Here is a 72,089-nt window from a genome sequence, read left to right as displayed (position 1 = left end):
GATCAGTCTTTTATGACTCTCCAGTTAAAATAACTCACCATCATACAGTGCTGTTATTTTGTACTGCTCTGTTGATTTCACAGGCTTTGCAAGACAGTGGCTACACAAACCTATGGACAGATTACTCTGGCTGCCCTAGCCACCCTGGTTCAATTTGTGCAAAATATTGTCAGTAAGATCATTTACTATGCCCATCAGTCAGACAGTATCCTTCTCACTTCTTTCTTCCTAACCTCTCGAATGACTCTGTTTTTCAATATATTTTGCTAACATACCTACAGGCTTTTCCCCTAAGGCACGTTATCAACTCATTACTATTAACTGGAATACAGTAACAAAAATTATTTACCTTATTATCAGGTAGAATTTTCTGATTTTCCTGATTTTTTTCAGTTTGCTTTTGGAGGTTTTTTTGTTTCCTTGTTTGCTTTCTGGTAACACTGTAAACTCTACCGTAAAGGCAGTGTCTCTCCAGATTCCTACAGCAGGTAGTCCTGATCCTTTATGGAGTTTTGAATATTACAGAATAAAAATAAATGGTGATAATAAATAACAATCTACTCATTTCAGCACTGACTATTACTATTAAGGTGGAGTTAATAACAGTTTTGTGTTAGTTCATACTGGATGAAAAAAACCCCTAACAATAAAAAGCACATCATCTGTTACTGCAGCCAAATATTTGTAAACTGAAGTTGCTGAGAGCCTAAGTGGTAACAGTCATCTTGCAAACAGATGGGACAGTCCTGTGTTTGTGAACTTTTGCCCTAGGAAGCAAGAGGGTAAACGAAAGGAGGGAGGAGAAAATAGAATCAATGCTCAGTAATTATTACTTATTGCACAGTATTACCTTGCAATTATTGTTTCCTTCAGGCACATGTGTATAATAAATCTCTATAAATAGTCTCAGCATAATTCAGACATTGCAGGTAGGTGTCATTTTGAAAATTGCCATTGGATGTTTGTATGGTTGTTGGGTTGGCTCCTTTTTCTTAGCCACAGTAAACAAAGTGACAGACTGGTGTGCTAGACTATTAATGATGTCATAGGTTAAATTACATTCTATAAACAGAAATTTATACCCTGTACTTTCAACTGAACTGAAAAATCATTTAAAATTCGAAATAAAGAGTCTGTACTTTTTATGTCTTTAAATCTTCTACTTTGAGGTCTAAATCAATTACATTCATAGGGTTTGTGAAGGTGTCTCAGTGTGGCCTAAAATTCAGGTGAGAAGGTAATGTATTTAAGAATGATCACTTTGTTGTGCCGTAATGTTAAGTGCTCCTCTGCTTTAAAGAGTGAACTTAGTTGCAGAATATTTTCATTTTTTATGTTCTAGAATTCCCTATACATCTTGGATGCCATTATTGCAGGTTGTTGATATTCATTATTAGTTTTATATTTTACATCCTAATTCATAACTGGCAACGCCACAGTTTTAGGCACAGTGAAATTGTTACCACTTTCAAATCTGGTTAAGTAGGAAATATTTTCTACAGACATTCGTACATGAAATCTATGAGTGGTTTTGTTCATTACCTTATGCTTTCTGAAATATACTTTATTATTTTGCAGCATCCTAATATGCTCATCATATCTCTCTCAAACTCCACTGACATTATTCCTCCAACCAGTACAAATTGTCCACAGGCTATCGCCATAACCAGCAAGACACATCCAGTACAAGTCAGCTGGGAACAACCTGAAATTAGTGCCAACAGCGGAGATGCTTCTATATCCAATGCCTCCTGCTTCCAGTACAGGACTTGTCGGGTTCAGTATACAGCCCATGGTGAAGCTGGAAACACAGCCTTGTGCCAGTTTGAAGTAATCATCAAAAAGTAAGTGCTATTTTAGGATAAGGCTTAACAAATTTGACTTGATACTGCTGCCTCCTTCATAGTTCAGTTTCCAGTGCAAAACTCAGTGTCTGTGTTTGTTTCCATGCACAGTTTGATATTGGGTCCACTATACCAAACAGCATAAATATTTTTAGGTTTAAAAGTCGTTTTCTGCCTAAAAATTTGATGCTAGTGAACCAGCTCTTTTTATGGAGTATCACTTTATTAGTTCAGGGAAACACTTGTTTACTAGGGAATATTTTTTATAAAAACTGTTATTTTACCATTTGCTTGAGTCATAATCAGTTGAGGGCTTTGGTGACCAATGACCTCTAGTTATCTTCACTGCAGTCTGATCACTGTGCTTGATGCTGTGGACAGGATTCTATGATGTTTGTATTCTCACTAATAAAGCCCTGCATGTACACAGTGAGACTTTCCAACATTTTAGAATGCTTCAATGAAATATGCTGAGCAATAATATGATGATGTACTCTCACAAACACACATCTGCTTGGAAAGCTATTGCTGTTGTTGCAGTCCCTCTGTGGAGCATTCTGCTCATGTGGATGGTCTCTTTAAGTACTTTGTTGCAAAGTCTGGTCACTTGTTCAACAAAGGTAAGTAAGTTTAAAGTAGTTTAAGCTGTGTAACTAGACTCAGACTTTGTGCCAAAGTGAATGAGGTATCCCTAGAAAGGCCATTATGCCTTTCTTCAACAGGAGAGGGTCAAGAGGGTGGGAGATTTGGTAAAGAACATTAGTAAATCTTATTACTTCCACTTGAGAGTCTACCATCTCCAGTTAACACAGAAGTTTTTAAACTAATTTAAGAATGTTCTCATAAAGGATTGATAGCTTTTAAGCATTAGATTGACTATCAATCCTATTTGTGTAGCTAAGCACTCTAATATGCAGAAAGAGAATGCTTTCTAGTCACTGGAACTTTTGAGAAGATTTTCAAGCTTATTGCTCTAAATTCAATGAGAGTTTTAAAAATGTAACCAAATGTTCTGAATTAAGGTCATAACATTGAAAAGTAGTTACTAAAAAAGTGAAAAAAAAGAAAGCTACTTCCTCTGGCTTGGTTTCTTATAGAATACAAAGCATGACTACAAAAGTTCATTGACATGATTGCAGAACATTAAAGAATTTTATTGAGGATGAGAACTACTTCCAATAAAACATCAGGAATGGTTTTAATAGGACTTCCAAAGAGCTTTTTCAGATGTTTGGAGTTTGCATGTTCTCTTTGGTTTCAGGTGTATTAAAACGTCCTACAAACATATTTAGCACTACTTAGCCTTATATTCTATAGATATCATCATTTAACCTGCTTTTTAAATTCTGTGGGAATAGTCTTATGCTTATTTCATTGTGAATTTCAGATGGAAGTTGTGGTTTCTTGGGGTTTCTTATATGTACCTGTATTTTAAACATATTTTATGAAAATACAATTTATTACCTGCCAAACTTGAGCAGGACTTCACTTTGGGGAGGAAAATAAAAACAAAGGTTAAGGTGACAGTGGTTTGCTGTAAATGGTTTTATGTCTTTGAATGTAGACATCTGAATGCTACCATAAATTCATAATGTTTTTAGTTGGCTTGTACACATTGTTTAGGAGTAAAGCAATAACATAGGTTTCCTTAGTCAGAACGATACTGCACCAGTTGTGAACAGCCAAGCTGACTGGCTTATTGAAGTTCTCTCATTTATTTTAGAAAACTAGTTTGGCTGCTTAACAGGAAGTGACTTCAGTAAGGAAACACAGTAATTCAAACACTAATTATCAAACTTATAGTAAGTATCAAACACTCCTTTTTCTAACTCTTCCAACAAAATACATATGAACTCAATGTAAGAAAAACATTTATTTGCAGTTTCTTGTCTTTAGTAACTCATTATGTTACATGCAGCATGATTCACCCTAGAAGGTTTATCTGACATGGGGGAGGCAGGGGGAAGAATGAAAAATTCTAAGACCACCTAAAATATATCATTCAGTTGTAGGCAGTGATACTGTTTCCAGGTGAAGTAGCTCAGTCATCTGTTTGGAGGAAAATCCTCCAGCCCCTGGGCCTTCTACCCTTTGTTCCTGATCATCCTGAGACAAGCAATCAGGAAATCTCTAGCTTAGGGACCATACTGCCCCCAGGGCTGCTGTTGCTTTTTGTCAAACATTGAATTTGGATTGCTGAAATTGCAATGTGTCCTCTAAAGATTGTTGTTAATACATTTTAAGGAATTGAAGTAATGACAAAAATTGGAGAGCATTCAGAGCAATTTACAGTCACTGTTCAAAGTTTACACTCTTTTGCTGTCAGTGAGAAGGAAAACAGCCATTAAAGAGTGAATTCACAAAAATACATGACAGGCAACAGAACTATCTTTCTTAAGAGAAATTCTAGCTTTGGAGAAAGCTTCTGATGTCTATGTAATTTTTTTTCCCCCAGTTTTTACTTTCTTTACTTCACACATATAAATTAAAAAAAATAATATCCGTACTATGGGTTGAAAAAAAACAGTGTCAAATTCATCTATATTTTCATTTTGGTGGACAAGTCATCTTCACTCTACTTTCAGTATTATGCATGGCTTCAACATACAACTACCTAACCCCTATGAATAGTGTGACAGATAAGCTCATCCTGTATCTTTGAAGCTGGAAAGAACTCTATTTTTTTTATATATCAATTTAAAGTATAGGGACCATCTGGGTTTTTTTGTGACTAAGAATACATAGCCTCACCAATATGCTTTTCATGCGTGATCAGCAATGTGCCAGCAAGTTTTGTTAAGTATACATTCTGCAGGTAACGTGAAGAAAGCTGTAAGCAGAGCCTAGCATTCCTGTGTCCATAGTTGGATATTTGTCATTCTGGGGAGAAATAGAGAGATACAATAATAGGCACTTTGTTGTAGGGGAGAACAAAAACATCCAAAGGGCTGTGTTGTATGAACAGAGTAAAAATAATTAAATAAATAAGAAAGGGAATATTTTCACTTCTTTTAAAAAATATAATTTGAAATATAGCTATGTCAGGTATTTTTCCAACAGTTGGTACTTTTCTGTGCTAATTTAAAGAAACAGGCAGAATACAAACTTGTGGCCTTTGGGACTCTCCATTACAGCAGGCTACAATTTGATGACTTCTCAGCACTTCAAATATGTAGCTGAACACAAAGCAAATGTAATAGTATAGGGATTCAGTTAGACACCTAAAAGAAGAAACAGGAGATCATCACAAAGGCTCAGAACAACACTGGAAAGAAACAGAAATGTCAGCCTATAGCTAAACAATAATGTAATTTATGATACTGGATATAATAATCATGGGAAGAAGGTGAAGGCGTAAAGATTTATAAGTAGGTCAAAGTAAACGTCCTGCCTGCCTTAGCTGACAGAGTGTATCGGTTCCTTTGGAAGGATAGCTTTATGGAGACTTTTTGCCTAACCTAGCTGCATGAATCAGCAATCTGACACTGCTGCTTTGCAATGGGATGAGATCTGGACCAAGTTCTTAGTGACTAGTCTGAGTAGTTATGTTACTGGGACAACAAGAGTAAACTTCAGCTGTTTGGAGACCTTTCCAAGAAGAATACTGGCACAGACGTGCTAGAATTGAAACTGGAGTTTTGCGGCTTGTGCACCACAGACACTAACAAATCTTAGTGCTGGTGTGATCAGATAAAGAAAAATATTTTTAATCTGATTGGGTTGGGCTGTGGGAAAAAAAGTTTGGAGTCATGGAAGGGCTATGTTGTTTGAACCTGTCTGAAAGGAAAAAATTTCTATTGCAAAAATTATCCTAGCAAATTCTTCTCCTTTCCGAGAGTAGACAGAGGAGTGTTTTCAATACAAAAGCATGATTTGCAAATTGAATATAAACCTGAAGTGGTTTAAGGATTTGAGTGCACTGGCTAAAAGGACAAAGCCTAAAGCATCTGTTTGCTTTGTGTGGCATCAGAAAACATGAAACCATCCCACAGTTGTCTTATTTTGCCTAAAATATGAATGCTATATTCAAGATTTTTTGATAAAAATCTCAAAATATTGCTCATGGTGAGAAACTCCACGATGTTATTAAAGATGTTAGGACAGTTTGCTGTTATCTCTTGAAGGGTGTTACATGCATATCATTATATATGTTAACTGTTATCAGATTAAGAGTACTATATAAATTGGGAGAGGTGTTTGTTTAAAGCCATTGAGGAGGTATGTATCTTCCTTATTATCAGAAATTAGATACATTTAAATAACCTGTTTAATTGCAAGTCTGTGTACTGTATAATGCTAAAATAACTAAGACAAACTACAAAGTAGGCATTAGCTGCTTTTCAGCTGAAATGGGACAGGATACTCACTAGAAGGAGTTAACCAACACAGTAGATCTGCCTTGTTATATCCAGTGCATAAATGGAATAGCACAGAAAGACTGATAATATGGTTTTGCTGCTGAGAGGCCAGTGTTGTGGGAGATCAGTCAACTTTGTGAGGGCAGCTGGGGCTGGAGCTGTGGGCAGTAACATGAACTACTGAGGCAAGATTCTTTAGAGTTCATTCAACGCTGCTGTTAAAGACTCATCATAAAGCTTAAATAGTGGTTTGAAGGAAGTTAAGAAAAAGAAAATCTATCCAAAGCCTTTGAAAGATGGCTCTAGAACATGAGGAAAACAGCTGGTAGGAAAGTAGGAGTCTGCATTTAAAGCAGATATGAATGGTAGATAGGGCTGTGTTATAAGATAAATTTACACTGCTATCAGGGATTTAAAAACAGGGATCTGCACCAGCAATTAAAGCATCTGTGATGAGAATACATTTAATCTACCAAGTTTGAAATTATATTACACGTTGACAAAAGGAAAATGTCAGGGAAAAATAAACAAGGTATGTTGGCTATAATGACAAAAGACCAGAGAGAAGGGAATATGGGAAATTTTAGCATTTCAGAATTTTGCTTTTTGAGTTCTGTGGTTTTTGATGAGTGTTACGAATTTTGATTTTGTGTTCCATATTTTATCATAGTGTCTTAAAAATAATCACCACCTCTCCCAGCAAAATAATTTCTTAGTGAATAACTTCAATTTGTTCTAAAAATAAACAATTCTTTCCTTCACTATTTCCTCAATATTTGGAAACTGTCATGCAGTAAATAACTTTAAAAAAGATTAAACAGATTAATTTCTTAGAGGGGAGTTTAGTGCCTCTATTTCTTCTGGAGTGATGGAAATGGAGTTTAGTCTGTAACATTTGTTTTATTGCCATTCAATTTAGAACCTGATCTTTCATGTACTAACAAACCTCTGATGGACACCCCAGCAGCAAAATGAACAAACAGCAGCAATTCTGCATCCTGTTCCATATGAAGGGCACTGATTTCTACCAGAGTGGAGGTCTGGCATATTTCTGTCAGACCTTATATGACATATTTCTCTCATCTGGATGAAGCCTGACAAATGATAAAGCATCATATACCGGAAGCTTGCACAGGTAAGGCAGTCTTGAAAATTTCAACGGATTTAATTGCTTAGAGTTTTTTGCTGATTGAAAGCTTGTTGATTAACGCATTCAGTTGCTGTTATAGAAAATCATGTTGAATAAGTATGACCTAAATTGAGAAAAGAATGGGTTTGGTTTTTTTGTCTCCCAAGTAGGCTGCCTCTTGGGTGAAGATTTTGATGTCAGATAGATACACTGAAGTATATTGAGTTCAGAAGAGTTACATGGGAATAAAGCCAAAGTTACTGGGGAATTGGCTTGAGTATATAGCCTTCTTTAATGTTCTTGCAAACACTGGTTGCAATTTCTGTGCTTTTGTGCATTCGTAAAATACACATACACCTACACACAGATTTTTAGTGACACAGTTCTTGAAGGCTTAAATATAAGCTTTCTGCAACATTTTTCTCATTGTGCCTTTCAGCAAACCCAGATATCTTCACTTTCTTTGTCTAGAAAAATGAAAAGCTACTACAGTACATTTTTACTATCAATCATGGCTATTTGCTGAATGGTGGGCCATACCAGATATGGAGTCATGTAGCAACTGTACAAGAACAATAATTTTTAGCACAAAATTATTAAACAAAGATTCTTCAAGGACCTAATATAGGGTATGCTGATTTATAGATCCAAAATATGCCCTGGAGTCTTGGAGAGCCTTATGTTTTTCTTCCCCATTAGCTACTGATGGGCTGACTGTGCTTGGAAATTTGCCAGAGTAGATATTCCAGAAAAATTATTTGTAGTTAAAATGTTTTGTTCCAACATGAATAAAGCAAGCTAAGAAAAAAACATACAACCCTCTCTTATTCTGGAGGAACGGTGTCCACAAGGGGACCTCTGGAATGACTAGTCTGGAATAGCTATTGTGGTAAACTGCCAGTGTATGAGGCACTTGCTGATGGGTACCGTAGGAACTTTTTAAAAAAAGACATTAGATGTTGAAAAGAACATCTTGGCTCTCAGAAGAGAGCCCAGATAGACTCAAAGGAGGCAAGAAAACTAGATAAACTAAATATTTAAACAAAAGAGGACCAGAATATGTTTGACTCTGTTCAAATTCACATGAGAGCTGGAAGTCTCAAGGAGCTCTTCTCTTGCAAATGTCCCTATATGGCTTACAGGAAAGAATAGGAGGATAATCCAGCACCAGACAGTGTCAGCTAAAAAGGATACCTGAACTAGTTTACTGTCAAGATGGCTGGGTGGTCACAGACCTTCCCTGAACTGACAGGTAAAAATGGATCTTGTCCTAAGTATTTAGCTCTGAGAGTTCAGGTCCTGCCTACAGCTTTCTGAAGCTCTGGCAGGACAGGTGCACCTCTGTTGCACTCCCATTGCAGGCTTCAGGTCTGAGGCTCACATCTTCTTGTGTTTGCAGACTTCAGAGGCAGTTAAACTAATCTGCAGATGAATTGACTTTGAATCTCAAAGCAAAGCGGAATAATTTTAATGACACATAGTTGGAGGGGATATAATATTGTAATTCCCTATCACATGGCCACGCTAAGTATTTACAGATGATGAAGAAAGCTTGCAGAAATAAAATGACAATTCAAAGCAAGTGGTGAGAAGCAAGATCTTTTTTGCTGAGTTGTGCTTTCTGCCATCACTGAGATGAGAACATGCTGCTCACACCATCTATTTGTTACTGAAGAGATCTCATGTTCTCAATTTTTAAACAGCTTTTTATACTGAAAGACAATACTATACATCAGAAAAAGTCTGTTTGGCCTTCCTCTGCATTCGAAAGAACATACTGGCTCATATTTCATGTATCTTTAGTATATCCCTTGAACTGCATTGTTTGAAAAATAGAGCATGAAGATGATGATACAGTAATATCTGCCAGGATTGTCCTTTAAATTTAAACATCATTCTTGCACAATGAAGTGTAATCTTGAACCTGTAATTATCAAACAGCAGTGCAATATCTAGACAGTTCAAAGTCACACTGGGTCCAGAAAAGGAGATCCACTACAGTATCCTGAAGATGACTGCAATGAGGCAGCAATAATAAAAAATCCTCTAATTTTAGCAACAGTGGAACCCAGTTTTGCCAGGTACTCCTCTGTTCTTTCCAGTTGCACCCTGAAGACAGATGTACATATAGTGATTTTAATACATCACATCTTTCATTGTGATGGAAGTTCATTGTGGGCCTAGAAACATAATACAATATGCCTGGAAAAGGTAATAATTTGGGTATTAGTTTTTTCTGAAAGCACTGTTAATTTGATTTTTTTATTGTGTGTTTTAATGTACTTCAGAACACATTCTCTCCCTTTGTGGTAACTCACATTATCCAGTAAATGTCAATTATTTGCGACTTGGAAGAAAACTATGATTCTTTAAGTGTATCTTGCTAAATACACAGCCTGTCCATCAGTATGCACAACTATCATGCCCTTGATTAGAGGACACACTCCTATTGTCAGTTTTAAAATCTGATGTTTTTTCTGCATGTAGGTGATGATGATAAACTTTCAGTGGCTACTCCAAATAAATGCTTTGGAAGAAATGTATAGGACTTCAAACAAAGATAGTGCAGAACCCATAGGAAAGTTATGAAGAACACAGAGGCTGCAGGGTCAGCTGGTCAAATGCAATCGAGTGCATTAGTTGAAATCTATGGCCTCATAGTGGTTGTTAAGAAGTTGGTGAATGGAACGTGCCAAAAAGGAGTTCCACGGGTAAACTACATAGATGTTGCTGATTTATGAATGTGACAGCAGTACTAATTCAAGGGCTAGGTGGAATCAAGCAGGGAAAGCTTGATTTTTTTTTTTTTTTAATTTAATGATGCACATCCACATGTATTTAATCCAAATCCGTACAATTTATGTACAATTTAGTTACAGTTCAGAGTGAACCATTTTTAGACTAGTCGTTCTTATTATGTTCTTATATTGTTGTTTTCAGCTGCAACCAAAGGAGACATTATTAAAAAAGAAAGTATTTTCAACCTTTAAAAAGATCGTGCTCACTTCTAGACAGTTAGGCTGATCTAGACATCTTATTTAAACCACTTAAAAGTCTATGGGAACTTGTCTAGAAACAGGAGATAGTATTTAAACTCTACAGTAAATACTGCTTTAACAGAAATAGGAATGATTTCTTTATCTTGGCACCCATTGTAGGGCACTGGGCTGGATGGTTAAGGAGTTCATCATATAGAATCACTGTAGTTAAAGCCAGATGATATTATGTTGTGAATAAAAGAAGGGGCCTTATGTTGTAAATAAAAGAAGGGGCCAGGGGAGTTAAGAAAGGAAAAGGAAAAAGAGATGAATGTGTAAAGTTGCTACCCTATCTTCTCTTAAGGGTATGGATCATGCCCACTGATGCTAATGGAAGAAGCCTCAGGCTCCCTTTTAACTTTTCCTCTCATCAGTATGTGTGTGCCTGGAAAGCGAGTGAAGAATGTCTGTAAATAGAGGGATATGCAATTTTCTTCTGAAGTACAATTCTTTTGCAATGCTAGGAGACTCTTTTTGGAATTCTTAAATCACCGACACTCCATATCTGCACAAGTTGTTTGGGTGGTGGTTTGTTGGGTTTTTTTTGTAGCACCACTCTATAGATTTTGCACGCTAATATTGTCTTTGTGTATTTGCAGTATTGCCACTGGCTCACAGAGTGGTCATACCATCTATGCATGTTTAGTAATTCTATGCTTTATTTATTTTATGCTTCTGCTGGATTAGAAATATGATGAATTCTTAGATTTGTCTGGCTTTCAACTTGCAGCTGCTGCTGGATGTAGAAACTGATGGGGATTCCTTCTCCATTCAGTTGTTTCAACAGCATTAAAAAGGCATAAACAAGGAGTGATTGAGGAGAAGGCCAGAGATTCCACAGCACAGTGAGGAGAGTACAGCCAGAAAACCAGCTGAGTGCATTCTTCCTTGCAGGAAGGCGCAATGCCATTTATTCCCCAGTGCCAGAACAACTTTACTGAGGAAATGGGTGTGAGTTAAAGACTCTCTGAGGTTTTGCTTCCTTCATTCTTCTGCCAAGTGTACCTCAACTGAAACGGAAAGACAGTGAGTGCTAGTGACTGGCCTACTGCGCTCCTTCTGTGGTCCCGGCGCAGCTGGTGGGATTGCGAAAAAGATGCTAGCCTGAAGCAGTATTACCTCCAGTTCCCAAGACCTTTGGAGAGAGCTGGTGGAAGGAAAAGTATCTCGCAGGGCTGTGGATACCTGCTGGGTGCTGGTCTTTGGTGAATACTAAGAAATGAGGGGAGGATTTTATTTAGAAGAAAAAAACCCCATCATGCCAATGCTAGTGAAGTACTGAGGTCTGAGGTGGTGGGAAAGAGAGTAAGGTGTCAAACTGAAAATATTTTGCTAGAACTCACATAAAAAGTGTATTTTACCATATTTTACCACTTTAAGCACTCTTATTTCTAAAAAAAACACATTACATGACTTTTAAAAAAAGCTTTTTTCTGTTATATAATGAAATAACATAACTATGTAGTGCTGTTATTGTCTGCAACAAAAACACGTTTCCAGGATTCTGGTGCTAAAATGTTTCCATTTTTGCTTTTGATATTTTTCTTATTCCTGTGAAAGTTTCTTGATTCAACTTTCTTCATTAACAATTTCTTGTATTTCAATTACAGATCATTCTAATCAGCTTTTTAATTACAGTTAGGGCAGGCTATTTACAGCACTCTTGACTGTTGTAAACTAGTCCCTGTGGCAAATAATAAGAAAAAAAAGAGGTAATTAGCTTTAAATGGAAATGAAAAATAGCTACTGTCATTTTCCACTGTCAAAAAAGAAATGGAAACATTTTCCATACCTTGTAGCAAATACAGACCTGGGCTGGAAAGGACTGTTTGGGTCAGAGTCCAAAACTTGAAATTACCTGAAATTGAAATAGTTTTACCGCAGGTAGTTGCTATGAACATTTTGAAGGACTTGATATTCTAACTTTCTAAATTCTTGTAGTTTGTCCATCGCATCATCTAGATGAAGTGTATCATCACAATTACGTTAAACTAAGATACTTTTTGTGAGAGAGATGTGAATATGAAAAGCAAGGCAATATCACTGTACTGTATTACAAACCACAGAAGAGTAATACAACTTTATTATGATTTTCCAAGTCATCTCACTGTTAATTTTGCTCTTGTCACAGGTTCTGAAATATCCATGGTGACTATCTATCTGCCCACAAAATATTGAGAGACCCTTGAATAAGGAAACTCATACTGTCATCATCTGCCCGAAAGGTGATGGAAGAAGCTAGTGCTTGAAGACAGCTCCTGGAGTCTATTAGGTATCACAAGATGGGAGTCCCTTGTGAGTAACAGAAACAAGTTGGGCTATGGACACTATTCTGTGGAATATATGGCCACAGATCCTTCTGGGAAACCTAGCCAAATGCGCTTTTGAGCTCTGTTATATGCACAAATTTGGCTCATATTCAAGGTTAGCTAAGTAAAACATGATCAAGTATTTGTGTTCCTAGCTTTTCACTGATGTTTAAGGTCTTACATCCAGTGAAACTTAGGGGACAAAGTGATTATCATTAGTCTAAGTCTACAAAGGTATGAAAGGTAAAAATACTCTGATTTTAAACCTTTCTGTAGCACATTTATAAAAATAGGCGCAAAATAATTCATTCTACTTTTTTTTCTTTACTTTAAATCCAATATACCCATCAATGTTTTTCTCATCATGTTTGTCATTGTGTTTAAAATTAATCTCTTTGATAGGTATTTCTGTTCAGTGCAATGTACTTTTTGTAACATCAGAAGATTGTTGTTCCCTACTAATTCAGTATTTTGTTTTCTTATATATTTATATGCAAAGCTATTGCATGTACAATGGACTGTCACGACATGGAGCAACAGTCTGTGACTACCCTTCTTCAGAAGGAATAGACCTGATGATCATGGACTTCACTGCACTCTGTCAAAGACACTGCCAGTTTAACAGGAAACCCTATCCAATGCATGGAGGACCTTCAGAAGCCCTTTCTCTGCTACAGGCACATTTGTCAGGTTTCATTTGCAAATATCAAGGTAAGGAAGTAAGCAACTACATACCTGTATTCAAGCTTATTTTCTACTTCAAGAATTTGTGCAGTCCTTATGTATATATTTGCTGTAGAACTTTAGGATTAGTTCCTAAACTCTGCCCCAAACTCTGGCCACAGGCCCACTGGCAACTTCAAACCATTTCTCTCCATAGAAGAGTATGCTCTTCTAGGTCAGACAGAAGAGAACATTGTTAACTTAGACTAAGAAGCAGGAGGCTTGCATTCTTGGGCAATTCTAGCTTGTGCAGTGAAAAACTTGGTTTAGATTGCCTGCATCCCAGGTGACTGCACTTACCATTAAAACTTGCTTTAACCAGACAGCATCAGGGACCCCAGCACCCATGTTCACCCCTTTGTGGCTTTTTTTGGTTTGTCCCTGACTGTGCAACCTGAATTTCCAGAAAACCCTGATCGTCTTAAATCAGGAATTAACAATGATGTGCAAGCACTTTTTCAGAAAACATGCTTTAGAGGCTTTGATTTTTCTGTATTTATATTCTGTTAAATTCACATTAAAAATTGTATTAAGCTTTATGTGAGTTAGCACTAATCGGAAGATATTTTCCCTTTGTAACAGTTTTCATTTAGAAAGTGGTGATGTTTGTTGAGGGGAAGAAAACTTTGAAATAGTCACTAGGAATGATAGTTGCAAACATCTCTACAATTTAGTGTGCACATTTTTATTTTGGGTAGTGATAAAACTAAGTTTAATTTAAAAAGCAATCCTATATGTCATTTGCCTCAAATGAAGCATGAAGCCCACGTGGATGAATCTAAATTCTTCATTTAAGCAGTATGTTGTAAAAGTTATTAAAAATATACAGCTGTGGGATGATAGATAATAATTCTAATTATAAACAGGGGGCTGTCAGATCTGAACTTCCAGTCAGGCTCTTGTTACAGTTTAGAGACAGGCTCCTGAAAAAGAGAATGTTTGCAGTCTATAAGGATGAAGTGACAGGGCAAAAAACTTTTGCTTTGTTTGTTGATTATTATTTATAGGAGCAGCATATGTAAAAATAGACTTTACTCAGGCTTTTCTGGGAGATTTGAAGAGGGCTAACTGGTTTTTTCTAAGTGTCCAGACCTGTGTTTGCTTATGTGTTAAATGCACTTTGTACATTATTGCTATTTTAGTATAAGTAAGAATTATCCTGCGGTTCCTAAACTCGTTGCTTCTGGCCTGGTATAATAGCTAGTGTCATAGCTCTACATAATCTTCATAGCAGCCTTCAGCAGCCACACGCCTGTAGCCTGTGGAATGCGTGTGTTGGCACATCCACCTGCTTTCTGCCGTCCTCCACTTGCCTATTCTAGTTTCAAGTATGGGTTTGAACACAAATTGTTGTCCCAAACAAAACGTGATATGATGCGGAGTTTTGCATTTAGTTTCAGCTTGTCCCTTCTCAAAAGGTTGATAATGACTCTCAATCAATAGACCCCACACTGCAGTCCAACACTAGCTACAAAGGAGCTTACTCGTGTTCACTAGGGTTTTAATTTTAATTCTGTTACTTTTAATTCTATTAATTTATCTTTAGTGTGCAGTAGATCAGTTTGCAGGCTTAATGTTAACAATGGGAATTATTCACTTTGGCATGTATTTGGTCTACTAGTTCAAAGTTAATTTTTTATTTTTTTTTCCCTTTTTTTTTTTTTTTTTTTTTTTTTAGAATTGCTAACTATAAAAAGCTAAAACTTTGGATTGGAACTTTTACTTGATGGTGACTGCCATGACAAGACTGTGTAAGATATACTAGTAGAGCACTTGCAATGTTTTCAAAGGACGTAATCTTCATATCTTGCAGAGTGTGGAACAGTATTCTGTGGCAATAGATGATAGGAAATTGGTTGGGTTTTGTTTTGTTTTGTTTTGTTTTCTAGTGTATTTATTGGCACATCTAAATGTTACAAGGCTACTTGTGCTGTAAGAGCATTTGCTCTTTTAAAATTATGTATAAAATGCAAGAATTGCTGTTTACTCTTATCTACAGAGATTAGGCTGCTATATTTCATTCTTCTTTCAGGAGCAAAATACTGTGTTTACATGCTTTTAGGTGCATATAGTCCAATTGCAAATGCTACTGTGGGTATCATTTATGTTACTTTTCTACTGGTGGGCATAAGGACAAAATGTTGCAGGCAGTAACATTTGGATCTGGGGGGCTTGCTTTACTTCTATTCTACTACTATTTAGATAAAAGTATAAAATAATTGTTAAATGTAACAGTTTGAACTCAGTATATGCAGATACAGAGAATCTGTATCGCTGAGCAGCAGTAAGTGGTATTAGTAGGTATTGGTAGAAAAGAGTAAGCCATATGCTTAGCTGGAGTAATAGACATAAATTAGTATTAGTAGAGTCTGTAACAATTCCCACTGACTGACATTCAGTCCTAGGAACTAGAGATCAACTGAATAACCTGGAATTACAAGCTCCTGCTCAAAAGTCAGGAATGGGAGTTGGGAGATTGTGCATTTGTTGATTGGACATCAGCACAATTTAAATATGGGTATCATACATACAGTAGTATTAAGATCCCTGTGTGTTCAAATATTCCTTGGCTTAATTAGGCAGTCTTATTTTCTTTCTTTCTTGAGTACATTTCTTTAGCTCAGGATTGCTTATATATATACCTTTGCTGAAATGAGATTTCAGAGTGAAGTTGTTTTAAGGCCCAAGACAATGATTTCTTCCTCTTCTCCACCATCAACCACTACCACACATCCTTTCCTGACATCCAACCTCAAAAGGATTCTGTCTCACTTAAAGCAAACAGAGGCACAGTTTTTCTTTTTTGTTTTTTAAAGGTTTTAAAAAATACTGTTCTTTAGCTTACTGAGAAATAGATTGAGTCTGATACAACCTTCCCTAATTCAATTTTCATATTATTTTGAGCATTTTTTAAAAGTCATTCTCTGTTTTGTACATATCTTCCCTTCTAAATTGTGAAGTGACCTTTGCTTTGCTGTCTTCTAGAGGGGTTAGAAAGGAGAATATATTTTCATTGCACACAGAGCTCTATTATTTTCTTTGTCTCCTAAAACCACCACCCCACCACTCCCTTCAGCTCTGTAGTCTTTAATGGTTTTTAAAAAAATGGTAATAACCCATTTATTTATTCTTCTGTTTGAGTACTTATTCCCTCTCATACTTTCATTTTCCCCCCAAAATAAATATAGGAAAAAAGTAGCTTTTTTCTTTTTTTTTTTTTTTACCCCTGCAGAACCGCCAAGTAGCTGAGGTCCAGCCATCATTCTGTGTCCTAAGCACAACTTTAATCCATCAACTGGACACAGGCTACATCCCAACATTATCACTGGTTAAACCCCTTAATCCATCTTTCAGCTTTTTCACATGGACAATGAGGTATGAATTATTACTACTGTGTATAAAGAGTTTGAAAAGCTTTAGATTTCAAAAAAAGAATAAAAAGTGCAGCGTACTTACCAGCACTTATTTACTGTTTTGGTATATAATCTATACTGAAGTAATTTATGCAACTTGGAACTATAGAAAAAAAAATTGAACTAGTCAATCATAGCTTATTCCAGTTATAACAATTGTATAACAGCTCAACAGAACTGAAATTTAATTACCAATTAAGGTGAGATTTCTAGCTGTATTTCTGTCTGTTCTGGGTTATATTACCTCCCATTTGGCAATAAGTTAAGGGTGTAGGGCCATGGCAACTCATACTATAGCAAGGCCTTTCATAGCAATAGCAAATAAATTACCAAGTGTTAGTTTAGCGGGTTTTTTGCCCTCAGTTGAAGTTTTTTGTGCTATCTTAGCTTTTAATCTTGTATCACAAGGAAACTGTGAATAGAGTCATCATATGTGCTCATTTGTAAACCAAATCTCTGAAATGAGGAAATACAGGCTAAGTGCAGTATTGAACTGTTTTTCATGGCTATAAGCTAGCAATGAATATAGCAAAGAACCATTTTGTTTGTTTACCTGACTAAGACTTTTAACAATTCTAGATTTCCTATACACCTTTTAATACAAGTCTGCTGAAGGAGCGGAGTTTGCTGGCACTTCTCGAGCTGTGATCCACACCTTCAGTTCACCCAAACATAAAGTCTAGGAGTACCAGCCTGAGATGAGAAAAATGCAGACAGGTTATGGGTTATTCTCAAGTTGCTTTGCCAGATTTTTTAGCAGGTATGATAGAAACTCACTCAAATGAGTTAATAAAAAAAAAAATTGAAACAGTGTGTTTCACTCAGGAAGCAGGTATAAGCAGTCCAGCTCTAAATAATTTAACAGGATTTGCTCAAAGGCATACAAAACCAACAACTTCCCAGTTTTGGATGAATGAGCAAGTTAAACAGAATTCCTGCAGATTGCACTTGAAAACAGATGCCTAAATTTCTTGTGTCATCACTGTAGGTAGAAGTATACTTAACCCGGTCAGTTTATGAAACAGACTTGCAACAGTGTAGGGAGACCGGAGTGGGCTCAATGTAACTACAATCATACTTCCCCACTAGAGCTGCTACACCCATATATTGCTGTGGCTAGTGCCTGTGCAGAAGGGCAAGCTGGGTAAGCGATAATTTAAGTTGTAGATTAAGTGCCCACGTACTTTGGCATTTCCCCTATCTGTATTAGAGTGGTTTGATCATCAGCTGATACCATTCAAAAGTTTAGCAATTACATGCTGGTAGGCATCTCTCTGAAGTCAGATAGGCTTCAGTATTCAAAGAACAGACTCAATTCTACAGATTTAAAACATACCTGTCATTCATAGCTTTTGTGCAGATGCCATTAATTCTATCGGGGAGAGGTGCGGGGGAAATCTCACTCATTTTTTCTATTGCCTTCTTGTAGGTCTTACAGAACAAAACAGCTTCTGCACACAAAAGTCTCTTTGGTTGAGATTTGGTTGAACACCATGTTGAGAGGAACTCCACCTAGACTGATGGAATGAAGAAGATATAGATACATTTACTTTAGTCTCTACTCTGCTGTCAGCTCATGATGGAACAGAAAATTTGGCTTCCTAACATAAGTAAGTATAATAACTTTTTATTAAAAGGCAGATTCAGGAGAGAAGAAATAGGAATATGAAGCTTTTGCGTAAAGAATTTTAAGTGCAGCCCATCTTGTATTGTCACCTATGCAAGCTTCCTCCAGAAATGCAACACTCTACTATGCATTAAAAATGTGTTAACTAAACAAAAACACTTAAAAGCTGAATAATTGTTAGTAATTCTATGTAATGACCTTCTCTGTGGGCTAATATTTAATTAACACAGTTAAGACATCCGTGAAAGCCTAGTTTAGGCCAGCTTTGTTGTTTCCATGTTACAGTGCAAGAGATCTGAATAAATGTAGTAATATTTTATTGATCACAAACGTAATAGTTCTTTCAGCAATTAAAATGCATGATGATTCATATGAACAAAGTGAAAATAAATCACAACCGAAAAATTTCACATTTTTTCCCTTTCATTCTTAGTGTAAGCAATAAATACAATGCTATAGCTTCTATTTATCTTATTTACATAGTACAATACTTGATGTTGCCTGGTTTCCAGCCCAAAACTTTCATGACATGAAAAGGAGTACATGTTGCAGCATTTCTACAGCCAAATACTGTAGTAGATCATCACAACGGAAAAAATACACAGCAAAAATGCTAACATTAAACCAAACAAACAACAGAGAGGACCCTGCAATGGAGCATTTTATTAACTGAAGACAGTAGCATGAAAAATAGACATTCCCTCTCATAGAATGCTAACATGCTGGTATTACAGATACCAAATATAAGACAAGTATTGCTGTAGCCCCTGTAGATTGATACAATAAATCCTCACTAAACAACAACAAATATAAAGAGCAAATAATAACAGGTAACTGTTTGCATGTTCAAAGGAATCTCACAGCCCCACCGAAACAGAGTTTACTTCCATCCCAGAGAATACAGATAAGGACTACAACATTCTGTAAAGTAGAAAATAAGCCATGAGAAATCAGCATAAGGATTTGAATTTAATTTATTGTGACAGAAAAACATTTGAAGAAACAGACCCTTCTCTTGGTTTTGTAGGAACTGAAAAAGGTGAGGTAGGAAGACAAAACAGGGAATTTATATTTATTTTCCAATGCAAAATAGGAACTAGCCTCCTGAGGATGGGGGAAATGTAGCTCTCCTACGTCATGTAACCCTCCACAGCCGCAAACATTTTCTTGCGCATCCAGCTGGATGTGTGTTTCTTTTCCAAAGTGAAGACAGATGTGTGCCTAGAAGCATGCTGTGATTGTCCACCTAGAAATAGGATGATTTCTGTGTAAAAACAATTTTCCCTTCTAAATTACCATTATGACGTTTCTCTGACAGGGAGCAATTAGCAACTAGTACTTTGCATTAAATGATAAAAATTTATAGGCTATTAAATTTGAACTGCCTAGCTGAGAAGGAAGCTTAATTCAAAATCTAATGTTGTATCACACTCTAAACTGTCACATAGGTTTTAATTACAACAACCCACCAGGTACCATTGAAATAATTGTCTGATAATATGCCATAAAGGACTTCAAAGCACTTTTGAATGGACAGATATCTGCTTGGGCTTTGATTCTCAGCTGGTACGCATTGATTCTGAAAATGGAACTCAAGAGAGATTTATAACAGCTGAAGATCTGGTCCCCCAAGTGTAAAGCTGCTATAGCAGAGCAGGGATTTTCTGCACCACTAATATTTTCAGAACATTGCACAGACTTTAAGTAACACTACACAGATCAGCAAGCAGAGCTGTAAGTAACCTCTAATCATGTTGTAGCAGATACCCCTACTGTATTCTTACAATTTAAGAGATTGTGACATCTGATCGCCAGATTTCACACTATTCTAAAGTACAAAATCCAACCGATTTTTCAAATCATTCCCATCAATCAACCAGACAGCCTTGCAGAAGAACAGAAATCTTGATAATAAAACACTTTCTAAATTCAAACTCCTGACATAAGAACTGTAAAAAAACTACAGAAAGGTGTAAGTGGTGTGAACTTACCGCATCCTCCTAATGTCTTCCTTCTAAATACAAAGCATTTAAAGCCTTATGAAGTCACAAACCAATAACCACTGTGACAGCAAATTAACTAGATGCTAATGAAGCTTACAGAAAGGCTACCGCCAAAAATGTTTGAATGTTAAAATCAAGTTGTTCGTATACAAAATTAAGTATTTAAAACTGAAATGGTCTCAGAAAGAACTGCCTTTCATTTTTTTTCACCAGCTTACATGCACCAGATGTGCATTAATTAGCATAATAGTCTATCAACTCCAGCATCTACTTCTCTTCTACTTCATTTTGGTTTTTTCCCCACTTGAAGTAGACTTATCTGCAAAGTAAACCAATAAAACCTTTTTCTACTTTTGTGATTTTTAGTAAGACTTTTCTAAACTCATCTTAAATCATGCCCTTATTCTTGAGCATTTTTGTCATTTCACTTAAGAAAACTACTCTTTCTGTAAAGCATAAAGATTTACAAAAACATAGATTGCTATAAAGACACATTTTCTCAAGACCTTCCTGACAACCTCCTCATTTTCAGTGAGACCTTTATTCAGCAGTAGAACCAAAGAAACAACTTATGAAGTACTGTTCTAAGCTAAGTAACTGAGATGATAGATAGATAGAGATTCAGAGTCAAGCACTCCAAAAGAATATTAAAATTCTCAATCCATATACTGATATTTACTGTCAGTTCCAAATACTGACATTTACTAATTTGCTTGATTAGTCTGAACGTCATACACTGGCTTTAAATGTAGTATGTCATTTGCATTGCTTTCAGTCTTGCATGCTTTTCTCAAACACCCCCTCCCCCCCCCCAAATTAATCAAAACTTTGCCCCAAGAATGAAAGAATAAATTATCAAGCATATGGCCAGGGAAATACTTAAAAATAAAACAAAACAACATGACTACAACAAATTCTGTACATGATCTTGAGTAAATTCCTTAAGCACACAGTGAAGTTCCATCAGCTTCAACTATGTGTTAGTGTCTGGAAGGATTTACAGTTACACAGGTTACTACTTTTCTTTCTGGCAGTAAGGCCTCATTGATCTTGTCTGTGTTAAAGCCAATAGGAAACTTCCATAAACTTGAGGAGGAGAGACTCCTGTATATGCAAAAATAGTTTAAATAAAATTGCTCAAAGCTTGCTGTAAAATATTACATTGCAGTACAGAAGTAGAGTCTCAGACTTGCACTGGTGTCTCTATGCTTGGTTTAAAATAGTGGAAAAAACAACCTGACCAAACCAAACCAAACCAAACCAAACCATCAATATCTTCGAGTCTGTTATCTCAGACTACCTGTTAGGCTTTTCTGACAGTCAAATACTGGACACAAAATTAACCTGGACAATCTATAGTTATCATTGCACCTACTTTAACCATTTTCCTTTGTTCTATTTTAGGTTGAATTAAGACCATACAGTATGGTATTTACACTCCAAGATTCTATAGGCAAATGAAGTGGCTTCAACACAACACAGTCTTATACAAACTTCCAAGAAAATAAGAAATCCTCCATTGATTCCCATTGTACAAAAAATTGCCAACTTTGTCTACACAGTAGAAACTGAAGAGGCAAAGTTTGTATCCTTATATAAATGCACATACATATATATAGAGAGATATATATATGTACAGATGTCCATACTATATAGATATAAAACCACAAACATATGTATATATGCATATATATACATACATAAGAAAAAACACATTGGTTTAGTTTGCATCATTCAGGAGAATAACATATCCCAAGTTAGGTAAAATCTTCTGGCCAGGAAGCCATTAAATCACACTTGGAGTTCACAAGGGTAAGCACACTGGCATATGCCGAACCTTTGGCAGTCAACCATACAGCTTTTCGGTTTTTAAAACAACACTCTCCATGTCATGGTATCCCTTCCCATTTAAATGTTCACTGGTGCAGTCGTGATTGTAGCTGTAGCCTTGAACATCACTGATTGACGATACAGTGTAGGAAGCGGTGCGCATAGCATCCGAGTGGCTGAAGCTGTGCTCAAATTGGATTTTGTACTGATTCCAGTGTCTTCTCAAAACAGCTTGGACCTATGCCAGAAAACAAAAAGTAATGCATATAAAACACTTGGCAAGATATCACTGGACTTCATTTTTTTATGCATGAGTGCCATAATAAATGTGTCTAAGCAAATTAGGGACTAAGGCTCAGTAGTCCTGGAATGGGGGGGTACCTACATGTGATCTGTCACATAGGAGGTTCTGAAAGATTTACGATTTAAGTAGGCATTATTCTTTGGCAAATTTGGTGTGAAATAGTTACATTTTACAATTGTAGTGTACTAGTTGCTCAGAAAAAGAACAGGTTACTGGAGGAGCAGCAGCAACACAATTTTCTGCTTTCTCCCCTGTGGACTGAAGCCCAGTGTGGACAGATCACATTTACAGGTGAAAAAGGTCATTTCCATTTAGCCTTATATTCAAAAAGCCACATCCTCAGCAGGTGTAAATTTTTATACTCTCAACAAACCATAATTTACATTTGCTATGGTTCTGGAACAAGAAAGCCTTTCTTAATTTCTGACCAGACCTTAATCAAATGAATAGAAGAACAATTTCCCAAACTCCATATTTCCACCAGCATTAAAAATAAAGCTGATGATAAAACAGCTGAAGGCCCCAGCTGTTTTACATGTCTTCACTGAAAGGATGTTATGTTTATCATAGCCTTCCTCTCCTACAATATGGTTAAACACCTGTACATATTGGATTGATGAAATGCCACATTCAAGAAATTCACATGGAATTACTCTTGCAGTGCAGATGCCAAGTGAGGAATGCTAAGAATTGTAATAGCTATTGTTGTTGCTTTTTCAAGAGGTTTTTTTTTTTTAATTTTAAAAAAACTGCCCACAGATCATGAATATTTAATTTCCTCTTCAGCCAAACTTTTTATACAAAGTATTCCTGTGTTGACTGGCAAGGCACTGACTTTCAAGAAACGCTGAGGGGGACATCGACACATTTATGCAGCAGTGCACCCCAATTCACAAGCCTCATTCACAAGCATGACCTTCGTTTCACTTTGTTACATACAAAAGAACTAAACAGTGAACAGTGATTCCCCCAGTTAAATGTTGATATAGTGGGTAAATATTTTTAAGATTTTCCATATGTCTTCAGGGTTTCTTTTTTGTTTGCTTTACATTTCCCTAACACAATGTAGTCTTTTGTCTAATTTTACTCTGGCTTTAATTACGAAAAATAAAAATAAATAGAAAAAAAGGGATGTAATTTTTAGACTTCCTGCACTCTGGTATCAGAATCTTCTGTTTAAAGGAGAACTTCATATTTCTCAAAATCCTTACAAAGAAAATATAAAAGGGTAAGGGAAGAAGGATCAACTGAGTAACAGAAGACATTAGTATTTTAGGGCAAAGGAGATGCTCTTTTACTGTTCATAAAACCATTCCAATCCACTCAAAACATCTAAACACAAATCTACAAACCCTGAAGAGAAATCAGGTTTCTTAATACTTCTGAGTATCTGATCTTATCACTCTTCATATCAAAAGTCTATATTTCTTCCGAGTCCAAATGGAGAGCTCTTGGTTCATCACAGGAAGGGTTCGATTAACTAATTTGCATTGCATAGCAAGATATAGCCTTAAATCTTCATATGGGTTGAATCCATTTCCTGTAATCCCTCATAAAGCCAAGAGAAGATGCATATTCAAAATTCCATCTTCTCCTAGAAGGAAGCTTGGAATTTATTTTTAAATCATATCAATCAATCTGTGCACATCACTAAGCTATGCTCCATTTGTTCTTCTTTCCATAGTCAATTACATCAATAAGGTTAGTGTTTTACTGTACACCCCCACAAAAAAAATTACATATTCAGTTATTTTCACTTTAAACAACACAGGCTTGAGATGGGAAAATGTCAGCAACTGCAACTAAATGGCTTAACCAAGGTCAAAGAAGTCTATTGGCAGAGCTGGGGAATAAACTAGACTTGCCAAATTGCAAAAAAGCCTTACACTCAGGTCCTCTCCCACACCTCCTCCAGGCTGCTTCAGCAGCACTTGTTTGTTTGTCTTATTTTCAATTGTTAATAATATTTCTAAACCAGTCCAAAAGGATATCAGTCCCCATAGCTCAAGAAAGCCATCAGTATTCCTGCAAGACAAGTGCCTTTGGGCTACTTCTAGGGAGAAAACAGTCTGTTTAGCTTGCTCTCTGGCCAGTGACAGATTGCTATAAATAGTGTTTCCTGTATGGGCAAACACCGTTTCCTCTATGCCCGCCTCAGTGCCCATCGCGCGCTCTCGGTGCATTTCTAAGCCATGTATTTCTGGCACTCTTCCCAAAGCCTCTCTGTTACTGCTGAATCAGTATTTCACCTCTGTCCTGCTACATGTCTATTCTTGTAGGGTGTTGCATCCTTTCAATAATTAATACTGTCTTTCAGTCTTCTCTAAACCATCCAATCAATCGTTTATAGAAGAAGATGGGGAAAAAAATCAATGCGACAACTAATTTTCACCACTAATTATACTCTGTTTAACAATATGCATGTCTAGCAACGAAGGGAAAACAGATCTTTTAGTGCTCTTTCCTCAGCTTTGAGCAGTTGCACAGAGCTGTAAATTCAACTTAGGAGGGGCAGCAATTTGTTACTTTGTTATAAGAAAGGGCATTATACAATGCATTTAATGAAGGAAAGTAATGTAATAAATATAATTGTATTTCTCAGCCATTAATAGAGGTGCCCGTTCCAGCTGGAATATTGTTGCTTTCTCACCTTATAAGGTAGCAATGGCTCTTTTTGATGAATTTCCATAAAGGGGTCCTTCCAATCAGCTCTTCAACATACTAGTAGCTTGATGTTCAACATGTCACTAACTAAACAGGCTCAGTAGCAAACAAGGAGAAAAAAAACCCACAACACGCCTCGCCTGTTGAGAATGGGATTGTATAATCCTGCAGACCTGACACCACAATCTTTACTGCAACATTTCTATAGACCAGTGGAAGGAAAGAAAAAAATCCAAGCTACGCAAAGCTTACATGGATAATGTAGGTCATTATTATCACCTGTTATTCATAGCTCAATAGGAACCTTTCTAGTGATTTATCAGAGATCTGGGACAAGCTTCTCCTCTGACTGCAGCCTGTGTCACCCCCCAAGGCCACTCTAGTCTAACTCGAACTGGAGAACCTGATGAGGTAGTCAAACAGCATCTTTGTGGGGTGCTGGGACATAAGCAAAATGTGAGCGTCCTTAGGGAAGCCCTGCCACAGAAAATAAAGATGAAGGGTTTGCACATACGCCCTTGTCTGTAGGAGGTTTGGGACAAACAGCTGCAGTGCTTTTAGTATTTTTAATTGCTAATATCCCACTGGAAAATTTTTGCCCCATTGTCAGTGTCAATTCCAATATCAGCATTCACCTTTAAACCATAGACTTGCTGCAGACAAGCGTTAACATCACTCTCTGATGCCTATCATTCTGCAGAGTCTCTAATGAGCTGTTGCTATGACAGGTGATGATAAAGCAGCAGCATCCACAGAACAGCAAAGCCACAGTTGCAGGCTTTGTTCAGGCATTTGGTATGACAGCAACAGACTATAATGGCAACAGAACACACGTGTGCCTGCAGGCTCGCATGCCAGGAGCAGAATCTTGAAGTAGAGAAAGGAAACCGTTTTTTCTGTGTGGACTTTTTTTCCTAACTACACCGTCATTCTCCCCATGGATTTCCTTACTGATATAGTTGTTTATAAAGCAATAAGTCCCTTCTTGAACAAGGTGTGATTAAAAATAAAAAGTGAATAGTGGTCACTGAAGCACTGAACACAAAACTGGTTTAAAAAGCATAAAATTCCACTCTAGAGAGAGCAAATACAGACATGTATGTTTAACTAACAAAGTCAAGGCATAGGGTCTAAAAATTAAATGTCTAAATTAATAAATGTTCAAATGGCTAAATCCCCTTTTTAACATTATCCTGCTGGCAGATGTGCAAGAAGTGATTCATTTGTCACCACTTGTAGGAGTTGTGGAAGAGCTCATCTTTTACCACTGATCAGCCCATGGTGAATTTAGGATACTGAATTAGTGGGATGACTCAGGTTTGCTTTTCTTACACAGCAGAAGAGAGCATGTAAAAAATATGAGTTTGTAACAATGGAATATTAACAGATACCATTCTTACTGATTGTATCATATTTTAAAATTAGGGTTTCAACTTGTTCAAGTAACAAAGTAGCCTCAGAAGATCCACAAGGATTAAAGGGCTGAGCTGAGAAGTGGACAATGTTGTTTCATAGAAACTACAGAGATTTTAAGTGTGTGTCGTTCCCCCCCCCCCCCCATTTTGCACTGGAGCAGAACAAATTCTGTCTGATTTCTTCCAAATATCTGTTTTTAGAAGGCATTCTGAACTATAAAATTTAGAACAGAAAGAGCGTGTAAAATATCAGTGCTGAATGTGGGCAAGTGATCAAATCAGATCCAGAACGCTTAATGATGTGTTCTGCTTTGAATCAAATACATAAGCAGGGACTTGAACCTGGATCTACTCTATGTTAAGATCAGATCAAAACCACTGCTCCATGCCCACTAAACTGTGAGAAAGCCTATCTTCATCTTTTCTGCCTCCTTGGCAAAAAGTCATTGAGATGCTTACATTTCGGGGGTGGGGGGAAAAAAAACAACTTGAAACCCCATGGTAGTTTCTTTGCAATTCAGTCAACTTCAGACTTAGGAAGAGGAGGAAGGGCAATCCGCATAAATCAATTCTAGTATGAGCCAAATATTTACCTGTACGTCAATGTTACTGTCCAATAACATTATATAGGCACACTGATACAATTTTACAACATCTGATGAAAGAAAATAAGGGTTGAGTCACATGAAAACATCTGGCTACTCCCACACATCTGCTTACAGCCGTATACTGCAACTGCACTAAATGTAGAACAAATGAACAAACAGATATGTAGGAATAAATGTAGGACTGTAATTGTTCCTCTACCAGAAGTGTTGGAAAAGTACCAGTTAGTTTTTTGGTGAGGTGGTTTTAGTTTTTGGGTTGTTGGGTTCTTTTGCAAGCAAGAGCCATATTAGCGATTTTGTAGATATATATTTTTTTAGCCTTTCTACCACTTTGATCTCTGACACTGTAAGGCCCTCTAAGTGTACCCTCTACAGCTTGGGGGCCAGAGTTCCTAGAGAAAAGTCACTGTGTGCACTCCAGAGTTACAGGACCTTGATCTATTCAAGATAACAGCAAAGCTTGTTAGCTTCAACAGGATCAGAACCATATATTACTGAAATATGGCACAATCCTCTAACATAAGAATAAAGAAGTTTGTTCTTGGAATTGACTGATGATGATTCCTTAAAAGTGCACTTCTTATTCAACACACATTTCTGACCCAAGCACGATAAACTATTCAGTTCTGATTTTTTGAATAGTATTTCTCAGCAGTGCTAAAAAACCAGTTTTCCAAAGTTCAGCCTAAAATTTTCCCAAAGAGCTGTCATAACACAACAGTACCCCAGCACATCAACATGTATGCAATATGCTCTATTCCTGCTGCAGAAAGACCAAATACAGTGATTCTCCAGGACAACAGATGCTGTACAGCTTCTAAGACAGACAAACATACCATCTGGATACTGAATTACATTTTACTTTTACACGATATTTATTGAGAACTCATATCAAAGGGACAACTGTCTTCAATTCCTTATATAATCAGGAGACATGTATATTGCTCAGCACAAGAGTGTCAGTCCTAAAGAACCTAATGATGCCAAGAATGATGGCATAGTCTTTCCCAAGCTCTGCTCTTGGCAGCCAGATTAGTTTTTTAAATTAATTTTTACCTGACAAATTTAGATTTAGAAATTTTTTAAAAATTATTTAAGAATTACCATCTCTTTAATTGCTGAAAAAAACCCAAAAATATATAAAATAGGAAAAGTATTATAAATGTATTAAAAACTGTTACTCTACCTCTCCATTAAAGAAGCAGAAAATTGTAGCCACCAGTAGACCCTGTAAAATAAAAATTAAAAAATTCTGCTTTATTTCACATGCATATGCATTTTTCCAGGTTGAGATAACTAGAGGTTCCTCATAAAATTCAGATATAGACAGCAAAGAAAACATAGTACAAATGTAAACTTGCTGAATTATTTCTAAAAATACATTACTAAAAAGTATTGGTCCAGCTATCTACCATGATGTTTCTTTCCTTTAAGAAATGAAAATTCAGCATAATGAGAAAGTTAAAGTCATTTATAAGAATACTGCATGAAGGTCTTTAAAAATTAAAATAACAAGATCATTTCTCCTTTATTTGCTTCAGATGCCAACTGCTATCTAGCTTAAGCGAGCAAAAACTGTTTAATGCTTTCTACCTGGTAGTGCATAAGGATGTGCATCACATAGTCATACACTTCCTCAGCGATCCGGCCTTCTGGTCGCCATGGAAACAGCACAAATTCAATGCCAAGTAGTGGAACAAGAATCAGGGTAGCTCTCACTGCTTTCATGTACAGGTTGGATTCTGCCTTGTGGGTGTCTTTCAGCTTGGTTATGAGAACACGAACGATATTTAGCAGGAAGAAAAGATTCACCTGTCATAAAAGAAAATGACACTGAAGATAGCCTGAAAAATAATCCCACATACCGTTTTGTGATACTAAAACCAGAAACTCAAGAAAACTCATACTACGTGGATAGCATGGTGATTGTACAATAGGCATGAGTTAAAATTCTTTGAAAACACCTTTAAGTAACTGAGAGTGGGCTCTAACATCTATTGCCCATGTCCATTCCTCTAACTTATTAAGCAAGTGTCCATCTAGATAAATGTCCATCTTCCACTGTAACAATCTACGCACCTTTCTCTCTGCTATCACAATAACAGCACATAGGTGAATGATTAGGTTTTTTTACAATGATGATGTCTTTTTAGGTTGGTCAAGAAAGAGGATGACACTATTCCCTCTTTGTATTTAAATATGGTTCTTCAAAAGGCTGCTTTTTTATTTTTCAAATATGAATTAGACAAATTTATAGAAAAGAAACAAATGAGATTTTTAAAAAATAAAAAAATAAAAGAAAATAAAATTGCAGTCAAAATGCTGCTACAAGGAACTGTATACTCCTGTAGACAAACAGCAAATTTAACATTCTTACAGTGGCCAATGTTTGACTTGAGCTGCAAATGGGGCAAGCACTGAGATGATGCTCTACATCATTCTCATGCACTACTGAACTTGATTATTTCCATAACTTTTAAGGCTCTTCTTGTTAACAGTGGTGCATATCTGTTCATTCAGTTTCACAAAACAAACAAACAAACAAACAAACAAACAAAATCCCAAACTGAAATCACAACTATGCAGACTTTATCTTTCAATATGTGAGCACTCATTGTAAGCAACCACCAAACTAATACACGCACACACGCACGCGTATATGTGTGTGTATGCGCACCCGCCACCCCCAACAGCCTAAGGATGTGAGCAACCAGAGCAACAGCAACGTTATGGATGATTACACCGTATTTTCATCTATTGTGCAATAATGGCAGCCTCTTATAGAAACTAGAGCTAGAAGAGACCTTGAGAGCTCAGCCAGTTCCATCACCTTGCGCAAGGGCACAGAGGCAAGACAATGCTGCTTAGGGCACCCACTATGGAAGGGACAGACCTGGTCCTGTCTCTTCTTCCAGATAATTGTCTGTCCTTGTCAACAACTATCTAGAGACAAAAGTAGGGAGCAAGGGAAGAAGCCAGCAGACAGAGAGACAGACAATTCCCTTCTCAAAAGACTAGGAATTCCTGTTCTAAGGGGAGGTCTTTGTCTTGCTGTAGGACAAGTGCAAACAGGGAAGCCATTTCAGACCATGTGTGTCACCATGCTCTCCACAACCCTGGCGGAATTCTTTCATGTCAGTTAAGGTTTTCATGATAAACAGCTACGTATTGTTACAGCAACAAGGCCCTTGACAGATATGTGATGCTATTTATATTCTACTTATATGCTATTTAAATCATTTTAACAGGAAATTGTTTTACATAGGAAACTACTGCATGAATTTCTCCTGGAAGTCTCCAGCTACCTTTAAGCTTTGTTTAAGCAACCAAGGTCTTCTGATTTTTTCTCAAGGGATTTATTTCGATTTTATGCAGCCCACGATCCTCATCCAGCTTCCTATAGTACACATAGACAATAAGTCCTTCTTCCATTTCTAAATTTAATCCTTCTCAAATCTACTAGTTCAACATCCGCATGTCTCAAACACAGAGTTTTCAGCCCTCTCGTGTTTTGGTAGCATGGCCAATTCCTATAATACTGTCCTTGAATGCTAACTGAAGATGAAAGTTGCAGCAGCCAGGAGTGAAATACCACCCAGCAAATTATTTCATTTACAACATGCTGAAATGCACAGAATTTTTCTAATTGTTCCACTTACCCACCAAAACCAAAAAGCACAAAAATAAGCACACAAAGAGTTTGCAGATAGGTATTAGTGTAAACAGAAAAGACAAACGAGGCAAAGCGGAGGACAGAGAAAAAAGTATGATTGTCAGTAAAAGTATGCAGCACCAATTTTTGATGTACATCTCTTCTGTCACACATACAGTGAGATCAGGATGAACTGAATTCTTAAAGTGATGGAAACAGGCCTTGACTTTAGCAAAGTAGTGAGTAGATTTTTACATTTCAGGAAAAGAAGGCCAGTGGAACTACTCGCATATATGTTATCATCAAATTGACTGTGATGGTTTGTAAAGCCCCAAAGGAGTCCCGTTGTGCTAGCTGCAGTATAAACACAGAGTAAAATACCAGCAGCTCCACAGTGACCTGAAAAGTGAACCGGGCAAATGAACAAAAATGGAAACAAAGGCAGAGGAGGCAATCACAGATAAAAAGAAATGTTGGCACCTGTACTGGGAACTTAGTAGAATTTAGGTTCTGCCTTAAGAGTGGCTGCGAACTTAGCTGAGCTTATAAGTCAATAGGTGCCACAGTTCTTGAATTAAACTCTCCTCAGGTCCCTGATATTTCTACTTCTCTCCATGTTGAGTCTGTGCTAAGCAGTACGGTAATCCTTATTAGCATGTGGGTTTAAATTCTGTTTAAATTCCTCCTTAGGATGATATAAACAGACCATTCTCAGCTCAAGAAACTCAGATATTCTTAGATACTAGCTGGTAGCCATTGTGTGGCTTTTAATATAGTTATGCAGCTTCAGATCTTAGCCTGCTTGAGCCTGGCTTGCTTGGGCAGAACATCCGTATGTGCTCATGAAGAAAAGTTTTGTACCTGGCCTGTGGACGTTCCCAAGGCCAGGCACATGAATGCTAAGCCTTCAACTTCTAAACTCCTAAGTCTTGTACTGAGTCCAGCTTGAAGTCATTAAATAGGTCAGTGACAAAGATAGGAGCTCCTGAACTTCCTTCTAGTACATGTTCACTGAGTACACTTACTTCCTCTGCTAAAACAATTTGCATCTCTAAAAGGCTGTCAGTCTAAGACACTAATACATAACATTATTATAGGGCAAAAAAAAAAATCTCTGTAATATTATTTATATAAATAATGGCATAACTAAATCAAAATCTACTCTTTCAGTGGCACCAATGCAAACTAATTCAGTAGTGCACTGGCACATCTGAAATCTACACTGAATTCACTACTGCTTTCACTAAAATTCAAACCCATTGCTTTTTTCACCTCCTGCATTTTGATCAATTCTTGTCTAGTGTAAAAACTACCATCACACTCTACTGTTCCATTCCCACACTATTTCTTTAATTGTGGTTGCTTAGGTAAATGGTTGTAATTCAATGGTCAACTGAAGACAATTCCAATCAAAATTCATCCTATGTCTGCTCCCACTTCCAGTTTCTTTGGCAGGGATCCGACCACAGTTATGTAATAACAGGGACCGTAAAAGCAGCGTTATTGTTAACTTTATGTAATTGTAGGTTTTTCAGTGATGTACAAGAGTTACATTCCCATTGGCTTCTGCCAATTCTCCCTGGCACCCACTTGACAGTCCTCTTCATGTTTTTTGAGATCTTGCTCCTGAAAGTAGAAACAGTGTCTTCTCCCTTGTTATCTAGTTTGCAGTTTAATATTGTTGCTTAAATGTCTACTAAAGCAGGTCATGCTTAGTAAAGTGTGAAAATTTTATCTGGCAAGCAAGCTGCTTAAGCAAATGAGGGTTCTGTTCACAAAGCCTAAACACATGCATTTCATCTAATGTCTTTATCCCTGGCTTGTCTTTTCTGAATTAACATATTTTTTTGTTATCCGAAAGGAAAGCAACTCCTTTAAGGTATTTTCACATCACAGGCAAGATGTGTAGTTGCGTTTAATCTTTATTATTCCTACATGGTTTTCAAATAAATTTACTGATGGTACTGAGGCAAGAAAAATGCAAGAGAAACGCCTTCAGTCAGCTCATGAAAAATACAGGAATATCAAAGGTATACATATTTGGAAACTGCAAAGAGAATGGACGCAGATTCTGCCCAAACCAACCTCACAGAGGCGATTATTATGCCTCCAGCAAAATCAAAGGACATTCTTAGTGTTGCCTTGAATGGGGAGAACACTTGACAGTTTGGGGCTGATCCAGTACATTTGAAATCAGCAGGAGTCTTGTCATGGTTTTCAATGTGACTTTGTAGATGCCACTGCTGGGAAGGAGAAAATGATCTTACATCCTAAAATGAGGTCACTTCATGCAAGATGGTACAGTCTTATAATTTTACACAGTTTTTTTTACTGTTGTTATTTAAGCAAGCACTAATACAAATTATATTTCAGCTTTAAAGAGCTTTACTTAAGTGATATATCTGTGAAGAGACACCTGGACAAAGGAAGTAACAATCCACAAGGCAATGCAGAATAGCATACATATTCTGGGTGAAATACAGCACCACTGAAGTGAGCAAAATACCCCTATGCCTTTCTGTGAAAATAGGATTTCACCTTCTGTGTAAATCAGAGAGAAGAAAATTTAGAAAGGATTTAGAAATGGTTTTAAGTTTACAGATTAGAGCACTCATTAAAGTGTCTTTACATGAACATATATAGCAGACCTGACTAACAGGACATTATCAGTAATAATTCACACCCCATGGGCCATGGATCTCAATAATTTCATGGGGACTGCCCCTGGCTTCCCATGCAGAGGGCCTCAGGTGTGTCATGATAGCAACACAATCTTCAAAATATAAGTTCACCAGCTAATATCATTGTGAATGAAAATGGGAGTCACAAGAACCACAGGATTTATGCAACGGTCTTCAGAGAGAATTCGCTATGCACAGAATGCCCTCTGCAAGTATTCATTAACAATTTAACAGAAGAGGAAGTTCATGTAGATCAGAAAGTGCAATTATATCCAAAAAGTTACTCAGTGTTTTCATTCTTAATGAATTTCCTTGGATGAACTGAAAAGCTGTAAGAAAAGTCAGCAGACATGCATACAATACTTTTGCCAGATGAGCTTGAAGTTTCTGCTACAGTAAAAGAGATGACTGTAGTATATAGCCAGCAGCTAATTCTGGTCACATGTAGAATGCCTCTACACAGCAGCATTCTCTACATTATGCATTCATAGATATCAATTATCTGGATAGTTGTGTAAGTAGGTACATATTAGTATTTTCTTTTATTATGCACCTATTTCTATTTAGCAATAATCTACTGACCGATTTTCATAGGTTAAATTCAGTCCTAGAATAACTGAAGTACAACACTGATTTTTATACAGTGGGGTCTTGAGCAAGTTACCTAGAATTTAATGTCTTCAGTAGTAAACATTTGGCTAATAGAGCTGGCATTAACTTGAAGTGTAAGACAGAACACTGTGCTCTGAGTTCATGAGGACTAATAGAGCAGAGGAGTTGCAATACCCGGGTGGCCAAAGCACACATTGCTAGATTAGTATCAAAACAGGGGCAGTCACACTTACTTGCAGAACTATTTCCACTGGTTCTTTCCCAAGGGCCTGCTCTAGTTTCTCTCCATCCTGTGTTCCCACCCGCAGTCAGTCATGCCATTCAAGAACCCTTGTTCTGAATCTCAGCGAGGTCCAGTCCAGTAGCTGTTTGGCCACCTTAGCACTGTGACACAATGATGCTTGTAATAGGGTCAACCTGGTAAATGGCCTGGGCAGGGAGAAAGCACTCTCAGCTGAAGGAAGGATTTGAAAGTGGCCCTCCAGTACTCCAGGTAACATTTAGTCCTCTCCTTGTCACTAGCATTTAAGTGGGATGATAATCAATATTGCTAAACCTGAGTTTCTCAAAGGACCAGGGGTACAGCTCCTTAATAAGGCCAGGACTTACGTATCTGGTGCATCTAAGGCACCAAGTGTGTTAAGTGAGAGTCCTGCGAATGACAGTGACCTCTACATGTTAGCTGTAGGCTCTTTCCAACTTTGTAAGTCCCTGAAGAACAGCCAGAAAACAAATATGAAAAACAAATTATTATCTGAAAAATGCCTACCAGCAGAGCAGCACAAATAGGTCCATGGATGATGTACAGCAGATGAGTATCAGAGCTGATCCAACAACTAGAGAAAACAAACAGGAAAAGAAAAAAACATTTGGCATTTTATTATCTGTTGTATTCCTTTTTTTTCTCCCTTAAAGAAAACATAACAGTTTTGCAAAGCAAGCTGAGATGTCACTTACTTGTCATTATAATATAAACTTCTAGCAACGGCATGTATGCAGGCAGGGATCAGTGGAAAACCTGCGAAGAAAAAAGTGTTTTCTTCATATATAAACCTGGCTAATAACTAAGTAAACTTGTGTCTCTTGCAGGAATCTTCTGTATTTTCATCTCATCCAAACTATATACCTGCAGAGCAAATAAAGTAACAGGGACCAATTCTGTTTCTATTTTCTCAGATTTCTTTCCGAGGGGCGTATGGAACCTTATTCCCACTGTCTTGCCAGGAACTTCATACCAACACAGAGAAAGAAAAGGCAAATCAAATTATAACTTTTTAGAATGCAACAATCAATCTTCATTAACACAGATGTTTATCAGCCTGCAAGCTGCAAGGCTAAACAGGTAGGTAATATTAAAAAGGTAATTGTATACGTGACCATAGCTTTAACAGTATGATTAACAACGTTGATCATGTCCTCACTCATACTTGCTGGGTATTCAGAAAACAAGGTCACCTGCAAAACAAATTTGAAAACAGACGCTGGAAACCAGGCCGAATTAAAAATTTAAGAAGAATAGAGAAATTAGTTATCTGGTAGTACCTAATTTTCAGAAACTGCTGAGCACTTATGATCTTTGAACCACATCTCAGCTGTGTCTGTAGCTGGACAGCTAGGGACCCAGGTACCAAGTCATGTTATAGCTGAATGTGCCAAGACACTGAAGCTGAGGAGAAAGCCCTCACTTGCACTTTGTGAACATGGTGTTGTACATTATCTGAAATTACCAGGTTTAGCTTGTTAGTTTTGATACTGATATTACCTGAGACCTTCAGCTACAGCTATTCTGTATTTGCTTAGTGAACAATACAGGTCAAATGGAACTGCTGGAAAAATAAATCCTTGGCCATCTCTAACTCAGTTCTGACCCTCCACCCTAGACATGGCGAGACTTCTCTGAAAACAAACATTCATTCCTGAATAAACATCTTCGAGATGAGGAACAATGAATAATTACTTCTTAATGTCTTTTTTTATAATAGGAGACTATTTTCTCTATACAAAGGAGGAGTCACTTCCTGACTCCAGAAATGCATAATCTCTCTTTCAGCAGACAGAGGTACATACAACTTCCTACGTTAACATTTCTAAGCCTGTTAAAACACTACAGACAAAGAAGAGGGGCGTGTCATCGTTGTTCAAAGCTACCAGCTCAGAGAAGCAAAGGTACAGATGTTTGAATTCTCATGAAAAGGAGGAAGAGATTGAGTTGGCCTGAAAATACAGAACGTGAAATTGCATACCCCAGCCAAGAAGGTAATACCACATCAAGTGTTGTTTCTCAGCAAAAACAGCCACCACAATGAGAGTATGCAGGTAAATGCCTTCACACAGCATCCAAAAGTAGTTGCAACCCATTAGGTACAGGTAGATGAACTGTGACACTTTGCAACTAACCTGGAGAAAAAAGCAGAGGACAATATAAATTTTTAAGTTACAAAAATCTCAGAGCTTTATTTGCAAAAGGGAAAAAAATACTACTCAAGTCAAACATTAATGTTTATTCTGTTTTTCACTACAATCACCTTTTTTTTTAATAGCATTTTCATGGAATTACTATTCCATACTTTATGGTGATAAAAAAGATGGTAACCGAGTCTGTATTTTAATTATTCAAATGTGAGGACCTCGAGATCCTCAAGCATGATGGCAGAAAGCTGTAATGATATTTTCCCCTACTGCAAACATTGCCACATTTGACCATTCCAAACAATAGGGAATCCTTAAATTATCTGATGGTAACTGCACAAGAAAATGTACTGTGATGAGGGTAAGCCCCTCTCAGTTTTACCAATCACAACATACAACTACTCCAGAAAATTATTTATGTTTTTAAAATGCTTACAATACTTCCAATTTTAACCTAGCCATAACTGCACGTAGGGCCTGTTGAGAGCTTGCATAGTAGGTTCTGGAAGGAAGCTCTCTTGTTGGCATATATTTATATTTAGCTTCATTCAAAAGTTATTCTTCAGTTGAAATGTTATAACTTATTGTGAAGACTAAAATGTGAGGTTGTGAAAAAGGAGCAATAGTTAACTTGCAGATTAGGACACAGTAGATCCTTTTTTTTTTTTTCTCCTTCTAAAACTGCTGTGTTTGATAGATCTATTTCTGGCACTTAGCTTAAAACAAACCAAAAATCAATATTGTTTTACCATGTTCTGCTACCTAACTCACTTGATGATGATTATTAGCAGCTATCTCAAGCCTGTTTTCCAGCACTTTGATGAGCTTTTACAGGAGAAAGAGAATTTATCTTTTTACTTGATTAGGCTTCTGGAGTTTTGCCCCAACTTTCACAGAATTTAAATTTATCTTCCAGGTCTGCATAAAAATAAAGCCATAGTTTTGTTTGTTTTTGTATTTCATTTTCAGGCTCTTCCGTTGCTATAACTCTGAGCCTTTTGGGAGAGGCTACTGATTCACACTTACCCCAGTATTATCAGGAAATGAGAGAGGGAAAAATCAGACCCAAATGGATGGCTTTTTTTATTTTGCTTTTTACTTTTAGAATATAAGGGTCAGGTTTAGATCCTTTCGGGGGGAGAAAAAAAAAAATTCTTCTCATTTCAACTGAAGATGGCAAAGTTAAAGCCATAGGAAATTTTCTGGCATCCAAAATACACTCCAAAGCTTTATTTACTGCCTTTCATTAGTGAATTCAACTGTCATAACCTCACTGACATCATCTAAAATAGGCTACTTTCTTGCAGTTGTTTCAGTGCAAAAGCGATTTGTACAAATTCAGAAGAGCAGTTCAGTATGCTCTGTCTCTTAGAGTGTTTTTACTGTTTTGAAACCTCAAATGTGAAATGCCTAAATCATTGTTAGTCATCTGTTGTACTACGTAACATGGATACATCATTACTGAACATTTTAACCTAGCTATATACAACATTTCATCAACTATTCATGTCTCATTTATCTCTTCTGTGTTGCTGAAGCTTTTCACATACAAATCAACAAGGCTGCCAAATATACTTTCACTTACTGGATTAGTTGCAACTAACTCCTGATTGTTGGCAACTGCAGTCAGTGAAATTATTGTTACAACAGAGTTGCAAACAAAAGAGAAAAATAGATTTTTATGCAGGGTAATCCTTTGGCAACTCAAGCTCCTGGAAAAGAGAAACAAGAACAAATGAATACACAGGGGGACAACTGTGTGTACTTGGGGACAACTCTAAAACTTTGAAATACTAGAGCTCTTTATTTTATTAAGAGGTCTTACAATGCTTTCTTCAGCTCCAGTCCAAATTTAATAGAATGATGTGAAAGGTAACACCTTCCCTTAAATGCCAACAGGAGGCAAAGCAAGTACATTCAGTTTCAATATGTTTACAGTGAAGGACCTGCTTTGTAGTGGCTATCTAAAAAAGATTTGAATGGTGATAATATAACATGTTTCAGAAGATCTATACCTTTATTTTATTGGTACCTGAAGAATTTCCCAATTAACTATCACACCTGAACTTGAAGAAGCTGTCTTACCCTATGTTTCCATTTACCCAAACCTGTAAAGATTTTTTGAGGATAATTCCTTTACTCACATTCTTGTCATCTTTCTCCCTTAATCCTATAGCTAGAGAAATACCCAAATAAGTAAAATAACACAAATCTTATTTTGACTTTTGTATATAACTAAGTTATAAACAGTATATACAATACAATTATAAAATGCAATATATAACTGCATTTAATTGTGTTAATTTTCAAGGTTTGCTTTTAATCTTGCAATAAAATTAAAGAGAAAAATATCTTTGGAAGGGCTTGCTTTATTTTAAACAGAGGTTCAATAATATTAAATAATACTAGAAGTTGAACACAGTTGCAGCAAACTTCTATTTGTCTGTCATTCTAGAGAAAGCAGGTCTAACTTAGTGCCATTCCATCCAAGAGGCAGGAGTGCTTCTCATTCAAGTTTTTCCAAAGAAATTCAGCTTTGGAGACAAACACAAAAGAAGACAGAAAGCCTGTATGGATATATAAACAATTCAGATCATTGAGATATTAAGGCTTAACACTCCAAATTCCCAGAAGAGCAAGTAACATCCGTTTTGTTACGAAAGCAGATGACGGGTTTACAAAGTTGGGTAAAAATGATCCTTTCAGATTTAAGTTAGGGGGTGCGCAGCACGCACAAGCAAACTGACTTGATCAGTCATATGGCACGTAAGTACTGGCAGTCAGGAACACAGCCCAGTTTTGCAGGGCTAGCTTTGCTCAGAGAAACCTCTCCCACACGCACAGAGAAGTGATAAAGACTGTGGTACTGTGGTCACTCTCAGGAAATGCTCTTTGGTTGCTTCAGAGAAAGCATCTACTGGAGCCTCAGCTGTAAAGAGTCTGTGCTTTATAACCACACCTACCTACCTCCATTTAATAGCCAGCAGTTGACTGACAAAATTAAATGACTAACTGGAGGAAGAAAATCTATCACTTACACATGCAACTGCTGTTCACTGTTAGAGAAATCAGAAATATATTGACAAGGTCGTCAGGGGACAAGTCTAAATTGTCACACTGGGGAAAAAAAAAAAAAGAAGTTTTCTAGCCTTCTCAAATAGCACACCTGGAAGGAAAGATGAAGTATGGACATTGTGATTCATTTTTAATTTGGGAGGGCAAGACAGAGAACTTCATATTTTAACTGAAAAATGCAGCTATGGAATAGTCACAAAAGCTGGGGGAGTATACTGAAATCCATTGAGAAATGCGACAGATGAAGCAAGAAACAAAATGACCCCACTGAACACGAGAGACAGTCAAAAAAGAGTGGCTAGAGGTGACTGTGCTTCTTGGTTGCATTCTTTGCAACTGTCACAAGAAGAGCGTATGAAGCACCACACAGATACATGGAGTAAGTTAACAGGTTCAGATATGCACAGTGCAATACCATGAATCAGGTGGAGTTTCTGCAAGTCAAGCCTTGGAGCCCTGAGACATTCTAAGCCTCATGTCCCTAAACAAGGGGGAAGGAAACCACTCTAGAAACCAGTGCTGTCATACAGCACAAGGAACTACCCTACATGAACCAAGGGTTGCCAAGGGTTATTTGTCTGAAGAAAATAGAAAAAAAAAAAAGTGTCTGAAATACAGAACACAGGTTCGGATATGAATTAAGTGATAAAGCATATTCCATTAGGCTTTTTTAAATTTTATCTTTGTCTTTTGTTTTAATGCCCCAAAATGCATAAAGCTCTGTAGTACGCAGTTTTTAATGTTCTTTGAAAATGTTTTGGTTTGGTTTTTTTTTCCTATACGTTTTATATATGAAAAGACAGGCAACTCTAGATTCCAGCTAAGGGCTTTGTGTAAACAAGTCCTGAAGAACTCTGGAATTCTGTCTGATTATTGTTAAGTTTCAATGCACAGGCAAGGAAAAGCCCGTACAGCTAATGGGGCCATCTCTCAGGGTCATCCAGCAGCTGTTCCTGTTGAATATTCAAACACACCCATCCACACCCACCTCCACCCATGCATAAAAGGATTGAAAGGATCACCGGACAAGAAACAAGAAAGCAAGACTGATGACATTTAAAAACGAAGACTGCTTTTGGTAATAAAAGGATTTTTTCCTAAGCCTCCCCACCCTCCTTTCTCTGTTACCCTTCCTAGATTCCTTTTTCTGACTGTTTTTCTTAATGACATAATATCCTTTAACCACTTAATTCTCATAATTATGATCTAAGAACATTTGAATGACCTACCCCTGGACTGAAACATGTGCAGTAAAATAAAAACAGACCTCCTGCTAAATTACCTATTTCCCTTCCTATATGACTTCTGTATGTCTTGGGCATTAGGGAAAAATTCATTTCTCCAAAAGAAAAAAGGTAACATTTCCAAAAGCCCCCAGATGTGTTTGAGACCTAATTTTTTAAGGTATTCAAATACTGCAAAATTCGACCAGGGAGATCCCCATATGCACCTAAGGGGAATTAGCTGTTCAGCTGAAATTAAGGTAAAGTGACTTAGGAACCTCCTATCTCTCTATCATCTATCATTCAGTTGTTTGCCCACTCTTTAAGTGTAGTGTTGCTATCTCCTGCGAGTGCTGTCAAGTGATTTGACATGATGCTTGATCAACAACAACTCCTTTATTTCAGGTGGGTTTTTTTTGTTTGGTTGGTTTGGGTTTTGTTTGCGTTGGGGGGGGGCATCTTTCAAATTATAGCTCCCCTTTCTCTGAATTCACTGGTCTTTTAAGTTTTCTATTGCCTTGTTTTTCTTTCTTTATGAAAACCATACAACTATTTTAACAGAAGATTTATAATAAACACATGTACGATCTAGAGTATGTAACAGAATGAGAAAGCAGAGCCACCGCAAGAAGTTACATTTATGTGTCATAGATGAATTTCCAGAGGGGAAGATCAGTGTTCCAAGTTTATAGCCCATTTTATGCTATTAAACCAAGAACTCCAATCCACTTGGGGAACACAAGTCACAAACTGGGCAACTATTTCCAATGAGACAATTTTCTGAAGAAAAAAACAGAATTTCAAATGAAAAAAATAAAATTAACAAAAACATTTTAATCTTAAAAGAATTTTCATCCAAAACCCAAGTACTTGATATTTGAAAAGCAGAAGATATTTGGAAAAAACCTGTCATTTTTCTTATAGAGAAAAGTACCACCTTTTTAGTCAAACTTAAAGATATTCTAATGGTCAGCAATCCAGCAAATGTCATCCGGAAACTATCAATCGACTACCAGAATAAATTTTTTGGAAACATGACAAATTCAGAGGCACCCCCACACAATAGCAAAAAAAAAGTCCACCTGTTAAAGCTATGAATAATTATACAAGCTTCAGCCGATACATAATACATCCTGGTATTAATCTAGATCCTTAAATACCCTTCTGGTACTAAAAATACTTTAGAGGAACTGTACATCCCAAGAGAACAGCTTGTAGAAGACTTTAGTTAGCTTCCTTTAAATTTTCTAATTTCCTTTTATATCCCAACATAACCACAGTCTAGAAAATGTGGTTTGTGGGTCTGGATTAATTCCATGTGGTTCTCTGAGGAGAGATGATCCTTCTACCAGAGGGAGAAAAAAAATCCCTGGAGGATTAGACAAACATGACATAACGGTAGCAAAGCAGATCACCTGCTTTTGCAGCAAGTGCCACAAGCCATGATGAAATTGGCTTGGTTTTCGTATTATAGTAGAGAAAATTCATGCTTTACTGTCTCTGAACTTTTAAAATCATATCATATTCCAAATCTTTTTGTTTTCTCCTGCGAAGTCTATGTCAAAGCATTTGTCCTGCCACATTAGATATTTAGTCTGTTAAACTTTTTGTGACATTTATAGCAATGGTATAGCTCTTCTTAATGCAAAATGAAGCTTCTTATAAGGACTCAGAGCCATTTCACATGTTGATTTTGTGGAGGGAAAATTAATTTGGAAATGGTAAGCATTGTTTTTACAGGTCATATGCAAATAAATTGATTAAAAACCACAAATGTTTTGGTTTGTCCTCAAGAAAAGAAGTCAGAAAAAGCTGAAAAGTCATCTTGAATATTGGATTTCATAAAGAGAGGCTACGAAGTTGAAACACTCATTTATTGGGGACTTGTGGAAATGTTGTCCCAGAACCTGGGGAAATAATGCATATCTAAATTGGAAACACTATATTCAGGCAGATGTGATTAAAAAGGATAATTTTTTATCAGATATCTGCTACTTCTACCTAATCAAAGTCCAGAGCACGAGAAAAGAAAAATCTGAGCTAGCCCCACAGTTGCTAGTGTATGTGCTATTCATATTTAAATGTTAGGAAAAAAAAAAAGATGGAGTGAGACAGTAGGGTATAGTGGTAAGAAATAGGTAAGATCATAGAGCAGATCTATATTATCCAATGAAAAACGATGCAGAAATGATTAAACTAGTGCCAGTTAACAAGGAAAGCCTATACTGTGCAGTGCAGCATTCGGCACAGATAACAACTTGTCTCTCTTAGCTCTGCTTATGTGGCAACACTCATGGTTTCACCTTTCTACTAAGCCTTAACAACTTCTTAAAAAAAAATCTATATATCTTTCCTGGGAAAGAAAAGTACTTTCACAAAATGTGAAATAAGAAGAAGACTAATTTTAAAAGACCTGTGCATTATACTACAAGTTGGTGTGACACTGGCAATACACTTCTCAAACTTTCTCTCAAGAAGGTTACATCATAACTGTTAGTCAGTGGATATGACATAACTGTCATAGACATAATTAGGTGAATAAATTAAAAAAAAAGGATTATTTTTATTATTCCCACTCCTACTATAGCTCCTAGCCTTACTTTCTTTACAGTTTATCATATTTTGTGGCTACCTAGTTTGGAATGTTACTGTACCTACCACATGTCAACAGTATTTTGGTTTTCATTTGCTCTTTGGTTGATGCCTGGCATATCCACACTGTAACTTATTAAAAAAACCCCAAAACCCCCACAAACCCCAAACAAACAAACAAACAAACAAAACTTTCTCATTTCCTATTTTCAATATATTCTACAGGGGTTTTTTTGCAGATTTGGGATTTTAGATTTCTAAGAAAAGAAACCTAAAATTTTATTACAGTATAATGTTCAAAGCCAAACCAATATAGTGACTTTCTTCACCTTCTTGCTCCATCTAATTTCATTGGGATGGCTGGTCTTTCAAAGTATTGGAACTAGGATTGTTGCAGCCACTGATATTTGGTAAAGGATTTTAAATATACTTACTTAAAATAAAAGAATATGCCAAGAGAAATCAGAAGTGATGCAATTGAAAGACCATGTCCAATGATGGCCAAGTAATACAAATTCAGAGCAGTCTGCAATACAAGAACAAAACCAAGCACCTGTGATGCATACAGAACTATTGTTGATAAAGCACATACTTATACATCTCTTCTGCATATAAAATGACTATAATAGCATTAAGAAAATAAAAACATTACAGATAATGATGAATCAAGTCTAGAATCCTGCAAATCAACATCTTACTAAAAACTCTTTCTGTAAGATACCCAACAGATTTGTTGAAATCATCACTAGAACTTACCTCTTCTCAGTTAAAACATTGGGTTTCTAATATATACTGCTATGTTTTTTCTGAGCATTTACATAAATTTGGCTATTTATGCTACTGCACTGGGTAGATTCCTGTCTGAGGCTTGATTCATCTATTAACACAACTCTTAAGTAAAACATGTGCTTCCTATACGAATTTATGTATTTTCTCCTCATAGGTTTTTTTCTTACCGTTTAAAGATACTTCCTTCAAAGCAGGCTGTGATTATGATATTGGAAATTTAGTTTTCATTTGGCATTTAAGGAAGGGCATGAAAAAATTAACAATGACTCAAAAATAGTGGAGACTAAACAGTCTTGTTAAATAAGCCTACAACCAAATTACAGAATTATGAAAAGCTGGGTAGATATAAAAGGTAAAAATTAGGAACTAGTAAATTAATATTTGGAATATATACAACATGTTATCATTAATTCTTTTAATTAATAAATATATTAAATTCCACTAGTAACAAACCCCTGCTTTCAGTCATGGAATCTGCCACAAAAAATTCTGCTTGTTGCATTAAATGTAAGATTATCATTTTGCACATATGGAAATGAAGATTTTCAGGTTGAACCTTAGACTATCACAATAAAGCATAACTATCTGGATTCTACAGGAAGAATTAGAGCACACATACAAATGCTCATGTACTCCAAACTGTATGTATCCTCTGAACTTATTCTGATTTAAGATAGACTAACTGCAGCTTACTACATATATTGACTTTTGAAATAATGTAAAAAGATTCCAGGTAAAGCTTTAAGAAGGTTGTAAGATGAAACAAGGGTACCTCTTTGTGCATGCTAGAATTTTTCAAATTATCATTATTTTTAATAATGTGATAACTTAAAAAAAAAAAAGCAATGCAATAGGTTTAAGTGAAACTTTCATAAAAATTTGGAAGCAAGAAAAAACAAGGGTCACCCCTGAAACACTAAAGCTTGGCTACGTATACATAATGACAGCCTTTCTATGACAGGTCCATATCCGATATCACCACCTCATTCAGTGACCAATTTAGGCTAAGGTGCATGTTAAGGATTTAGAAGATTTCCACAAAATTTAGAACTGACACAAAACAGTGGTACAGCAGGGACTGCTGATGAGGGCAATAACAATAAGAATTGAACAATGGACAACAGTCACATTTATTGTGCATTATCTAACCCGCCTTCTGAGCAAAGTGAAAAGATAATGTTGTTTAATATAACAAGACATAGAACTGTAGCAAGCAGTAAGGCTTTCTTCAGAGCTATTATTCCACTTAAACAATAGCTTCTGATGCATGACAGAGTTGAAATATGCTGGCAAAGCAGCCTGAGGGAAACTAGCTCATTATTCATAAAGGAGGACCTGCATGAATCTGCTCCTGTCTGAATAATATTCTCTCAGTTTCCAGCCAAATATTAGCAAGAATCAATGAATTATAGCATTTCTGCTAGTAGAATTAAACTGCCATTAGCGTATTCAATGTCTCGTGATTTGAGAAAAAGCAATACAAAAGTACCTTATTATCATCTATTACCACCTTTTCTCAATATGGTTTCTAGGTAAATACCCTAAAGCACTCTTGACAGCAATAATGCAGGCAGTTAGGATCTCTACTAGATGTCAGTATTCTTGACACAGTCTGCTATTATTGAGCTCTTTTCCATGAGGTCCAAATTAATTTACAGTCTATCCTGACCTGCATTTTATATTCCTAGTTCTTGGGCATTTACAGTTTCAATTTACTGCTTCATCCCATGACTGAATGTTTCATAAACATAAAGAATATTAGTGGACATACAGCTGGGGGCGGGGCAAATATGCAATTATATCCTCACATATCAAAGAGTATCTCAGAAAGAGGGCATTTGGAGATTTACCAGATTTTATTTTTTTTTTTTTAAATCTGTTAATGGATGGGGAATTTCAAGATAAACTGAAGTCTATAAAAATAGCATCTATACATATACCCACATGGGTATGTGTGTGTGCATAGAGTCTACCTTTCATATATAGAAAACAACTCTCTCAAAGCATTTTGCTGCCTGGCCTGAGATAATTTTGGATGCTTGCAAAATTTCACTTAAGTAAACTTGAAGTATAGGTTTTCCATTCATGTGAGCAGCTTTGTATCTCAGAAACTGAAAAAATGGCACTTGGGAGCCAGGACACAAGATATAACACAGGCAAAGGATCACAATGAAAAACAAACCCTATCAACACTTCTCATCATTTACTTCCCTTTAGCCTCCAAAGATCCCGTGGTGAATCCATTCAACTACAGCTTATTTTCTTTTTTACAAAAGTGTAGACATTAGCTCTGCTTTTCACACTGGGGCAAAAAACCCAACCCCAAAACATCCAAAGTCTACTTAAAGCTACCTAGAATACGTATTAATCTCAAGTAAAACTTTGGTTGTGCACCTGCTGAAAATCTGTCACTGTAAGTTAATTGGATAAACCCATGCTCTCAGCACGTCTTTCAGAGATGTGCATACCTCTCACAGTTCTGCTGAACTTGGACCCTACTTCAAAATTACAGAGCAAAACGTAAAGGTCTGCTCTTATAAGGCATGCACTTTGCTTACCAGTAGATGACTGTGGATGACCTAGACAAGTACTAGTACCTACACATTTAAAATACCCATAAACAAAAATAGGATCATATTATTCAAGCAGTTGAAATCATCTGTAAAGGACAAAGCAGGTGGGCTGGGTTTTTTTGAGTCTGTTTTGCACAATTCATCCTTTTTATTCAACATGCTTTCTGCTTTTTGCATTTTGATGTTGCATCAACTGCCCTACTATTGGAGTTTTGAAACTTGTGAAATTTTTCAGATCAGTTTCTTGACACTGCTAACATGCATTTATTCCTTTCCTACCTTCACTTTTTCATGTGTATAGATATTACACTGGGTATAGTTTGTCCACGTCCTGTTGCTTTCTGGATGTCTAAACCAATTCCCACTTGGATCACAGATCTTCGTAACTTTTTCTGCAGTCAAAGTAGATGGAAAGAAAAACAAAAAAAGAAAAACAAAAGAAAAACACAACAGTCAGCACTGAAGTTCTACTTCCTGATGCCTAGTATTTAATGAAGAAAGATTGGCAAACAAATGACAGCTTTATTAATATGACTAGAGAGACATTGCTTGTTACTATGAATTCTGAGAGACTAGAGACCATTGCTTTTGCTTGGCAAGGGCAACTGATGATTTGTTTTTCTTAAGAAAACAAATAGATATCCCTCCTCCAATCCTGTAAGTATCAAAATGTATCAAATTGTTAGAGAACTACCAGGTGAAGTGACAAGAATATTTAAATGGCTTGTTTAACATCCAAGATCTAAACTGAAGTCTGAAATCCTGCCTCTGTAAATTAGGATTGGACAGGCAGGAAAACATCAATAGAGAAACTGCTCAAGAACCAAACTGGAAAATTTCTGGGACCACATAATGATTTCTATCTTCAAATAGAAAGAGGCATGAAAGGACACTGGGAAATACCAAAAGCAGCAGAAAGAGACAAGAATGAAAAATCTATGACATTTTCCACATGCTCAAAGATGGAAAGTTGAGCCTACAGAAACAGGAAAAGATTCACTTGTAGGAGAAACTCTTGTCAACTTCAACTGCAAAATTGAGATAAAAGAATAAGTCATATTTCTGCTTGTGTGTTAGAAAGAAAAGCTCATCCCTAAGAGGAAAAAACTGATCTAACTTCAACTTCTATTTCCTAATCTACAGAATCCCTCAAGGACATATTTCAGAAAAGAAAATAAGTAACTTATCAGTTTTCTGTGTGATAAAGGGAAAATGCAAATAATGGGTTTGGAGTTACAGAAATTCTGGAGCATTAGTGACTTGAGTAGGGCAAACAGGAGGCATCAAGCACCCAAACGCTCATTTTATTAAGAAATATGTTGATGTAGAAGCCCATGCACACTCACCTGATGGGTTGAAATCCTGAAAGTAGTCAGGACAACGCTGTACTGACACAGTTCCGGCAGCAACATCACTCCAGCACAACCAGCCATCCCATGTCCTGTTACAGTAAGGACCTGCAAACAAGTAAAGACCTGGTAATAAAATAACAACCATTCTTTCACAACATTCTTTCAAAAATAAGATGTAAGACTGCATAAAGTAAGTTTCTCACTTGCAGCAATGAGAAAAAAAAGAAAATAGATAAGATTTAGCAGTAATTAATTAAAACTCCACTTAATAGAAATAGTTCCTTATATGTACATTTCTTCGAACACATTTTAAAATCCATCATCATTCACCTTGAAATGGTCTGCATCTACAATTTACAAACCTCAGATCTAGAGCACAGTAGGCAAAAAAACCTAAATCAATTCAGACCAAATAATGTACATTAACAAAGAGCCTTAAGCTTGCAAAGACCGTTTTACTGAACGAACTTACATTTTGGATGTATACCAAGCCTATACGTAGGTTTACTAGTTCATTGAAAACACAGTGGTATCGTAAAAGCCATCAGAAAGGCTGGCTGGGAGGCAGCCACAGCTCCTCTGCCTCAAGCAGAGCTAAGCCTGCAGCGGTCATCATGGACAGACAGTTCTCCAAGTGCTCCAGGGAAAGGGAATCCACAGTGTCCCTCAAGAGCCTGTTTCAATGCCTCACTGCACTCCCATGAATGTTAACATCTAAAATAAACCTCCCTTGAGAACAAACTAGGGTTTTATAAACAAATCCTTTCCCAAAAGGCACACAGAATGACTGACCCTCTCTACAAATTTGAAGATGTTTTTAGTATCTTCCTTCAGTTTTCTTTTTAAGACTTAATAATGCCCCGATCTCAAAGGCTGCATTTTTCAAACATCATGTAATTCCTCCTCATCTGAAGATTTTCCAATTTGTCTAGATCCTTCTGAAGCTGTGATGACCCAGGCTAGCTGTAAGCTTACACTGTCATACTCATATCCATTTCTGACCTCCAGACATTCAGTTCCTCCAAGGAATCATTTCAGAAAAGAAAAAAACTCATTGTAAAAGAATGCAATTACCTCTTCTTGCCTCAAAAGCCATTCAATGTTTCCAGAAGTTATAAATTCAGAAACAGTGAATGCTGTGACAGGTAGAGCTACTGAGGTTAGCTCGGAATGAGTTATCAGAAAAAGCATTAATGATACTAACACAACCCTCAAAGTAGGGAAATTGTGTGTATCAAGATACTTTCAATTTTTAAAGGCAGATGTGACCAGGTAGACAGGGGTATTATAAGAGCATGAAATGTAATAAAGTGGTAAGATTAATCGGTCATCATTTTTTAATCTGGATATCTATTTACATTAACATTTTCTTATCTCATCAGAAATAAAAGCTTTGTGTTATATAAGAAGTGGTGCTATGGGCAGGTAATATAACATATTACTTTATCTTCATGAATCCCATAGTGATGTTTCTAAAAACTCGTACAGTTACAGCCTGAAAAATGATTGCTACCAAGACAAGAAATGAATATAACTTAAGGGATCCTGAGTTACTGTAATCATGTCTGTGGACCATTTGCCTTTGTAAAACCTTATAAGAAAATTATCTCTACCTTCTTTCCTATGAATAGGATCTTGCATAATTTTCTGGTAGCATTCATACTGTGCTGTCATAATTTTATTCCGTGTAACACTCAGTTGAGTGAAGTCCTCCGTCATATTCTGATGCCCTTCAGATGGTATAGCAGTGGCAAAAAACTACGAGGAAAAAGACTTTTTTTAGCAAGTCATGTACAAACTCCAATATAAACTTCTTAAATGTCAATCTTTTTAAATACTATGTTTTAAATATTATTTTACTGAAGGAAAATTATCTTCAAATCTTATTACTGACAATATGATTTTATGTTTTTATGGTTCATTTAGTAATTCTTCTTACTACTGAATCTTGACAAATATCTCCTGAATGAGCATGGGGGAGTAACAATCTGCAAGATTTATAAATAATAATGGAAAAATGCTTAGAAAGCACTGAGACAGTCAGAAGCATATAAACAGCTTTTACAAAATCCAGTAAAATATATCAAAGCTACATTAGTCTAAAAGGCATTTAAATCAGGCCCCAAATGATCCTTTATGAAAAGAGACTTTCCATATACCATATGTGCTGAAGGTTTTGTCTGTTCAGAGATATTTGGTTTCTCTATAGTCTTGCAAACCATGAAGTCAACCCTCAATACAAAAAGGTATACATAAGACATGACATCCACTTTTATAGTTATTAAAATAATAACAATAATAATAATAATAATAACAATAATAATAATATAAGAAAGTGGATCTTGATCAAAACCTGAACCTTTTAAGTACATTTTTAAAAGAAGTTAAATATTTTATGGGAAGCTACTAAACTTCATGGAAAAAACAAAGCTGCAGATTGAAATACTGTACCATTGTCATACAAGGGGTGAAATTAAAAGTTCCAAGGATGCCTTCTGCATAGTGCTGCTTATATGTCACTTGTCAACTGTTACTGTAAAGTTCTCTGCTAGCAAAGGATACGCTGGGTTCAGCAGAGGTAAATACTATTTCTGTTCCTTTACCACCAGAATTAAAAGGAGAACAGAATGTAGATAAAGATCCTACTGTGCAGAAACTACATTTGAACACAAGATTAGTTGTTTCTGCATTTCCATATTAATAATTTCTATGGTATTCTGTACACAGTTGTTAAATCTGGAAGTGATTTAAAAAATCTGTAAGACTCACCATAGTAACTGATAAGAACACCACCAAAGATGTGATCCAGTTTTTTGTCATTTTTACATCTGGTGCAGTGAATTTTATATTGTAGTTGAATGAACTCAAACTGCCATGGAAAAGAAAGTAGGAACAAATTTAGTAATTCATGAAAGCCAGAACTGATAAAAGACTTCATATTTTCTTTCTGAATTAAGACAAATCAACAAAGGCCCTCTCAATTTTCATTCACACATAGTGGCACTGTGTGATATACATGGAGATGTACAATATGATGTCAAAAAAATGCACTCAATTCACCAGCAGTGAATTCCAGCAGCAGGGTTTTTCATGCACTGCTGCCTCCATTGCCTCAACTAAGACCAATTCTCTGGAGGGTTTGGCTCAGTCAGGTAGCTGGTATCAACTCTAACAGATGTGTAGCAATTAGCCCTGAGATACGAGTTGACTCCTGGACATCTCTGCCTTTGGGCAACCATAGCAAACTGCAGTTCAGTTTCCTCTAAAGTAGACTTAGACTTTCACAAACACACACACACACTATTATTTCCTGTTCTCTTCACACCAGCTGATTTTTGATTTTGCCATTTCTGCAAGAACTGATCTAGCAAGCAGCCACTTCATCTTGAAGTTACAACTTCGCAAATATGACAAATGCAATGCAAGAATTAACTGTGAGCTGTAAACTAGTTTCTGTATCTGCAGTAGTTGTAAACTAGTTTCGTTATCTGCAGTTTGAAGAAAACAGAACTACCCAAAACAGCTATAATCATCTTACAGTGCAGGCTATTCTTGGAATTGATTCTTGAAGTGTAAAATGCACCTAAAACATAAAATATACAAAATTATTTATTAAGCACCTAGACCACCTATTAAGCACAACCCTGCTGCGACAACTCCCTCAAAAGGAAGGGAAACATATAAGAGATTTCTCATGCAATATTTCACTGTGTCCTGAGGTTGCCTGAGAAGATCACAAAGCCAAGCCTGGAATTGATGTAAGAGCTTCTCTTCTGCTTGTGTGGTAGCAAAAGACCTCTCCACATTTAGATTAAGTTGTTACAACTAAACCACCTTTCAAAATCTAAGTATCTCACTGTACTAGCATCAAAGAAGCTATTACCAGCCAAAATAAAGGGGACCACATCTGAGTGAGTTTAGCTCCCTTGTACAGACTAATTCACTACAAATAATACACGGCTACTTAAGACATAAAACTCACATATCCCAAAGGTCCTTCATATACCTAGCTCAAAAATCCCACTGCTACCAAAGCAAGAGGGCTGTTGGGAGCTGAGTACCTACATGCAAACCTGTCTTCTGACCCAAGCCACATTCTCCCTTGGATCACACTTGCTCTTGTCTTTGGAAGTTTTTCTTATCCAGCAGTCATGTCCTACAAGCAACCAGTGGATGACAAACAACTGATAGTACATTAGCCAGCAAAAGTAATTTTACAAAAAGCCCATCCTTTAAAAAAACCCCAGTCTTAGTCACAAAAAGCAAGCATTCTATATCTACTTCTTTTCTGCTTTTACACTGAGACTAGGTCCTCTTAACACAACTATAATACAATAAAGAGCATTTTGTAGGATATATCGACTACAAAATATGAGATCACTGCTGTTTATTGTACAGCTTAATGCAAATACAAGAAATGTGTTGTAAAAACAGTTACTGTTGTGCCTGTTTAACCCAGGCTAAAACTGTATCAGTAATCTTCCCTCTCTTTTTACCACTGGCATGCAATCCTCTAATACTGATTGCTGGAAATTGCACAGGTAATTCAGTGAGACACTGAAATTCAACTATGCTGTTCTGAAGGCTCTTAAAACACTAACAGGAAGACCAATCAACATACGTGAAATATATTCTCAGTTTGAGCTAATACTTCTCTGGAAAATCTACATGATGAGAACTACAGTGAATAGAAAATTGTAAAAACCACTATGTTAACTAAAGAAAAACCTAAACATCTATGTTTAGTGACTAAAGATTGACTGAAAACCAAATACAAATGAAGATATCTAAATAAGCAAAGAGGCAATACGATTTGAATTCTGCATGATAATTGGGGGCAAGGGAGATTAACTGAAACCCATCACAAGTTTCATTCATTTATAGTTGTGTCTGTTTACCTAGGAAGGGGAAAAAACCAACACTGGCCTTCTAAGGAAATTGGAATTAACTACTTGGTTGTAAAGTAATTGAGTAATCTTCGCTCTTCAAAGTATGCCAAAGTGCATCTGCACAGGTTTAAAACCCAGAAATGATGTGCACTGGACAAGAGAAGAGACCAAACATGTAGAACATAGCAACCATAATTTAGTGTCTCTTTTTCTGTATATGTATACAAGAGTTCAAAATAATTTTCTCTATAATAGTTCCAAAAATCCTTGTGCTAAAACAAATGTTGGATGGCAAATCTAAAATGCATATTCAAATATTGCCCTCACTTAGCCTTGCTTATTTTTATTTACCTAGAAGATACAATATCATATAAACAACAGCAGAATTTATCTGCTTTGATTCAGAGTCCATGATTATTTCTGTTTCACAATATCAAAAGTCACCCTTTAGCTCAGTTCCTTTAATGGTCCAAATCTTTTCATATCTAGTGGTTTTGTAGACATTTCCTATCAACTATTCCAGTATCCACTGCTAAACTATTAATTCTTCCCAGGAGAGAAAAGATTAAGTCAAGTCTATAATTCACTCTATGCTTTACACTCATTTCTCACAGCTGGTAACTGCAAAAACCCCCTATATATATATATATATATATATATATATAAAATCCTTTTTCTAAACAGCACTACTTTTGGACTTAATTACAAAATGCAGGATGAAGGTCATTCAGATGCCTATTTGGACTTCAGGAAAGCATTTCTTGCATCACTACATGAATTAATTCACTCATTATTTATTCCAGTTAGTTTGGACAAGAACTTTCACAGGAAGATTAAAAACTTTCTTAAGAATGGACAGCAACTTAGTCCATTGATTGAGGTAGCAAGCCAGTACTGCTGAGAAAGTCAGGCTGCTTTTATTAATCATCTGTTCTGATGAAATGCAAACCAAATGTGATTCTCAGGAAGTTCTCTCCTTCTCAGAGCTGGGAGGTATCAGATGCACAAGGAAAAGAAATTAATAATACAAGAGACCCATTCTTAGATTTCTTTAAATAATAATGCTTCCCAAGTTGTTGTTCTGCTATTAAACATCTTTGGAAATTCTACTGTGGGGGAGACAGGACAGGACAACTGTATTGGACCGAGGTTAATTTGAGTCTACTGAATGTTAGCTTCAGGGAAAATATGGTGGCAGCTTAGAATCCTCCGACTCCACTCTGTGACAGTGGGGATCTGAAAAAAAGCCAGCAGGACTATGATTTTCATGATAGGTATTGAACGATACTATAAGTCAGTGGACACAACACCACAACTACCAGCAGTCCTCTGGCTTAAGTATTTTCCCAGTAAAAGGTATCATCAGTGGGAAGAGAATGGGGTATTGCAATAGCAAATCAGATCTTCAAAATCTCATTTTTATTTTTAGTGCATGTTGAACTGAAGACTGGGATAACTTAAAAAAATAAAATAAAATGGAACTGCCTGTTTTTCCTCTTTATTACATTCTCTGTTACCCAAATTAATGACACTCCAAAGGCCTATATTGTGTTTGTCATTGATATCAGTAACATCTACTGAAGAAGAAGGAATTCAAAAGGAACTGCAAGCTTAACTTAGCCAAATTAGTCACTGGTATAGCTTTAACAGATGTTCACATTTCTCTTCCTCCTGCTTTCTCCACAGAGCCATCCTGCCTCATCAGCTGTTTCTACTTTTAACCTTTTCCCATCCTCCCAAGAATAAATGTCATCCTTGCTGAGCTCCAGACACTTCCTACTTCAATGATACAGCAAAAGGGTTAGAAAAAGTAGTCAGCAAGAAAAATCATTTTTTTAACTTCAATCACCTGACCACATTTAGTACAAAAGAAAATACACAGGCAGCTTCTACCTTAAGCAGTCACCCTTAAGTCTGACTTTAAGTCAGAATGCAACTCTGTAGGAGTGGGATAGGGGGGAGAGTCTCATTATGTCATTGCATGTACATTCATACACACACACAAACGTTTTTCACTAATTGGTAATCTTTGATTTTGCCAGGAAAAGAAAAAACCCAAAACAATCAAACCCCAAAACATTTTCAGTATAAATTACATATCTTGCAGTGTGCTATACTCTTGCAACACTAAAGTTGAACATGCGCAAATATAGCCGTATAGCCTTCCTCTCTGACTGAAAATGGGGGCCAGAATGGCTATTTTCTTGACCACCACCCCCCCCCACCCCACCCCCCGGCTGTTGTTCTAGCACTCCCTGATTTTGTTTTGTTGCCATATCTCTCAGAAATAGCTATACATGCTATTTTGTTATTTCTGGTTCTTTTTAGAGGGAGGCATACAACTCAAAGTATTCAAAGCCCCAGGCAATGTTTGGTTGTTTCAACCCAATATATAGGCAAAACCAAGAAGTTGGAAAATGCCCAACCCTTTTCAAGCGTCCCTAATTTGAATTGCTGTAGTACACTGTTAGGAAAAAATCAGTAGTCTCAAATGGAATTACAGACAGAGTCTTTACTGATGCAGATTCTCTTCTAACTAAAAGGGTTTTGCAAGTGGGCAGTACCAGCAAACATTAATACACACCAGATTCATTTAGTCTTGAAAGCAGACTACAAAATCTCCATACTTACCTTAGAGTGCAATGCATGGCAATTTGGAAATCTTCCTAATCAGGTAAAATGCCCTTATTTCTGAGTGAACCACTTCTGCGAGGATTTGGACCAAACTGCTCTGGTGGTATCACATAACAACTCACAGCTCTATGTGTGGGAATTACTCCATCGTCCTAATAATTATGGAGTTAAAAAGGCTCAAAAATAATAGTTATGGAACAAATCTAATAAATGCGGGGTAGTACAGTTTCACAACACTAGAATTCCCTACTCACAGCCACTCTGAATTAAGACCCAGGCATCAGCAGTTACAGACTCCTAAAACAGGTGAGGCAAAAGATCAAAAGAGTTTGATCCTCCCTGAGGCAATTTTTACAGCACGGAACCATAAGCACTTCACAGCTTCCAACAGATTTCATTGCACTATTCTCTTCATTCAGTTAGTGACAGGGCTTGTTTTTTTTCAAATATAGTCTCCTTCACTTGAAGGAAGTGGTATATACCCAAATATGCCAGATCTACATGTTGCTGGATTTTACCATAAACAAAATTTGACTTACTATACTGGTTTAAAACACTGGTACAACTCAATTGTGATGCTAATGGAACTGCTATAAGAAGGCATTCCTATCCTCACTGCAGATATTCTTTCAAACCCTCAGTGTGACCTCCTTTCTTCAAATGAGATGGGGCATAGATCAGGAAAAACCAAACAACAAAAAATAAAAAAAATGCTCCTAATACTATTTTGAACTCATTAGGAGTACTATGATAGAACGTTGTGTATACCACCAACCAGTAGCAAGCAGCATCATAAAGACAGAAAACTGCGAAGAGCTTTTCTGAGAAATGCAGTGGCTTACAAAGGGATAAACTGAGATCCCTTCTTGCACTGCAGAATCAAGAGACTTACAGGGTGCATGAAGACCTCCACAAGTGAATCGATAATTAGGAAAAGATTTGCAATATTCATATAACCACCATGAAAAGTACTATAGGAAATAAACCCCAAGGTTATAAACATGCCGAGTTTCTTTAGACGTCTCATTCTCTGAACCCACAGCATTGCTCACATGCATGGAGACATTATAAAAAAATGCCACACTGAAACGTTCCTCCTTCTACCTTTCTTTCCAGGAGTTTTTCCTAGGGAGCCATTGTGGCACAATGGCAATTACTCTCTTCTTGAGAATTAAAATAAATAAAGAAGAAACAGAGCAGTATATCTCAATTTTACTGTTCTAGTATTTATTTTATAACTTCATCATGCATTAGGTGGTGGTTAGGCTCATATGAGAAAGTACTCGCTGTTTATTTCTTGGGCCACATGCTATGCACGACTCAAGGTCTCAGGCTTATTGCAAGTAGAAAACTAGGTCTAGTTCGCAGAGATGTTTCACATCTTTTATTCTCTCTATTAGCACGCAGATTTTTTTGGTTTTGTTTTTGCATCAGTCTAGTTGCTTGCCAGAGGCCTTGCAGAGTTTGCAGAACCATCTGTAGATAAGATTACACGGATTAAATTATTCCTGTGTATTTTTTTCCCTTTAACAGATTTTGGCTACCGTTCAGCTAAATTTTGTCTGCTGCACCCAACAGACATTACTAGCAGTAATTGACAACACTCTTGGCTAGTTCTAAATGCCTAAAACCATAAGAACCTATCATAGAGTGATGGTGGTGCTAGTTTTTCTCTGGGAGGAGGGAACCCTCACTATTTTGTAACGCTTTTCTTCTTCAGTTCACAGGTTTGGATGACATTGTAAATTATCCTGAGAAGAAACATGGGCTATGGAGGTCCAGTGAAAAACCAAACTAACCAACCAACCAAACACCAGAAAAAAACCACTACAACAAAACCCTCCAAATGAGGGTTTGGATGAGGAAACGTCCACAACATTGTTCCTCTGGAATATTCTGCAACTTCTGCTCTTGGGCAATGTTACTCCTCTCCATAAAGCAGACTGCAGAGCTGACATGTTCTTGTGTCTTTGTCCATCACACCAATTTTGGCTCTTCAAAACAGAATTTCCACTGATGAAAGGTATTTCCTCCTTGCTTTTACATCGACAGGTCTTCTCTCGGCCTCTTTGCTTTCAATGCTTTTCCTATCATTTATGAAGGCTCTACCCCTCTTTCTCAAATATGACGAACTTTCTGTTGACTTAAGAACATAGGAAGCCAGCAGTAGCAAATGCTGCAATTGCGTGTGGAAGACAGACAAGGACTCAATTAGGGTTATAGTTACAATTAGGCAGGATATCTAACTGTGCCAAATAAATGCATCATATGAATGTTAAAAATATCAAAGCAAAGTAAAATTGTTTAGGATAAGTAAGAGACACAATACTCCACACTTCCAAAATCATTTCACAGTTTTCTTGGTTATAGTATTTCCTGCCTAAAGTACTGATTATTTTATCTTCTAAACAGAAACCTCTATCATGAGTCTGATAGTGCGATACAGTAAAACTTTCTTATTTCTAACCTGAAATGAGAGAGCAAGAGGTGGCAGCTAACATAAAACCACCTTTACTGCAGAAATCAGTTCCCCAGTAACACACTTCTTTACATATTTTATCAAAATACAAATAACTCTGGATAGTATATCCCCCACTACTTACATTTTTTAAATTATAGTATTTTTAACACTGTCTTATACAGTGATACTAACACCCAAAATGCTTCCTTCCTGAGGAACTAGTTGTTAAATGAAGGTAACTGAGATTCTGGCAAAGCAAATCTTTACCAACAGACTGACAGGGCTTATTCTCAGAGATGCAACTGTGATTTCCAACAGTTTATAGTTATTAATGCCTCCATATTTTTCAGTGAGTGTATAATTCTGTAAGCACTTGTTATACTTACTTTACAAACTTAACCCTTTTCATCCCATAGCCCTAACCCAAACTGTACCTTGATGCCTAAAAACAAACAACATAGCTACATATGTTATTAGGCATAACTTGCCAAGTTCACTTCAATGTTCTGTAAGCCATGGCATTTAAATTCTGTAGTATTCATTCAAGCACAAACAAACTTAGAAGGAAGGCTGCTCTGCTGAACAAAGTTACTTGTAAAATGCTAGAGTGGCCACTATCAAACACCCTAGAAAAGATTATTAATGGAAATGAAGATGACAGCAGAATAATGAATTATTAAATTCCAATAGCTGATTGATTAAGATGATTTAGTGCTGGTACTTCTCTTTTTTCTACCATATAGATTTCCTGCTATAGTAATTAAAAAATGTAGTTAAAAACATATTCAGTAAACTTTCCTGAAATTTCTCTTCCTCCAAAGGAACTGTTAATGCTGTGGCAAGGATGTTCCAATTAACATGTTATTTTAAATACAAGGGGATTGCTTATGACATTCTTTCTTTTCCATGGATTTCACGCTATGAAAAAGTTGGAGAGCTCCCACAGTCTTACTAGTTATATTTTAATGCCTCATTACCCTTTGCCAATCTGTATTCCTCACGTGTTCAACAAAAAAACGCCATAATTGAAACTGGGGCAAGATATCCACAGACATACACAGCAAAACTTGACAGGCCACCCCCCAAAATTCATAGGGATGTGTTACTGATGTGACCTCAAACCCAACCACACAGTATAGCAAAGCATTGCAAGTATGCCACTGGAGCTATTGAATCTTCCTGCCTGAGCCCAAATTCTATTGCTTCATTCCAAATGCATATTAAAACTAGTGAATGTCTTAAAGATTTTAGGAGAGGCGTCCAGGAAATGCTGAAGGGTGTGGGGGCTGCTCGTTACTGAGAGCAGACATTGACTTCTTTGCTATGACTTTAAGAGAGAGAACAGAGGACCTTAACCACATGCTCCAATTTAGAGAAGACAAAAATGTTTTCCATCTTGCTTTCCTCAGTATGCAACAAAAGTGTAACCTGGAAAAAAAAAAATAATGACTATAGTTACCTAGATACAATTTTATATATGGATGACGCTCTCAGTCATATGATTTAGTTTTAGGCAGTTCTGCGATGAGCAGGGAGTTGGACTCAGTAATCCTTATGGGTCCCTTTCATAGAATCATAGAATCATTTAGGTTGGAAAAGACCTTCAAGATCATCGAGTCCAACCATTATCCATGCCCACTAAACCACGTTATGGAGTACCCCATCTATGTGCTTTTTGAATACCTCCAGCGATGGTGACTCAACCACTTCCCTCGGCAGCTTATTCTAATGTCTGACAACCCTCTCAGTAAAGAAATTTTTTCTAATATCCAACCTAAACGTCCCCTGCTGCAACTTGAGGCCATTTCCTCTTGTGCTATCTCCAGCCACCTGACAGAAGAGACCAGCACCCACCTCACTACAACCCCCTTTCAGGTAGTTGTAGAGAGCGATAAAGTCTCCCCCCAGCCTCCTTTTCTCCAGACTAAACAGCCCCAGTTCCCTCAGCTGCTCCTCATAAGACTTGTGCTCCAGGCCCCTCACCAGCTTGGTTGCCCTTCTCTGAATACGCTCCAGCACCTCAATGTCTTTCCTGTAGCGGGAGGCCCAAAACTGAACACAGTATCCCAGGGGAGGCTGCACCAGTGCCGAGTACAGCGGGGATGATCACTTCCCTGCTCCTGCTGGCCACACTATTTCTGATACAGGCCAGGATGCCATTGGCCTTCTTGGCCACCTGGGCACACTGCTGGCTCATATCCAGTTGGCTGTCAACCAGCACCCCCAGGTCCTTTTCTGCCAGGCAGCTTTCCAGCCACTCTTCCCAAAGCCTGTAGTGCTGGACCCGGCACTTGGCCTTGTTGAACTTCATATGATTGGCCTCAGCCCATTGATCCAGCCTGTCCAGATCTCTCTGTAGAGCCTTCCTACCCTCGAGCAGATCAACCATCCCTCCCAACTTGGTGTCATCCGCAAACTTGCTGAGGGTGCACTCGATCCCCTCATCTGGATCATTGATAAAGATATTAAACAGAACGAGGCCCAGCACCGAGCCCTGGGGAACACCACTTGTGACCCGCCGCCAACTGGATTTAACTCCATTCACCACAACCCTCTGGGCTCGTCCATCCAGCCAGTTTTTTTAATCAGCGAAGAGTACAACTTTCAACTTGAAATATTCTATGACTCTATGATACGTGTGAAAAAATATGGTATATTCCTCCAAAGAAGATTTCTCTACCTCCAAGCAAAATTATTACTGTTCTGAATTAAAACAATGGCAGTATGAATTTATGATTTCATCAGATAGACCTTAACACTTGTATAAAAACCCTTGCTCAGATGTCTGAAGTTTTTTTTTCCCCAGAGACTGCTGCTTAAAGGCTGCAGAGAGTGAACTGCTGCTCTGTGTATCCCTTTCAGTCACTGTTTTTATCTGAATGACTGTTTAATGCTGTTTACCAAGTAATGACCCAAAAGAGATCCGAAGGTTTCTTTGTGAAAACGTTTACAGCATGAAGTCATTTTCTTGACTGGCTAAGTTTTAAAAGTTTCTTATTATTTCTTCATTGACACGTGCTAATTTTACAAGAACAGTATTTCCACAGTTCAAAGACTTTTCTCAAGGTCAGAATAAGGCAATGGGAATAGGAGAATGCGTTAACCAAAATACATCAGGACTTTTGTTTTTTTTCAGAGTGTAACACTCAAGCTTTATCTCACTGGCTGCAGCCCAGTTCAGCAGTTAAGTGTATTCTATGAAAACTCAGAGGTTTTATATCAGTTTCTTCTAGATTTACATTTAGAAATAAGAATATTTACAAACAAATATACACAAACATGCTCTCATTCAGTTATAAATAATTTTTTATAAAGTTTTAAGATACAATTTTTTAATGACATTTTTAATTTTAAGGTGATCCATGCCACACCAGCAACTCATGGCAGGATGGGGAGGGAGCAGGTGGCCAGGAAAGGGAACTGCTTATGCCAGCATAAACACAGTGCTGCTGCAGCCACTGCATCAGAACTGGTGTCCTAACTTTGGGTTCACCATTCGTCAATGACTTGAACAGAACTGATGAACCAAATAGAGATAAACTCTCCATAGAAATGTCAAGAAGCACTATGGTCTTCTGATTTTGTGTTGGATTTCTTTCTTTTATTTTTTTTTATATATAATATAATACAAAGAACTAAAATATCCCCTAAGCAGTTTTCTTTTCACAGGCAATAATTTTGGTCTGGCTGAGAATGAATTTTCAGATGGGAAGTTCATGCCAAATATCAACATTTTCTCTCACGGGACATTCCTGATGCATTTACTATTCCAAAAAAGTTCAGGTAAATTTAAGGCAGCTTTAGAAAAATTCAGCTTGGTATACTTATTTAAAACAAAATAAACCACCAGCTACTTCAAAGCCCTTACCAGGTCAACCTAAGTTACCACAGTTCAGAACATTTCCTCTTAAATTTAAAATTTCACATGCCAAAAGTCGAAAGTGCAAGATCTGGACTATTTCACCCTTTGAATATTAGACAATACATGTTATACTGTGCTAAATTATCAAAACGACTAATCCGTCCTGTAGCAAAAGCCAAGAACAAGCAGCAGCCAAAACCAACCTTTTGAATTCTAGTGGTCTGAAGCTTGTCTCCTTTGCTTTTAATTAGCTACAGATATTTCCCATATGTCCTATGTTTTTCCATCTGTTATATTCCTAAAATGGCATTTCAGCAGCAAATGTTTTAAATTGGGCTCACACAGAGTATGCTAGTGATAAAGGAGCTTGTGAGACTCAAGAAAGTTAAAAACCAGTAGTAGTTAATCTCAACAGTATGGAAAGAAATTACCTTCTATATATTTTTTGAAGTCTATAGCTGAATATTGGTATATGCACACCTTCTTGAGACCCACACAGACACAGGTCTTGACTTCCAAGACTTCCAAGGGCCTATACTCAGTACAGTGAAGAAGAGCAAAGGCTTGTGGATAACTTCTAATGACAGAAAAGAATGGACACACATACTCAAAGGACAGACTAAAAACACCACAGTGTCAAAGCTTTTGTTTTTACATTTATAACCAGAGCTTTTCTTTTGATGTATAATCCTCCTTCTCCTCACAGACTAGCCGCAGAAATCATATTAAGGTAGCCATAAAGTAGGCAGAGTGCTAAAAGGTTTTTCTATCCTCTACGTACATCTCCTTCAAGTGAAGACGTGTACCAAGATATTCCTACGGCCAATGATATTTTACATTAACATCATTCTCTGTCAATCTGGGTTAACATTAGTGTGGACAAATTGAGGAAAATATCATTCATCAAAGTTTCAAAGTCTTCTAAATGGGAATTCCCTTCAGCTTCATCCACACCCCACCACACCCACAGGAATATTGACATAAGCACAACTCTGACACAGACTGAAGCATCCAGGAGTGAATAAACACTTGTTTTGCTAGCATTGCTGTCAGTTTAAAAATTAATTACAGGATCATAGCAATTAACTAACCAGCTTAACAAAATGAGAAGCATTTGCCTGAACAAGAAGCAAACTGCTACAAAGTGACTACACTAACCTCACTTACAGTATTTGCCCTATGCATTCCTCATACTTATTTGAAAGTGTACACGGAGAACAAAAAACAACCGGTTCCAGTATAAACACAAGAGTTTCAAACTTTTCTTGTGTCACATACAATCCCCCAAAAGGCAGTGATGACTGTTTGGACAGCTAAAGCCATATTCAACCAACTAGAACACATTTATGTGGTGATCTTTATAAATTATCTTTGACAACGTGCACTTAGTTTTAAAAGAATAATTTCTCTTTTACATGAGGACAGTCTTTTAGTCTGAATATGGAGTGTATCTAAGTAGAAATCTTTAGCACTAACTGAAATAATACATTTGTATACCTTTTCCAAAATACCACTTACATAAAATGTCTTTCACCTGAAATTGTATACATCAGTCATTACCTGAAAGTGAGAAACTAACCCTTTTCTAATTTTCAAATTTGTCCATTAATTGTCTCTTGCAGTCTTAAGTCTTTTTTTGAAATACTAGAGATTAACAACAGCTGAAAACTGGATGGGGCCAGGTCTAACTGGCCTTATATTTTAGTTGACACCCTATTACATTTTCATGCTGTTAATAGAAATGTGATTCTGTGCCATTGACAGATTCTACTTGCAGAGCTTATGCTGCTGGGAAAGATGTTAAAAGTTTGGAATAGCAAAAGCAGTTGGTGGGTCATCTAACAATTTAGCTGGCATGCAATCTGTAAACCACACACATATTTGAAGGTCAAGCACTGCACTATTTCACATCCTCTGAATGAGGACTGCAAGAACGACCATTACTAGGATTTTGATATTATTGCATAATTGCATTGCATATTACTGTCTTTTTACAATGCATTCCATCTGTTTCACATAGCTGTATAGTAACACTGCAGCAGAATGAAATGTATCATTGCACATTATCGCATAAAATCCTCTGCTCTTTGTGAAGCTGAGATTTTATAGACAGTGCCAGCTGCAATCTGTAGGAAGCAGTGTGAATGTTTCCATGAATTCAGTTAAAGATCATATGCTCAGGGTGTGGCCGTGGGAAAGACTAGTGTATCTTACACACAGTCCCTAAAGTCCAATTAGTGTTCCTTTAATTACAAACAGACTTTTCCATATCCTTTTGCAGTATTCCACCCTGACTTACCTGAATGCAAACCAAAATAAAATATTAGCTATGAACATTAAAAATATTACATAAATTGGACACAAAAATCACTGCTTTGATAAACTTGAGTCTCACTTGGCCAAGGTACTTCATGAAGATGAAATATTACCTACCAAATGTAATAAAACATTACAAGCACTATAGGTACAGCAGAGGAATGAGAATCAAGCACAGCTATTCTGGGCATAAATTACGTATAAATGTTATTTATATGTCATTTACACATTAAGCACATTATCTCCCCTCCAAATGTAAAAATAATAATAACAAAAAGGCAGAAACATGTAATGGAAAATCTCAGTTAAACCTTGTCAAAATTGCAAGCAACTGAAAATTTCCACTGCAAGCATGGAAAATATTAGGTGGCTTTAATATAGGTGTCCATATTTTCTGCACACTCACATCCTGCATTTATTTTCCTGGAGAAAACAAACAAACAAACAAAGAATTATCATACTGATTTTGCACTCCATTAAAAAAATCCCCGGCAGAAACAAAATGCATGGAATTTGATAGGATGCTTTGATAAGGATAATGTCTACCAAAATTAAGTTAAAACATATTAAATTGAGTTTGTAATTCTACAATTCTCAATACTACAGTTCCTGCCATTGGTCTGCCAGCGTCTCAGCTGAAACTGCAGTACTCACATTCACTAGTTTTGCTAACTGACTTTATAGCAAAGCTTCGACATCAAACTTTCAGGCATTATTTACCTCAGACTGAGGTACCAGAAGTCACTACGAAAAAATAACCTTTGCATGCATTTTTTTATTCTTTCCTGCACCTTTTAACTTAATAAGACACCTTAGAAGTCTCATCCATTTCATGCACACGCATTTTATTCAGAGACTCTGGACTTGCACCCCTCAACTGTTTCCCTCTCAAAGCTGTATTTGTGTATCCTGTTCCACAGAGCGTGCAAAACTTCAAATTCATCTTGCTGAGAAATTTTGTTCACTGCTTGGCAGGGATTTGGAGGGGCGGGGAAGAATTTTCCAAGTGATGGGGAAAAACAGTACAAAACTTTCATCATCAGTGGCCTTGACATTGCTGGACCCAACGGAAACACCACCATCCAACTGATCCCATGCGAGGGAACCATTCAGAAACAAACAAACAAAAAAATCTGCATTTATTTCTATCAAGGTAGCTTATGCCAAGCTTCCTTTGGTGAAAACCAGATTTCTCCTGCATTGGCTTCCTCCTGCTGTTGATAGAGCAGGATATTTGCTGAAACACAGCAGGGAATGAATGTGATATTCTGAATTAATCAGCATACATGATGGAGAAAGACCTCTGTTCTCTTCTGAAGCTGTAAAAACAGCTATCCCTTTTTTTTTTTTTTTTTTTCCAAAGGAACTATCAAGTGCTTTATTGGCGAGATGCATAACTAGGCCAAGAGCAGACATAAAATTTCTGTACTACTTCTTAACTGGACACAAGTCTTGCTGGCAAATGAATTCCATAACAGGTACGTGTCTTACTGACCCTGTAAGTGATTTTTTAGAAATAAAAATGCTTGGCTATTGCTACAGGTCTACACCACACAAAGAATAGGTGACATTTCATGAGCTAACTTGTCATTGCCCTAACATCTCCAGGTGTCTCAAAAGAAATAAAAATTTACAGGAATAAAACCTGGTTGGTTTCCTCCCCACCCAGTAAATATATTTCCCTTTCTCAGAAGAGTATTAGAAAACAACTACTGCACTAGCATATTTTATAACTGCTCAATGCTGAGGATAGTGTATAAAAATCACAAAATTATATTTATTCTTCACTTTCTTTTGCAACATCCCAAATCTTTAACGAAGTGTGCACTGCTGAACAGTTGTTGCACATCATTGCAAAACTAGTGGTGGTTTAATGATGGCATTAATTGTTCTGGATATCGTATAAACATCTTATAGACTAGGAAGCAAAGTACTTTTTGCTTTGTCTAAGCAAAGCATAAAATGGATCAGATACAGACCCTGGTCTAGAGGGACACCGATAACTTTAGCTATATTTGGCTCGTTCTATTCTAAAAGACAGATATTAAGTCAGTAAGGCATTCAGAAATCAGCAAGCATCATTTGCAACCACCAGACTAAGTAAATTCATTCCCGTATTGTTCCTATCAGACAACTTTGAACTTTGAAGTCATTATTGATCCTCAGGCTGTCTCATTATACCACTTTACAAGGCTACAGAGAAAAGAAACAAACCTTTGATGAGTGTTTTTAGGGAACAGAGAACTTTAAATCTGAAGTGGCCATCACCCAGGGATATGAACTCTGAACCCCATTTGGCTGGTCATCTCTGAGGGTCAGACATTACAAGGAGGATGACCCTAAAACATCTGTTGAAAATCAGACTACCAAACTGATGGGAAATTCAGACTAATCCAAACGTGGGAGCCAAATCAGCTACTGAAACTATACAGTGCTACCAAATGTAGAATGATTATACTACGAGGAAAATGGGCTCAGTTCTAAAAATCAAGAAACAAATAAAAAAACCCCTTTGATGTAGTTTTTCCTTTAAGGTCATAGAGAAGCACCAAGAAAGAACTTAAAGGGAAGATGAAAGTAAGATAATTAAAAATACTGATCCCGAATCAAAGAGTTGAGAGTCAGTTGCTATCTTCAGTAAGGGTTTTGTGAAGGAATTCTTAAGCAATGTCTGGCTCTTAAAGACATACCTATTGTGAGAGGTATTTTAACCAGCTTAATATCTGACAGACAATCCTGAGAATCTAAATGTCTTTCAACTGCTAATACAGATATAATTTTCATTCATATAGGAGAGAAAACCAGTGAGAAGTGTAGTGTTTAGAATCAGTCTATTCTGATTTACAGTATTTGAGAGGCCTACAAAAACTTGCAGATAAATTTTGAAGGATATAAGGAATATATCCTGATGCATCTGAGGAAAAAAAAAAAAGTGATTTGCCCATCACCACATTGCATGTTGCGTCATATCTGAGATTTAAATATCCACTCAGCAATTAGCAGTGGATTTACCATCCATTTCTGTAGGGATTGTCATCAAAGGGACTGCAAAAAGAGTTAAAGTCCTTGGACTAAATAAAAGAATATCCAGACAAATGAAAAGTCAGGAAAATATCACCCAATATTTCTGCTAATAAATTATCAGTAATTTATTTTCTACAGCTGTCTTTCATCTGCAACTGTACTTACCTGTCTGTAAGATGGTCTCAGACCAAAAATCTCTTCTCAGGCTACGGTTTGGACATTAATGTCTGTGGTATCGCTAGGGCCACTTCAGATGCTGAGTTTAAAGGAACATCTCCCACAAGATATTCCCAGTGTTAAGAGGTGCTTGAGTGAGACAATCTACCTTAATATTCTCTTTGCACCTAAGAAACACGAAGTAGGCTCTTCCCCATACAGCAAAGTGAAGACATAATCATTACCTTAAGTGACCTCCTGCGTCCAGCTCTATCCCTTTCTAATCTCTTGCTACCCATTCCAAGCACTCACCCTACAGATTGAATTGCATATAGTAGCACTGTGGATGACAGTTTTTTCAGCCATCTTAATAATGGTTAAATGATGTGCCCCAATAACCAAATACACCTTCACATTGTGTACTACTTGTAATTTTCAACTGATAACTCAAGACTGCCTACTTTGTAATAAAGTGTAATGAAACACTAGTGCTACATTCCACTGAATAACGGTCACCTGCAATATACAGGCATTACTAAAGGTGACTTAAATACTTGATTTTAACAATCTGGCAATCAGTCACATTGATTTTCATGATTCTTTCATTCCTCCCCAAAAGCCCTAAGAGGAATTAGAAATCTATTCCTAGACACATAATCACAAAGGAATCACACCTATTCATCAAGCCATCGTAGCCAATGAGAATCCTGAATGCAGCTCTACAGCACCCCAGACAAAATAGAAGCACCTGAATTGCATTAGGTTTTAAATACTTCTTGATTTTTAAAGTGATAACTTCATGACAGCAGCCAAACTCATTGTCTCATTATTATTACTAAAACTTATACAATTATAATGCCAGAATGAACTACGGTGAATTAGTAGTCTGTCCTGTTAAACATGTGTCAGAGGACAAGAATGTTAAGAAAGGACAGGAACCATAAGAAAATTATTATTACTTGAATAAGAACGTATTCCTAGATTAAAAATGTGAAAAATATTACAATGTAAAATAAATTTAACTTACATTAAAATAGTATGCATAATATATATAAGAGCTAGATATCCACGTTACACCACAGGAGATTCAAAAACTAGTATCTGATAATTATCCTTATCAAATATCAATTTTAAAAAGCTGCAGACATAAGATTCAGATCTTTATTTAGATTTTGAAGCACTCTCACAGATTAACAGTGATTTTGAACAAGTCTACAGTCCTTTTAGTCGGGGAAATTTATTCCTAGTGCTGGCAATACACCAAGGATTTCTCAAATCTCTGCACTCAAAACAAAACAATAGAACTGAAAGGGTGTTAACTTCAGAAGCTAATTATAGCTTTTTAAGTACCAGCACCATTAACAATTTTTCTGTCCAAAAAATACCCTGGGGACATTCACAACACTTGTGGTGCAGTGGAAATGGACCTGCCTAGCTAACCACGATCACCCTTTCATTTTTAATTGATCTTTTACAATAGCAGAAGGTGAACAACACATATGAATATTGTAGAAAGTGCAAAAACATTAGAAATAAAACCACTACCTCCCATTTTGATTTTTCTACAAACTGCTAGTAGCATAATCAGTCCCTAGTATTAATTCCATTTATATCATGGTTGCAATCTGCAAACACGCAGATGTTACTACATACATCCTGCATCTTGCCAACACTACTCCTCACATGTATAGGTAATGAGAGAGATCAAGACCAACGGCTAAGTTCACTTGCCCGCACATAGGCTCCTTCCTAGCGCCCTTTGAGATGCTGTGAGGGTATAAAAGACATTTGCTAAACCTGGCCCCAGTGTCTCTGGGGCATCCTGTATGGAGGCAGCCAGGCCTGGTGGGCTTCCCAGGCAGTAGCAGATGCCTGTGTACTGGGTAATCACATCCCACCCTAAACACGTAACACTACAAATCCTTCCCCTATTAACGGCTTCCCTATAAACAGTTTAGCTGAAGGAGCAGGAAGAAAGAAGAAAAAAAAAAGAAAACACAAAAAAACCAAAATGAAAATTTGATGAAGAATAAAAAAAAAATAAAAAATACACAGTATGTTTATGTTTTGTGTTTCCTACCAGTTTCACTAAAGTAACTAAGTCATGACATGCCCGGAGCAGAATCAAACAACTCAAAACCAAAGGTCGTGCGAAAAGGGGGTCACACTTAAAGACTGGATCACCTCCAAAGACTGCAAAGAAAGGGCAAATTGGTAAGTAAAATTTTCAATGAAATCCCAGCAAGAGCTAGAAGAGCACTATGAAAATTTTGGGTAAGATCCCAACAAAGAGCTGAAACATTGACGCGGCATGGTTGTTAGAATTCAGAAGACACCTGGAGGAACGTTGCAAACGCAACTTGTGCAGTTTTCCAGCAACTGTAATCTATTAGAGTCACTAGGGCAGATGAATACTGTAGGCTGTGTTTAATTTGTCCTGTTTACACAGGCTTTTTTTTTTTTTTTTAAACAATGTATACCAGAAACATGGACAAATGCAGAAATACGGAGTCATTTTTACAGGAAACAGCTCCTCCCAGAGTTTAAGTGACCAAAAGATTCAAATGATCTTGAAGTACAGAGAGGAGTTGGAGGAAAGGGTGGTATCCTTTCACAACAAAGATTATTTCTACTTAAGTATCATTATCTGTTGAGCTTAGACACTTGCTTCTGTGATTGTAATTGACACTGCTGGGCTTTGCCAAACAGTCCTAGAAATGGCAGCTCTGAAGGTATAATCTTACAAAAGGAGTACACCAGCACCCTTCTCTACCTCCCGAACGAGCTCAAAAGAAATATATCTTTGTAGAGACAATATCCAATGAAGATATATATATTCAAGGAGAAGTGCCATACTTTGCTCAAATAAGATCAGCTGTAAATCTAGACAGTCCCTTGAACAATTTGTAAGTTCTCTCAAATAAAGTATTTTTACCACAGAAGTAAGAGCTGAAAGGAGCAACCAGATCTAGCATAAGGAGGAAAAAAAAAAAAAAAAAAAAGAAAAGACAAGCATCCGCATTGCTGTATTAGGTCTAAGTTTTGCTCAAGGTCTCTTCCATGGACCTTTGGTGACTGTTCAGCTGGAAATTAAGGGCCCAAGAGATTTTTCTGAAAACAGTAAGGGATATCCTGAGTCCCAGCCAGCAGTCTAACAATACAGCTTCCAACAGCCAAAACTGTGTGAATTGTGTTATGAACATCATTCGTTACTGCACTGTGTGCTTATGGAGCCTTCATATAATTGTATTTTAACTATTAAAAGTGGTTTATTTATGAAAGATGCTACACTTCAAGTAATAGGTTCCTACTCTATAAAAATCAAAACATGATTTTGAATTACTTTTTGGTTTTCAATATATTCAGGTAGTCAGCTTTGAAAGCCACGCTGTGTAATGCTAATTTATTTCTTGGGAACACAAAATTAGGCTGTGAAAAGTCTATTCCATACTTCACTTTCATATCATTTGCACTCTCACATCTGACCAGTATAATGTGGAATTTTCTTTATGATAACCTGTTCTAGGCTTCAAGAAAAAAAAAAATCCAAGACCAAATAAATTTAGAAAACCCACCTGGTTTATATTAAATTCTCATTGAAAACCTATGTATCTCCACTCTTTATCATAAAATAGCTCAAGTGCATTTCTCTAAGCAACATCCTTTCTCTCCTACAGGACTGTGACATAGGTGGAGCTGATCACTGTGGGATTGGATTAGTTTCTTGGCAAAAGTTGTTATGACGTACTTGCTGCAACATCCTAAGGTTTGTTAGCATTCTTCGTCCTAGCTGTATCTACCACATCCCATAGGGATAACTAAGGAATTATTGCAGAAAGCTATTATCTGAGCTATGGATTTCAGTATTTTGTTCCTCAGGGCCGTGCTTTTGTGTTATTAGCTGCATTTAATGTCCAAGGGATGCAGTGCTTCAGTAACTTTCAGTGTTATTTGCACATTATTTCTTGTTTGTACTAAAAACCATGGAAGTAAGAAAGCAGAACTGCTTAAGTTATAAAAATCTACAATTTCTAAAAGCAAGTCTTAACACTCTTAACATAATTTATCTCCCACGCAACTGCTAAAGAGCTATAAGCTGTTTAGAACTGTGAAAATCTGTTTGTAAGTCCTGCCATTTTTTGGTACATCTGACAGTTAATTTGGATTGTGGTCTTTTGATTTAACTGCAGAGACAGACTTGTTGAGACAACTACAAGTGTGAGTCTTCACACATCTATCATTCTCCTTGTGCTACTTCTCTCCTCGCAGCTTGATTAGATATTGGGAACCAACTGCTCAATGTTATTTCTTCGGTGTTACTCCCCTTAAGTCTTCTGAGGCTTGACAGCTCTCTCAGCCCAGGAAAAGCCTGGGTGTGATCATGACTCTTCCCTGAAAAGCTTTTTCATTACAGGAACTGTGATTATATTTCTTTTACTCTTCTCCATGCTCCATTGGCCCTTACTCCCTCATGAGAGAAAACAGTCATTGAAATATAACTACCATGTTGAGGGTGTCAGAAAT

The 72,089-nt window shown here is 36.9% G+C and overlaps 1 protein-coding gene across 1 annotated transcript; it reads right to left on the bottom strand.

Moving 5' to 3' along the window:
* Positions 1-22,241: 22,241 nt before the first annotated feature.
* CALCRL (calcitonin receptor-like) lies at positions 22,242-51,087 on the bottom strand. The gene is made up of 12 exons (XM_010583224.1): positions 50,993-51,087; positions 49,837-49,981; positions 48,218-48,328; positions 47,151-47,263; positions 43,944-44,035; positions 38,205-38,331; positions 36,454-36,607; positions 35,168-35,228; positions 34,980-35,046; positions 28,859-29,077; positions 28,452-28,493; positions 22,242-22,512 (listed from the first exon to the last, which is right to left on the bottom strand). The coding sequence occupies exons 1-12, from the start codon at positions 51,041-51,043 to the stop codon at positions 22,291-22,293; spliced, it is 1,404 nt and encodes a 467-aa protein (XP_010581526.1). The 5' UTR covers positions 51,044-51,087; the 3' UTR covers positions 22,242-22,290.
* Between the last annotated feature and the right edge of the window lie 21,002 nt (positions 51,088-72,089).

Source organism: Haliaeetus leucocephalus, unplaced genomic scaffold, assembly GCF_000737465.1.
Source record: "Haliaeetus leucocephalus isolate CR32 unplaced genomic scaffold, Haliaeetus_leucocephalus-4.0 Scaffold880, whole genome shotgun sequence".
In the NCBI taxonomy this organism is placed as follows: domain Eukaryota; kingdom Metazoa; phylum Chordata; class Aves; order Accipitriformes; family Accipitridae; genus Haliaeetus; species Haliaeetus leucocephalus.
The sequence above is the reverse complement of the archived record's forward strand: the minus strand, read 5'-3'. Positions and strand labels throughout refer to the sequence as shown.

What these genes read in the sequence shown, in the direction of transcription:
- CALCRL (XM_010583224.1), bottom strand. Translation starts at nt 51,043, where the DNA reads ATGACAAAAAACTGGATCACATCTTTGGTGGTGTTCTTATCAGTTACT. An exon ending in TCCTATTCATAGGAAAGAAG is followed by an intron (nt 48,329 to 49,836) that starts GTAGAGATAATT and finishes ACTTGTTTGCAG; the next exon opens with GTCCTTACTGTAACAGGACA. An exon ending in ATACACATGAAAAAGTGAAG is followed by an intron (nt 44,036 to 47,150) that starts GTAGGAAAGGAA and finishes CTTGTATTGCAG; the next exon opens with ACTGCTCTGAATTTGTATTA.